Source organism: Rhinichthys klamathensis, unplaced genomic scaffold, assembly GCF_029890125.1.
Source record: "Rhinichthys klamathensis goyatoka isolate OS25496 unplaced genomic scaffold, OSU_Roscu_1.1 h1tg000100l_1, whole genome shotgun sequence".
Taxonomy (NCBI): Eukaryota; Metazoa; Chordata; class Actinopteri; order Cypriniformes; family Leuciscidae; genus Rhinichthys; species Rhinichthys klamathensis.
In genome coordinates this window covers 825,798-897,886 of record NW_026606639.1, presented here as the reverse complement: position 1 = coordinate 897,886, position 72,089 = coordinate 825,798, and the positions used below count along the sequence as shown (strand labels likewise).

The window sequence follows — 72,089 nt, the reverse complement described above, 5'->3', positions numbered from 1 at the left end:
GACAGACCGGACTGAAACCCACTCAAAACCTACCCTTACGCCTAAAAAACCCTTTTAATCTGGAACTTACATACTGAAACCCACCTAAAACCTACTCTTACGCCTGAAACCCACTCAAAACCTACCCTTATGCCTAAAAACCCTTTCAATCGCGGGGCAAAACGGGAATGGGGAGTCACAAGGTGACGTTTTGGATGTGGGTGGGGTTGGATGTCCACCGCAGGATGAAGCGAGCCCTACTTGCATTAGATTACATGGAGAGGGCGGTGTTTATGACCTACAGTATACTGCATCTAGCCACCTGGGGGCGATTGAAACATTTTGGCTTCAATTTTGAGGACTTGTGCGGCACACTTGGGCTGAATCCAAAATCGCCCCCCTAAACCCTCAATCACTATTCCCTACGTTAGCCCAATACGGTTCACTTGGAGTAAATGAAAACGAGTGAGCGAATTCGAACAGCCGTTGAGTACATCGGCTGTACTCTTGGTTTTGCAATGTGGGATAGAATAAGCGCACTCGACAACATCCACTATGGTCTAACATTTGAGGGTGATTTCGGGTTCAGCACCATAGTCATGTCATTATCTGCCGCACTGCATGATGTCCAAAACAGTTATTAAATAAATATAAATCGTTAACTAGAAAAAAGAAATTTCGACATGACTCGAATGACATGAATATATAGTGATATGCTACTTATATAATCTATGAAAGCAAGGGCGCCCCCTGGTGGTTCAGGGGCCATACGCACCTTGTGTAGTTTGTGTATAGGGAGGACCGACACTGGTTATCTTTTTTTTTTCTATCCTCCTTTCATTATATTCTCCTTTCTATCGATCATTCTCTTAGTCTGTCTGTCTGTCTGTGAGAGATTTTTGTGTTTGAGTTGAGTTTAAGAGTTTGAGTAGATTTGGGACGCCTTGTGGTTATATAAAGAGAACTGCTCCCCTGAGAAATGAATCTCTTCTGCATATTCAGATGTATCATCAGGAGAATCATATGATTCTGATTAGCGTTTATTTATGCTGCGGGTTTAGTGCATCATATCCGTACCTCATTAACATATCTTACATTCTTTGGAATAATGAGTAAACTCATTATTCGAACTGTGCCTCTGCATGTTGACTTGCAAATACTGAGATAAACTGCGTCTCTGGATTCTTCTGTGCTTGTCCTATCCCCCCCTTCTCTCTCTCTCTCTCTCTCTGTTTGTCTCTCGATCTCCCCCTTCTGTTGTCACTTGAGCTGCCATGTTTATTCCTCTGGGAATTTTACAGTGAGAGATTTTAGGTAATTCAAGACAAGACTTGTCCATGTCTACCACCACCTATGAAAATGTGCTAGATTTGCCAATGTTTTTTATGCATTTTGTTTCTGAAAAATATAGTGAATACATTTTTACTGAATATACAGAGTGACATTTCATTATGAAGCAGGGGTTTGTTAGAGTCCCTGTGGGTCTATAAAACTTGTGTTTTTCTGGGTTGATAGAATTTAAATTGCGTACATTTAGGGAATTCATTTAAATAATGTGTCAAGATTTGCATTATAATAAGTCAGTGACTTTTAAGCAGTGTTTTTAAGCAGTGTGTCAATTTGAGCAGAATTGAAAAGAACAGATAAGGTAAATATAAAAAATGTATTGGTCTGTATAGTATGTAATTTTTGATTCTCGTGCGCAGCTTTTGTTGAGAAATAAGCCATGTTCTCTTAATGATCTTGTCTGTCTTTTTCACTGTCTCTCTCTTTCTCTCTTTTTGTCTCCAAGGTTACAGCCTTTGGTGTGTGCACAACCCTCTAAGAAGCTGGCCCTCGATCAGGTGAGTGAATTTAAATCACTGTCCGTCATACTAGCACATCCTTGGCAGGTCTCTGGATATATTAAACTAATTTCCCTTAACCCTCAAATGGCCTCTGGCCCAGAGCTTCACTTAGTTTATCGCTGGTGCAGAAAAACTGCATTAAATTGACCTAGAAACGGGTTCTTCCTTTTCATGTTTAAATTATGAGAAGTATTTTGATCCGCCGAGCTTCTCCTAGATCAGCCGGCTATTTCTGCGGCGATACTCAAAGGCACCGGTTTGAGTTGGGCTATGGTAAGCTAATGTACTGCCTCAGACTGCAACAGAAAGTGGGCCGCTGACGTCTGGACTCTGAGGAGGCCTTGATGACACATGCTCTTTTCTCTCGGCTCCTACTGATCCCTCGCCGTCATTCTGGCCCGTAGACCGCTGGAGCTCTTCAGTGGCTCTGTCACTCCCTCTGTCACTCCCTCTGGCTGTTTCGTCCATGATGCTTCATCTTTCTGTATGTCAGGGACCTTGATCTTTTCTTCTGTCTTGTTTTTCCTATGTTATTAAGTCAGTCTGTCTGTCTGTCTCATGTCTACTACTTTTAAACTTCTGTGAGTGAGTGTGTGTGTATGTGTGTGAGTGTAAATACATAATCACCTCCACCTTTTGAAGCCAGAAGCAAAAATACTACCTCTGGGGGTCAATACTCAAGTAACTAAGCAACCTCTTGCCTTCACTTGGCAACAGGAAATGAAGCTTTGTGAGTGACATCACTCCCTTTGTCCCTCAGTAAAAGAAACGGTTCATAAATTCACTGACAAGGTTATCTGTTAACTCTGAAGCTAACTTGTAAAGATAAGTGTGATTCTCATTTAATTTAATGTAGCATTATAATAGAATCACACAGTCAAAAGGTTTGTTTATTGAGTACATTGAAGTCAACAAATTCAAATTGACATCCTTTATCTTATTATGCGCAAATCATTGATGCTCATTATTCCAGAGAGGAATCGTATTCAGAATTATTCTGAATTTTCAATCTTTTCAACCCTACATTTCTTTTCCCCTACTTGAATATGTTTTCACTTGGAAACAGGTTGGATGATGACTGATGCAAAAAGGAGCTGCGAATACCATTTCATGTTGACTTTTTCCTCTAGGATGGATCTGGTGCTCCAGTGGCCGCTCCTGCTGCCCCAACCCAGAATACTATTGTTGTAGAGAGCGGACCAGTGGCGTACGATGAGCCTGCAGATGAAGAAGAGGAGGATGAGGAGGATGAACACTGTGTCAGTGCCGTGCAGTTAATGGGCAGCACTGGTATGTGATGCAAAAGTCTTACTTTGACCTATAGGATGAATTTTTTTACTGTTTGTATAGACTTATTAATTTAGAACAATGTAATTTTATTATTATTTATATACTATTAGAGTATTTATTAATATGTTGAATTAGCTTTTATTTTTACATTTTCCGTTTTCATTTTAGTAATTTTGTTTTATTTAAAATATTTATATTTAGCTTTAATTTATTTTTATTTCAGTTTTAGTTTTGAGTATTTTTAGTACTTAAAAAAAGTTTTCATTGTTTTATCTTATGTGTATATTTTAATTTATTTGCAGCTGTATTCCAATTAACAAAAACTATTTTTAATAGTTTTAGTTAACAATAATAATACTGCTTTAGGGGTTTTCATCATTTTCTAACCAAATATAGTCCCTAAATATAAAAAAAAACCTAGATTTTCTCAAATAAACCTTATATTAACTTTTTTTTACGAAGAGCTTTAACGTTACTATTTGATGTGCTTAAAAGATTAAAAAAGGTTCCGTCATGAATATTTAGGAAACTATTCATACATAAACTTGGCTCCTTTTGACACTTTACGCTCTTTGTGTGATTTTTAGTAGTTCAGAAAAGAGCATTAAGTTTTGTCCTAACCTTTCTCCGTTCCTCTCCTTTCTTGTCTACAGATTATGGTTATGAATTAGATGATGATGATGGCTTCTGAATCCAGGGTGGGAGCACCAGTGGAGAGGACACACTAACATTTAGCCTGCTGCTTATTTTGACCCCAAAACACACATGCAACAACCTCCATCTCACTACTCCTGGTGTTCGTGCTTATGTTTGCAAGATGAAAAGAAATATTGTGAACTTTACACACAACAGAGGAGAAGAACTATAGCTAAACAAGAACAAAGACCCTACCTTCTTGTTTGTGCTTTTCAATAGGTGCATGTTCTGAGCTCATGTGCACTAAGTAACTTAAACACCATTTAAAACAGGAGTATGAGAGTAAATGGATGTGTGTGGTGACTGGGAGAGATGATTCTCTCTATCTCTCGCTTGCTAACTGCATTACTGTGTGTTTTAGGCTAATGATGACATATGATCTTGCACATCTAAAGCGATTAGCCCACACGAGGCTCAGGCCTCTGTGTGGACAAAAACGTGTGCATGTACACGTGCCTTTTACAATTGCAGTATACAGGCCTTGAAAAGTATGATGATTTTTAGAGCCAAAGTGTTATTCTTTAAACCAGATGTAGCTTTATGGTTTCAGAGTGGATTACAGGTGTGAAATCTGATTAGTGACAGTGTTAAATTTTGCTCAGCTACTTGGCTGGTTTCCTAGTGCCTTTTTTAATTTTTATTATTAAATTACCCACTGGTCTGTTGGATTTTCCATTTTGGGCTAGTTAGTTTTTTTTTTTAAACTTAAGAATAATGTTTAAAAGGTACTTTGATGAGAATAATAATTATTTTTGATTTGATGGTTGCTGCTTTTCTGGTTTATGGAGACCAGTACTTGAAAAATTCATTCCAGATAAATGCTGTTAAAATATCATTGGTTTGATCTTATTTTTGCTGTTAAATATTTACAAAATGCAATATAAATATATTTATGTTTTCGACAGATAAAGGAGATGTGTACATTGTTGGATTGTTTCTAAATGAATTGATGGTTTAGTATTGGTTTGTTAATGAAGAAGAAAATAGGATAGTTTTAGTAGTATTACTCATATTTGATTACTCAGTATCAGAAAGTTGGTGCTCTTCGAGAATGTTTTACTTTATTTATACTTTGTTCTCTCCCAGACTCAAAGATGAGTCAAATATAGAGTACACTTTTTTTTTCCTGTTAGAAAAGTATTTGAGGGGTTTATTCTGTCAGTCATGCCCACAACACACAGCAGATATTACTGATAAAAATGATCCAATTTAGGGTAACCATCTTAAACTGTTAGAAAATACAATAAAATAAAATAAAAACAAGGTGGACAGTGATCCAAAATTCTGATTAATCCATTGACCTGGTATTTGCATCCACAATCGATATAGTTAAATAAATGTTGATGTCTGTGAACTCTTGCTTGCATAATAAAACATTTATTCGGTATGTGAGTCCTCAGGATTCGGTATGCGAGTCCTCGGGAGTCCATTAGAGCCAGTGTCTTTTGGAACAGATTGGTTTGGTCTCGCTGCAGTAATGGTGACAATACAACAGACTCAAATCAGTGTTCAGTAAACCTAAATAGTATTTATGTGCAAAGAAATAAAGCGTAATCATAATACACTACGTCTTCTCTCTTTATTTTTCAGTGTGACCGCTGTGTATTTTTATTCTTTTTGTCTGCTTGCTGTCTGAGTCCTTCGACACTATGACCTAAGACAAGCTATCTTCACTGCCACTGGGTAAAACTTATTGGGAAAAAGGCAAAGAAAGAGTTGAGCATCTGTTTTTAGGTTCATGTGCTCAAGGCTGTTGTGTTTTAGTTGGCATAGAAACATGAGCAGTAATAACTAACTAAGATCCCACTGGATGAGACCCGTCTCTGCAGGGCAAGGGCTGCTGGGAGTTGAAGTTCTAAGGGTCATCTGTGTTTACTGGGTGTGACGGTCTTGCCTTAAAGGCTATTAAAATTTCTGAAAGGAAAAGAACTCTGCAAAAACAACTACAAAAAAGTGTTTTGTTACATACACTTTCCTTTGTGAAACTGTATAGTCTCTATATCTGACATGAAAAAAAAAATGTATTTAAATATTTAGCCTGTGATCCTAATGGTATTTGATGGTTCTGCATCCTTTGGGAGGAAATCTTGATCAAGATCCACACAGACCCTGAGTGAAATGAACGTGGTCAACTCACCTCTTCACACCTCTGTCTTTCTCATTATCTCTTTTTCACCGCTCTGGAACTTATTACTCTGACCTTTTGATATATCACACATTAGAAAACAGTGCTGATCAGAGATTGGGCCTGATGGGAGAGATTGTGGGTTAATCTGTTGAAGCATGTGGGAGAAACAGGATTTCCCATGATCGTGAGAAATGTGAGAAAATGAGCTGAGAGAGAGGGAATATTGATTGATTTTGCTAATGAGAGGATTTTTTTTTTTTGCCAGGCTGTTTAGGAATGAATGAATCTAATGTAGAATAGCCATGTTCAACACCGACACACACACTCAGGGCTGCATTTCCCAAAAGCATTGTAAGCTTAAATTGATCGTAGAACAATTGCCACGAAGGGTCTCTATGATCAATTTAGGCTTAAGATGCTTTTGGGAAATGCAGCCCAGGTCAGTTAACAGTTCCTGTCGACAAAAGAAGATGGGAAAAGTCTTTACTGTCTAAGGAAAAAGTGCAAACTACCTTTTTTTTTTTTTTTTTTTTGCAAGAGTTTTATGCTCTTCTTGATATAGCCTACACACTACAGGTTGTTATAGTAGAGGGCAGTGATGTTCAGAGTAGAGTCTTCAAACTTTACATTAAATATATACGAATCATAACGAATGTATGATGAAAATGTTGCAGATGTTATAAATAAAATAATATTTTAATTTAATATTAAATATATATTATATTCGCAGAATATCTGTTTATCTTTATTTATGACAGTGATTTTATGGGTAACGTTGGTGACGGAGCACCCTGGATCGTGATGATCGAGCTTTTATGACAGCAAAATATAAATTATGAATTTATGGTAGCCTTATTTAAAACAAATTATTTGTGAACAACTCGTCCACGGTTGCCACTTATAATAATTCCTAATTTACGCCTATCAATCTATTATGCCTTTCTCATTAAAAACATCGTTAGGCTATCATTTAAAACAAAATTAAATCAAATTAACCTGGATTTACCGCAACGCTTGGATTTAGCATTTAGCCAGTGTCCTATGATGATGACGTAAGCTACTCGATTCAAAGTTTCAAAAAGGAAAAGCTTTTGGTTTGGCGCCACTTTTTCTCTATTACCATCGCTTCTCTTCCCAAATGAGGTTCCGGTGTACGATAGAGAGATACACTTTTAATGAAAGTGGAACGTAAAGATCTTTACGAGCCGAAGTTGACTGAAAGTTCCAGGTAAAGAGGTTGATCGGTCGTGTAATCATGAGGTGTGCCCTCGCTGCATGTTAGAGAAACATAAGAAAGAGAGTTGATGTGGTTTTGATTTGAAATGGTAGACTGACAAAAAAAACAAAAAACTAATCATGTCATCGTGTTTAACTTAATTAACTATATAAACTATATAATTTTGTTTACACAAATTTATATTTTAAAAAACCTGCTAAATTTCTTTGTCGTTAAATTTGCACTCATTAATTTTACCCAAATAAGCTATTGCCTGACCAGTAGCCTACTTTTGAAAAATATTCATTATTGTAACGTTACTCGTCAGATAAATACTCCTACCAGTGCAAGTTACTGAGTGCACCTTGGGAGTAATAGTCAAGATATTTAAGCTTCTATTAGTAGCAATATTGAGTAAACCACAAAAGTAATTTTTTATATTGAAATATTTTTGTTTATCATTGCAAGCTGTTGAGTGACATTTGACTCAGTTTTAGGTTACGTGAATTACTCTTTTTCCAGTAACATCACTTCCAGTTTTTCTACTGTTTTCATAGCAGCAAAATGGCTGAATCATCTGATGATCAAAATCCCTTTCACTGTCCAATCTGTCTTCATCTTCTGAACAACCCGGTAACTACATCTTGTGGGCACAGTTTCTGTATGAACTGTCTTAATGAGTGCTGGGATCGAGACGATCAGAAGGGAGTTTACAGCTGTCCCCAGTGCAGGCAGACGTTCATCCCAAGACCAGCTCTCAGCAGAAGCACGGTGCTGGCTGAAGTTGTAGAGAGAATGAAGAGAGAAGCACCAGAAGCAGGAACAGCCTCTCCTGTTCTCAATTATGCTGCGTCTGGGGATGTGGAGTGTGATATCTGCATAGAGACCAAACTAAAAGCCATCAAGTCTTGTCTGGTGTGTTTGGCTTCTTACTGTGAATCTCACATCCAAACTCATTATACATCTCCTGCATTAAAGCGCCACAAACTGGTCAATGCCTCACCACATCTACTGGGCCAAATCTGCTCTCAACATGATAAACTACTGGAGCTGTACTGTTGCAAAGATCAGCAGCTGATATGTATGCAGTGTGCTTTGATCAACCACCAGAACCATAAAATGACTTCATCTTCAGCAGAAAGACAAGACATACAGGTAGGGCTATTGATTTGTCTGAATAACATTTTGTATCATTAAAAAGACTGTCAAATTTGACTTTACCTTCAATTCAACTGAGGATCTGTCTGGTTTCACACGCCAATGTGTCACACAATTAGTTGTCATCCACCTCTAACTGATGTGCTGGACAAAATTGTCACAAATAATAGTATTTCATTATTAAGACTAGTTTAGACTACGGTAGTTTTTCCACCAAGTATTATACTTGGTGGAAAAAACTCAGGAGTTGGTCAGAAACTCATCACATGTGACCTCACATACTAATGAGTTTAAAACACTTTAGTGCATTGAATGACAGAGAAGATCAGTAATATAGGAAAGTACTGTGAGTACTTAAGTAATAATCACTGGGATTATTAAAGGTGGGGTATGTGATTTTTCTTTTTTGACCATTTTTTTTCAAAATCACTTCAAAACCCACGTACAGCCACTGAGTTAGAAGCACTGAAATGAAAATTAAACAATTTAATCATCTGTGGTGATTTTCAATCAACTTGGAAAAACTCCAGCCAATCATTTCCAAGACCACCTAGAATCATTGACAGTAAGTGCGTCAATCAAACGGTCGTACCATTCCCCCTCCCCCCCCCCCCTCTTCGAATGGGTGGAGTGGGTGGAGTCAGGGCCAGCGTTGGAGGAAAGAAGGTAGGACCTTTTTAGTTGTGTATTTTCAAAATCTGCCGGCCGTTTTGCAAATCCCATACCCTACCTTTAATGTTTATTTTATATAAATGTTTTAAATAGACACTTAATTCTGATGTGTATTGGTTTTTTTTCAAGTGGTTAAAAATATAAGATCAATGTAATGCCCCAAATGTCTTTGAAAGAATGCATACTTTTCAATGTTTGGGAACAAATTTCATAACAAACATAAAATGTTACAGAAGCTTAATACCAGACTATTATAAATTCAGTCACAGGGACGGTTGAAGGAAAATTTGGATACCCTACAAATGGCAATGCAGCAGCGAGAAACAAAGGTACAGGAATTAAGACAGGCCGTGAACTCTCATAAGGTAAGTACATTGTATAACATCTTAAATTTGACCACAAAATACAACATCATCATTTATAATATGTTTATATATATATATATATATATATATATATATATATAAATTTTTTTTTTTTTTTTTTTTTTTTTTTTTTTGCTGTCAATTTGATTGTTTTAGGTGTAATTTCAGAGCCGACATTGTCTAGGGGTTACAGTCAGAGCTGAATCAATGGGGTGTTTCTTACAGCCTAAAGTTTTTCCTCTGTCATCTAACAGCTCTCTGCACAGGCAGCAGTGGAGCACAGTGAGAAGGTATTTACTGAGCAGATCAGCTCCATGAAGAAAAGACGAGCTAAGATAACAGAAATGATCAGAGCTCAGGAGAAAGCAGAAGTAAGCAGTGTTGAGGAACTCATACTAACACTGGAGCAGGAGATCAGTGATCTGAAGAGGAGGCGCGATGAACTGGGGCAGCTTTCAGAGGTGGAGGATGACATCTATTTCATTCAGGTAACAACTCTAACAATAAACAGACTCGGGTCTGCATCAAAAGTCATTGCTTGAAATGTTTTATTTATTGCTGCTTTTTCCATTGCAGAATTTCTCATCTCTATCCCACTACCAGATTTCAAATTTGTGCAACATCGCCGTCAGACAACATTTGACATTCAAGGAGATAGAAACAGTAATCTGTCTGCTGAAAAGTCAACTGGATGATCTCTGTGAACAAGACATTGTTCGGATATCAGAGAAAGGTGAGATGGCTTTTAAAGATGTTTAAATAAAATCTAATTATCTTTAACTGGAATTTAATTCCAAAGAGTTTCTTAAAAAAAAAAAAAAAAAGTTTAATTTTCTGTTGTCAAAATTAGGTAGATTTGAAGTATTGGTTATAATGTCTACCAAAACAAATCTTAGAGAATATGCAGGCAGATTGTCATAATCATGGAATGTTTTTTGTTTTTTTGCATATCTTAATAGTTCCCACTGTCCATATAATGGAGAATAATAAGAAGATCACAGAGTGTAAGTCAACTTATTTTTCACATTTAAAAATAAATAAATAAAAACACTCGCTCAAATATTCTTCATGTTTTTTTATTTGTTTAGATTTGCCATCTCAGCCCCAGACCAGAGAAGAGTTCCTTATGTGTGAGTTGCACTGTAGCTGTGTGTAAATTTCAGGAGTGAGGAAAAAATCATGCTGAAATACATATGTTTAATTCTTCTTTTATTTTATCAATAGATTCCTCTGAATTGATTCTGAAAAGCTCATCAGCCTGTAAGCAGCTCTCTGTACGGAACAAGTCTGTGTCAAGGCGTGAAAAGAAAAACGTTGACCCATACTATGGACGTTCATACAATGAAGCTACACCCACATACCAAGTGTTGTGTCAAAACTGTTTGTCTGGGCGCTCTTATTTTGAAGTTCAGTTTGGAGGAACAGGTGGTTCTATTGCGTTTTCATATGACAAGATTAGTCAAGGTGGAGGATCTGTTATATTTGGCTCAAACAACAGATCCTGGAAATTTGACTTTCCAGCAGCTACAATTTGTGTAAACCACAATAGCCAACAGACTAACATTAGCTTGGTCTCTAAAATTGGAGTGTTTCTCGATCAAATTGCAGGAACCGTGTCCTGTTACAATGTCTCAAGTGATAAAATGACCCTCTTACACAGAATCCAGACCACTTTTTCTCAACCACTCTACCCTGGGTTTTCATTTCAGGATTGGGGAAATGACTCATCTGTGACAATTTGTGATCTTCCTAAGCTAAATAAGTAAATATAATCTGTACTAACAGTGATAGATTCGTGAATGGAGACTAAATTCGAGGCAAGTCAAGAGAAATCACTGTTCTCATTCATCATTGTTAAAGCAAATTTTTAAATGCTGTTAATTTCATTAATCTTTAAAAAAAGGCTAGATTATGTGAATTAAGTGATTTTTTTATTTTTTATTTTTTAAGACATTGTTATGGAACTTAATTAAAAACTGTCATATGGGATGGTCTGTTTCTTTTCTTCCTGTTTTCTGTGAGATTTAAGTTTTAGATACAGTAAATTCCGCTCTATATCACAGTTTAACATTTGTTTAAATACGACTTTTAAAATAGTAGATTTAGGTTAAACTTCCAATGTGCATTGAATGTATTCTGAACAATAAATTACTTTTTTATACAAACTGAGAAATTGTTTGTAAATCTGTTACAAAAGAACCTTTAAGGGTTAATAAATGTAACCATTGTCAGAATTGTCTGCCTTGATTTTGCAGAATATTTTTGCATGTGTTATTTTTGCAGATACTTTTATTTGAAGTGACATGCAAATCAGGAATACTAACAAGCAACTAATCATTAGGAAATTGTAAAAGTAACTTAAAGCTTCAAATGTTACAAAGTAAAGAAAGCTCTCTGTTTCCTGTGGCAGGTGCCACCTGACCTTTGACCCCTTCTTACATCATATTTGTATTGTTTTCTATCTCAAAAGACAGATGTGTGTGTAAGAGGTCAGAGATTAAGAAAGCTTGGGGTGTACTGGGTGTTCTGCAGTGGTAGTACAATAGGAATAGCTTAGTAGAGACATCTTCTATACCACACACACTGGCTGTGGTCTGCTTTAGTCAGGGTGTGTAATAAGCGTGGAGGACCAGGGGTCGTACCAAACCTCTGTGCAGTCAGCATTCTTAGATTCCAGCACAACATTGCAGCACTCACACAAAATTTGATCAATATTTTGGCTCTAAACTGATACATGTGCACTGAGGCATTAGGGTATTATGAATTTGAAGCTGCTCTTAAAAAATGCATATAAAAAGCTCTATGCAAATAAAATTGGATTGACTTGACACTCTGAAACACAGATGGTAACACTCATTATCTCTCTCTCTCTCTCACCCACATACACGAAACAGTGACATAAAGGGAATAGGAAGGGCATTAAAATAGTCTTTGGTGTTTATATTGGAGCATGATAGCCCATAAATCAATCATACTCCTGCTTTGATCTGAGTTTGTGTTAGAGAATCCTGCTGGAAGAAAAGAGTTCTATTTTGCCTAAGGAAAACCATAATCAACGACAACATAATCACCGATCCGCTGGTTTCCACCCTGGCGTTCCTGAATAAAGACAGTAGCCTACACCTCACCAGCTACAGATTAAACACGCAAGAGCTTCAATTCGTCATCTTAGACAGACCCAAAACGGATAGTAGGCTACTGGACGGGTCTCAGGCTATAAGGAAAACTTGCATTACTTCTTTTTGCCGACCATTTAGTGTCTCATTCTATCCTGAAAAACCCTTTAATCTCAGATGACATTTTGATTAAAGTAAAATTACAGTGTCTTCCAACGAAGTACAATTTGGCAATATGGTATCCATTAAATCATGAAACTTACTGTATATTACATCCAACTCAGCAGGAAAATGAAACGGTTGCTCATATATTAAATGGATGCTACAACTATAAAGGACTTTATGTGGCCAGACATGACCGTCTGGTTGTTCTTGCTGCAAAGGACTTTCAAAAGGTAACCTGTGGACCAAATAGTGAGATTTATAAGCATAGCACTGTACAAATTAACTGGTTTCATCCTAACACATCCGACAGTGATTACTTTAGAAACATTCCAAATACTCTTGACATCGTAATTGTAAATGATGTTATGAAATCTGTATGTATCCTTGAAGTGGCTTGTTGTTTTGACATGTATATGGATACTTGCCACTATTCCAAATTATTGAAATATCAACCAGTGGTATCTTATTTACCAACTTGGATACAACTGTAAATTTATAATTCTGGTAATTGGCAGTTTAGGCCATGTCCATAAAAGTGTGATCAGGGGGATGCAGTTAGGAGGGCCGCAAAAAAAGGAGGCAAAAAGGCTTGCAAAATTCTGCTCTGTTTCAGCCACCATATAGCATGCAGATATGGAGACGGAGTTGTTTTGTTTATCCTTGATGTGTCAAGTATTATAAATGAAAAGACCTGTACAAGTATGTGACGTGAGCCATGAATTGTAGATCTGTCACCTTGTCAAAGACCCTTCCCAGAGTATTTGGATCTTGTTTTAAAAAAAAGGATGTTGCAGGTGGCAAATTGAAAGGAATAATAAAACTTTTTGTTTGTGCAGCTACACCTGCTGGTCAAATGGAGGAATAGAGTCCCTTATTGAGTCTCTCTCTCTCTCTCTCTCTCTCTCTCTCTCTCTCTCTCTCTCTCTCTCTCTCTCTCTCTCTCTCTCTCTCTCTCTCTCTCTCTCTCTCTCTCTCTCTCTCTCTCTCTCTCTCTCTCTCTCTCTCTCTCTCTCTCTCTCCTAATATATATACAGTATATATATATATATATATATATATATATATATATATATATATAAATAATTCTAAACATGATCACTCATCTTTTGTAAGGTTCTCGCTTTGTGAAGAAATCTGCATAAATTGTCATCTTTTCATATTCAAATAAGGCCCACTGATCGTTAAACCCATGAGGGGTTAATGATGAGAGAAAGCTTGTTAAGGCCAGGCCAATTAAACTGCTGAAAAGTCCCTGTAGAAGAGCAGTGTGCAAAGCAGGGCAATTAAAGACTAATTAGCAAGAATTTTCTTAATTAATTCCAAAAGGGCACATGTGCGTGAGACCTCCCAAATGATGGTTACTCTTATAAAATCCCAAACTGTGTACATAGAAAACACGTACATCCTCATATCTTTCACTCAGTTCTCAGAAAATGGGTCACAATCAAAGAGAAACTGGAAAATAGAAGCACAATGAAAGATTTCTGCTCAAAGATCATTAGAATTAACCACCAGAGACTTGCACTTTCTAACAGCTGTCCTGGGATACTGTACAGACTGATATACTGTATGTGCTAAATTAAGATTTTAATAAGATGATTATAAGATGAGATATCGAGTGTGATCTTATTTGACAAAATACAGAACATCTAAAAGCTCCAGGCATGATAAAATCATTTTAAAACTGATCTTTGGTTTTATTTTTTATGATTTATTCCTAACAGCTTTGGCTGATATTGACAACAGAGCTGCAATGGACGCTTCTTCATTGTGTGGATCATGTTTGAGGAATTTATTAGCCTGTGTGGCAGAAGAACATCCATAACTACTATTTTCGATCTATTAGAAATCAATTGAAAGAAAATGTCAAAATGACTTAATATCATGCTGGCAATAAACTTGCAATCAGTTAAAGGCATCATATATGCTAAGCAGAGCATGAATATTTATTTAAACTGTGTTTAAAAGTTTGGTTGGTTGGTGTAACATTGGCAATGTTTTTCATACTTTTTTAAAAATAATTTACATTTACATTTATTCATTTAGCAGACGCGTTTTATCCAAAGCGACTTACAAATGAGAACAATAGAAGCAGGACAACAATAATGCAAGTGCTATGACCCTTCCCAGTTTAATCTAACGCAGTACATTTTTTTGAAGATAATAGATATAGAAGATAAAGTTAGTATTAATGGATCAGGTGTTGCCGAAAAAGATGCGTCTTCAGCAGTTTCTTGAAAATGGCCATGGACTCAGCAGCTCTGGTTGAGTTGGGCAGGTCATTCCACCAGCATGGAACAGTCCAGCTGAAGGTCCGAGAAAGAGATTTTGCGCCTCTTTGAGATTATGCACCACAAGACGGCGTTCACTTGCAGAGCGCAAGTTTCTGGATGGCACGTATAAGTCTGAAGTAGAGAGCCAGTGGTTGTTCTGTATAGGCAAAAGTCAGTGACTTAAATTTGATGAGAGCAGCAACTGGCAACCAGTGCAGTTTTGTGAGGAGAGGAGTGACGTGTGCTCTCTTCGGCTCGTTAAAGACCACTCTAGCTGCAGCATTTTGGATCAGTTGCAGAGGTTTGACAGTGCAAGCTGGAAGACCGGCCAGGAGAGCATTACAATAGTCCAGTCTGGATAGAACAAGTGCTTGGACAAGGAGTTGTGTAGCATGCTCTGATAAGAAGAGCCTATCAGAAAATGGTTGATGGACCTATGGTTGAAACTCTCTTCACATCCTGATAGCAATCAATAATAGAAGTGGTCTAAATATAAATAGGCCATATGTATCTCTTCTGTGAAAGTCTCAGGATCAAAAAATGTTTGTCCAATCATTGAATTCGGTCCAAAATAATTGAATATGGGTACATGTTTATTGCAATTCATTGTCGTTTTACATTCACAGACTGTTGTCTTGAAAGCTTTTTTGTGTGTTCCTCTATAAATTATGCTAAGAATAGTGAAGGGGTGGATTTACATATAGTTATCATTATATTTGTGGTAGATAAATAAAATAATGGTTTTGCAGTTATATTTGTGTTGGATATACGAAGAGTTCAGATGCAAAAGCCTCTAAGTGCCATCTGAAATTTTCTTCTAGAATGATCATTTTTATTAAGCTCGTATATTTAAGTTCAGTAATTTCACTTAAATGGCTATGAAAATTACCTATTAATTGTCATTTAAGTGAAATTATTGAACTTAAATAAACAAGCATGATAAAAATGATCATTCTAGAAGAAAATTTCAGATGGCACTTAAAGGCTTTTGCATCTGAACTCTTCATCTGTTTTCTCAGAGACCGTGCAATGTGACACATTTGTGATCATGAAATCATGAAATTATTTATCGTACAGACAGTGATTTACATCGTAACACTACATTATTATGTGGTCAGGTAATAATTGGCTTTTGCGTAAAAGACTGACCGTAATACTGCGTTTTGGAGCCAGACAATTTAAAATCCTACTTAAAAGACACTTCTCGGTTCACACACACTATTAAGTTAATCCATATCCAGACGTGCAGACACACACACACACACACACACATTCTGAAGTCAAAACAGCTGCCCTATTATTGCAATACCCACCTTCACAGATCTCTCTAAGCACAGAGAGACGCTGCGTCTGTTATCGTGAGGCTTTAATGAATGATACTGTAGTTCAATGGATGTATAGGTGGTGTGTGTGTGTGTGTGTCTTTGATGCAGTGTGGAGACATAATGTCTAGCAGTGTTTAAGAGCAGTAATGCTCAGGTAAAGGTTGAATCACCGTCATCAACCTGTCCGGTGTGGGCTTGTCATCTATCCACCTAAAAGAAAAGCAAATGATCCCTAGAGTGCAGATCTGAGAAAGCCCTGGACAATCATAAAAAAACATATTGGTTTATATCAGTGGTTCTCAACTTGTGGTTACTGGTGATGGGCAGCAGGAAGAAAAAGAAAAAAACAATGATATGCAAAAATAATAAAATTACACAAAGCATGTATTTATGTATGGTTAAGATGGGAAAATAAGGATTATCACAGAAAACACTTTCTATATCAATGGTTACTTCAACAGATCTGCGTTCAGTCAAACAACAAAGTATTTAATCTATCACTTGATAATACACTATTTGGCCCATGGTTTGTTCAACCTGGTAAATAAAATGTATTTATATATTTACAGAATTGACAATATTTCCATTCAGCATGTTTTGCCTACACTGTAAAAAAATTGCTGTAGTTATGCAGCTGTTTGCCAGTAACTTACTGTAGATTTCAATTGATGTATATTTACTGGCAACAGTTTGTTCAAAGTTAAATGAACATTAAACATTAACAAGTCATTGTCTTTACAGAATAAAATTATAAAATAACAATCTAATGCAAAGCATTCTGGGAACCAGAAATCTTCTTCAACCTTTTTCTGTTTTTTCCCCTTCAGATTTTGGTTCCCAGAATGCTTTGCATGAGGCTGTTATTTTAGTTTTATTCTGTAAAGATAAAGACTTGTTAATGTTTAATGTTAATTTAACTTTGAACAAACTGTTGCCAGTAAATAACATAAATTTAAAACTACAGTAAGTTACTGGCAAGCAGCTGCCAGTAATACTGTAATTTCTACAGATTTTTTTTACAGTGTATTTTTGCCCAATGTACATGATTTTTCAGAGTATGTTTTACAAGAAAATACTATTTCAGTTTTTCTACTTTAATATTACTTGCTGTTTCTTTGTAATTATTTGTGAAATTTTACTAGTGATTTCTGAGTGAAAATTGTTTTAAAGTAAATTCCATCAGTGTAGTAGTTCATGGTAATATTCATTTCAATATTCTATATAAATATTTGATAAATGTTGTATTTAAAGACATTTATGTTTACATTTTGAATAGATGTCCAATGGAAAATTTGGGTCATGAAACAAAACTAGTTAACCACTGTTCTTTTCATAAATAGAATACATGCAATAGAAAAATAGAACAAGAGATGTAGCAACAAATTACCTAATTTTAAACAGCAATAGTTACAACATGTTTTTGTATTAAACTCTGTGTGATAAAGCAAGGCACATGTTAAATATTCTGACTGAATGATGCGCTCACGATATTTATATCAAAACATCGATGTGTTTTCCAGTATATGAAAGTATGTAGACTCCTGAAACCACACCCATATATGCTTGCTGAATATTTTCTTTCAAAACCATAATGTTTCTGCTATAACAGCTTCCTCACTTCTGGGGAGGCTTTTTACTGCAAGTCGGAACACAGCTGTGGGTTTTGCTACCATTTAGACACAAGAGCATCTAGGTAGCTTAAGCAGTGATGTTGGGCGATAAGGCCTGGTTCACACTGTTCACCAGGCTTCAGGTCTGAGCTTTAAAAAGTTCTTTCACGGCAGTTTCAGTAACTCATTTCTTTATAGGCCACGATTGGTGCACAGGGAGAAAAGAGATGAAACCTCCCCTAACTTCTGCAACAAAGTTGGAAGCACAGAATACAGATTATTTCATGGTATGGGGTTATTTCGATCATGACATCACAACGCTCTTTTGGCATGACATCACTAAGTAGACGCATTATCAGTTCATATGAGAACAATTAGAAAATTATCAATCACAGACCAATGTGTTTATCCTCCAGGGAGCTTCTGAAATACAAACCACCGTGAATCTGAGCAGCGCCAAAGATCTGAGGCGTCAAAGACAAACAGATCAGGCTCTTTAAACTCTTAACTGTCAACAAAGTTGACTCCATTTAGAACCGAATCCAGAACCCGGAGCTGTAATGTCACAAAGAGCCCTCGGAGAACTCTGGAGTGTTCTGTGCTTACAGTAAACAAAGATAAGAGCCATTCTCATCTTCTCTTGTTTGACTATAGAGTTCAGTTCTGCTTTGATTGATAAGATCTGCCCAGGCATTATTTTTGGCATAGAGACAAATGTGAGTGTGCACTTTGTAGTCTCCTTGACATGTAGAGGCCAGACTTTCCTCCTCTTTAATGCTTTCTGTCTCCGTTTCTTGGAAAATCAATACCAGAATCCTGCACATGAAAGGTGGGAATTATTGTCCCACATATAAAGGTTTTCCCTCCAACATCGTGTCAAGGTTCAGGAATTTGTATCATTCATGCAAAAACTTGGAATGTGATTTGGCATGGGATTGTACAGGTAGATTTACCGTGGAAGAGGGAGAGTGATATGACCTTGAGTCATGATGTGTGTTTTTCCTGTGCTGCTAAACTGAGCTGTGAAGTGCTTGGGACAGACTGGAACGTCTGTGGAATTCCCCTCGAATCCCCTGCATCACGCAGTACCTTTGACAGATTTCTCAACAATAAAGTCTCTCAACCCTGTTCTCCTCACTTTTTTCTCTCATTCTCTCACTATTGTAGGAAATGTTACCTCATACAAAAAAATACCTCTGTGTAAAACACAATTGCACAGGATCTTTCCCTCCCCAAGAACAGTTCCCTTGTTCCTATACTTCGAAAAAACACGAGAACTTGGAGGAGAGCAAAAGAAGTCATTAAAAAATCTTAACAAGTCTTAACAAGAGAGGAAAACATGTTTAAACACCAGGTAACAAGTGAAAGCATTGCTTTTAAATACACAGCAAGGCTGAAGAGGAACTTAATTCTGTACATAAAGTTTTATGGATCTTTAAAATATGCAGGCTATATCCCAAATATACATGATATTTGTACCAACAACATGATTGTGAGTGTGATATTGCAACACACTCTCATGGCAATTCATAACTATTTTACAATTTGGCAAATTGGCGGCTAATTTGTATAAGTTTGTACAATCTCATTCATATTTTTTTTCATACAAACTGCTTACACCCCATTGATGGGTAGGTTTAGGGGTGGACTTTCATGCTTACATTTTTTTTTCTAAAAATCATGTTTCCATATAAATCACATTGTACTAATTCATACGAAATTAAATTCAGTCAAACTTGAGGACTGTTGTATGTACCCCCACCCCTCAAAAACACACAATAGAGAATATTCTCATGTGTAAAGGTCAGAGTTACACACAAGGGACTTCTCTGAGAAACACATAATCCATGCTCAACCAGCCCTGCCTATCTCCTTCTATTCAGCACTGTATATAAGCAACACAATGTCTCATTGTGTGTGCGTGTGTATGTGTGTGTGTACTCCTCCCTCTCTTCCAGCACTCTAATGCAATGAATGATTGGCACAGCTGACTGAGCTGATAACAGCTCCATCCTTTACATACCCACCCACTGCTAGGCACGCACATACCCGCCTGAGGTTAACCCTCGTGGGCCGCAGACCTAAACGTTGCCTGGCATCTATTCCCAGAAGCCTGGATCAAAACCACAGCTGGGCTTCAAAAACTGGCCTATGTGGTGGGGTCACATAGCTGTCTAATTACCAGCGGTTTACAGTCTCAGGCTAGAAAATAAACAACTTTCAGTTCAACGGTCAGACATTATTTCAATTTATTTCAGTTTTTTTAAATTGAAGGTGTAGTCATTTTTGTCACTAGTGGCACTAAACAGAATTGCAGTCTGAGCGCCCTGCAAGGCAGACATAACACTAGCTCAATACTGAAGTTTGGGGTGGAAACTGTTTGTCTTAACAATTTGGTTTGGTGCCACTAGTCGCAGAAATAACCATCACCATAAAATGATGCTAACAAGATGTATCAAAGTTTAGAAGTGGATTGTTTGCCAATTCTCTCTCTGAAATCCTACAGATATATTTCTATGATACTTCCATAATGATGCTTCAACTCATTTTTAAAAGGATGTTTTGACTTTCTGTCTTCAGTGGAACGTAAAATGTTGAACAAACCTCCATTCATTAAAAGCAAATGGGGACCAGGGGCTGTCAAGCTCCAAAAAGGACAAACCTGGCATACAGCCTGTACACCACATTGCAGGCCATTTAATTGTTTGTTTTTGGTGCCGAAATGAAATCTTCATTCATATGATTTAAAAGAAAATGTAAAACTAAAGAGTAAAAAAAAAAATCTGCAATTGGGTTCCAGAGATCAATCAGAACAGGGCAAACTGAGGTGAGCTGTAAGATGCCTCTTCTGAAGATGACATATTCAGGTCAGCCCATTGGCATGTCGCACCCCTTCAGTGACCATAAAAGAGGTGTAGAGTGCAAACACTGAGGGAATCTGCATTAGCTGTAATAGAAGTCTGCCTTGAGGTCAGAGGTTAAGCACTCTCACACTCCATCACTGACATTTATAAACCTGAGACAGAATTTCACACCTCCCAATGACACACCTGCTCGCTAACTCTTCAGCACTTCTGTTTCTCTCTGCATCTTCTAGAGGAAGCAGAGAGAACAAGATGCAGATAGACTAAATGCATATGGTATCTCGTATATTTGGCCACTTAAGATATGCTTAAAATAATATTTAGGGCCACTGCATGTATGAATGTGATTTTGCATGTGAGGTAATCTCTTATATCAACAGACTAAGCTTTAATCTTTTATATCATCCTGCAACTAAACAAATCAATCAACAACACTGCATCAAAACTACAATTGCACTTTTGACCGCAGGCCAAACTTCAGAGCAACAATGACAACGAATACAACAACAAGTCTTTCAATTAGTCATACCCTCAGAACCCTGTAGATATCATTCCATGTGCATCCACTGCAAAACAGAACTATTTCAGTTTCCCACCCCCTTCCCAAATATGTACATGTTCTGTGAATGTAACAGAATGCAGGTGCCTTTCTTTCTATCAGAGCTGCAGTGTGTCACATCCTCAGACTGCAGCGGGCATTGTTCACATCTAATTCCTCTGCATGTAGCTCTCGGGCTGACTTCCTTTCTTTATTCCTTTACTCTGGACCGGCAGTAGAAGAACGCAGGATGGAGTCTGACGGCAAGATTAGGACTACAGCGTCACCCATTTCCTAAAGAGAGAGAGCAGAGAAAGAGAGAGAAAGATTAACAAATAGTAGGATGTGACACAACCATACAGCAAATTTGTGATATCATCTCGTTTAGTCTATTACTAACAGACTAAGCGCAAAGGTTCAGGTCTAGCATCACAGCTGAGGGTTGGGAAGCCTTTGACCAAAAAAATAATAATAATAATTTTGTGCCTGATAAAATAATAAAGAGATATCAGAGTGAAATGCAAGTACTGAATGTTGAACGCAAACAAACAGACATGTTGGTATATAGGCCTATTAGTGAACCTCACGCACATACAAAAACATGATTTGGCTGTTTAACAAGCCTTTCAAATTGTGATTATTACTTCAAATATCCTCACAAGATGTTTTTCAACATGTAGGCCTATCCTATTTGTGAGGGAATTAAAAAACGTACAACTTACAAAAAAAAGAAGAAGCCAGGACTGCATGAGGCCAAAGGGTGAACTCTTTTTTTTCTTCTTCTTTTTTTTTAGAGGGCAACCGGGTATAATATAATTCGCCAGTGATCTATCACTAGAGGGCGCTCTGTATCTTTTACCCAAAAACATTTAACTGCGCCTTGACACGGGTGTCAATTTGGATTGTGAAAGAGTTCAAGCAGAGAACATTTTTACAAAAAAGAAAAAAAAAAGGATCACCATACTTTTACCAGTAATTATATAACCATTCAATTGTCAAAAAATATAGAATGGAAAGTTATTCCTTTTGTGAAAGATTTAAATTGATTAAATGATAACAGTACTTGTTTGAAAAATCTTTAAAATCTCAAAATCTTTTTTCTTTTACTCTCCAAACTAAGTCAATAATCCTGTCAGATCTATAATTTATAGGGAGGCCCCGCCCTCTGACTATGCGATTGGCTGCCGCAGACGTTCTACTACAGCTGATGACTTGCCAATGGTTTATTGAACTGTCAGTCAAATCCGTTCAGACGTCTAGTAGTTAACTGATATAGTGAGAGCAGCGCGCTGGAGAACTGAGTGGATGTATGTGTGTGACTTTCATCTCATCTTCTGGAGGTCTTGCGGAGAAACGAATCACTTTGTATGGCTGGATTTTTGTGGCCGATGCATTTATTGGTTTTCTTTTTTTAACCATGTCGTATTAACTTCATAGGAGTCATGCATAACTATTTTGGAGCTTGTTTCTCAATAGTGTTGCTAATTTTCGCATTTTGGACTGAGGTGAGTTCCATTTCCTTAAGCCTTTTTAAGTCCACTTTTTCCTTCACTGTCTGTAAAGTCCATCGATTAAACAGCCGCTTTACATTGAACTGAAACTCATTCATTTTTGTCAAATTAGATTTTGGGATTCTTGTCCTAATAGAATTATCCTTCTGTCAGTGGAATCATGTGATCCTCAAAGTTTAAAGCGTTTTAAAACAAGTCCGCGTACACTGTAATGCACCAACTTTGAAACTTTAAGCATTGCATACATTTACGGTAAAGGATTTAAAGTGCATATTTCATTATTGCACGAGCCTGTTTATTGACGTTTGCTGCGAGTGCATTGGTATTTCTGCAATACCTGAACCATAAAATAATTTCAAGTCAATAGACGTCGGCTACTATATATTATTTTATAATAAAGCATGTGCTGTTTTATTATTAGGAACAAGACACATTATTCTGTGCAATAATGTTTGCAATTTATATTTTAACTACTGTTTATGTTATTTTTAGGTGTGCCAGTCGTCGGGTTATTTAGAGCTCCAGTTGATCAGCGTGGAGAATGACATGGGTGAGCTCGCGAATGGAAACTGCTGTGACGGCGCGCGGAGCGCACGAGACGGTCTGTGTGACCTGGACGAATGTGACACGTACTTGAGAGTGTGTCTAAAGGAATACCAGGTGGAGGTCACCACATCTGGCTTATGTACGTACGGCACTGGACGCTCGAGCGTGGTCGGAGGGAATACATTTCAGTTGAAAGGATTCAATGGAAACCCAAACAAGGCCAATGACCTCGGGACCGTTATCATCCCCTTTCAATTCGCTTGGCCGGTAGGTGTTTACCGATACGATCTCAACAAAACAAACAATTTTTTGTGAACACTTTCTACATAGGCTATATGATGATGTATAATGTAATACTTTATATAGACTGTTAAAAAAATATGCTCGATTTTGTGAACTTTCAGAGTTTAAACTTGAATTTTCTTCAGTAGTCTGTCCAACGGTGTCAGAAAAAAGGTTGAATATTTTACAGTAGGCATATAAAGGTGTTCATATTGGAATTGAAAACACATGATAGGCTTTTAACATGACATTTTGTGAGTATCAAATCATAAGTAGGCTAATATATATATTACAGGTTTTTTCACAATGCAATATATTGCTTTTGCATATTATCCACCTTAAGATGGTTGGCTATATGTGAAAATATCGCTGGTTTAAATGGTTATTAGGTATTTAGGTTGGCTAAGCTATAAACTTGACCACATCAAGATTATATAACCAGCTGGAAGCTTGTTTATTGATGGTCCAACAGGATCTACTTACCTTGCACTGGCTAACGACCAGTTTAGACCAGTTAAAAACCAGCTACCATGTTCCATGAATTTACAGCAGATGGCCAAGACGCTCAAGTGAAACATGTTTGGTCTTAACAACACCAACTGGTAGCCTGCGCATTAAACACTCATTGCAAAGCAAATGTTTGACTCGGTGGAAAGAGGAGAGCTTGGTGTCACCGTGGTCACTGGCGTTAATCGTAGAGATGATGAGTAGGGCTTATCCGGTTACGGCGCGCGTTTGGCTGCGCGAGCGGCGGCTGGTGCGTGTCTCTCGCGCGCGCTGAGCATACAGTTACACGCGTAACTGATGGTGTTGTATTTATAGGACGTATGTTTTACTTCACGGGGCTGCAAGAAGACCATGCATGAAGACCATCTATCTATCTATCTATCTATCTATCTATCTATCTATCTATCTATCTATCTATCTATCTATCTATCTATCTATCTATCTATCTATCTATATCCATCCATCGATCTATCTAGGCTGCCTTAAGTTTATTCTCTTTTTTTTCAGCAGGGGGTCTACAAAAATGTGCATTTACAACAAAATTTGCTACAGTTGATTTTACTGTAAAGGAACATGCCAGCCTTTTCAATAAAACACATCTTGGCAGCATATTTTTCTTTTCTTAGTGAAAGAATCATAAGATATGATGAAGGGCAACAGTCGCGTGAGCGCTCAAGAATGCTGTTTTGGGCAAAAATTAGATTACACTTTTTTTTAAGAAAGGCACGATTTACACAAGACTGAGTTCTTGACTAGAGCTGGCATGCTCATGGATTGATATCACAACCCAAGGGATAGAGAAGAGAAAGAGAGAGGCAGTGGGAGTTGTCTACACGATCATGTTTCAGATAGCGGCATTGTCGCTAAATAGACCAGAACAGATAGTTTGTAAGATAACGCAAGGCACATTACTGTGGGTAAAACATTTAACTCAAACCACACAGACCTTACACCAGTGTGAGGTTGTTTTTTTTAAACCTGGTAAATCTGTTTTGTAAGTAGTGGAAACCACTGGATCACTGCATTTAGTGAGAGCTGTCAGTGTTCTTATGTAATGTACACATGCCCTTTAAAGTGGCTTTTTAAACATACAATAATTGCCTAATTGAAGATAAAATTGAGATATCCATCTATTCATCTATCCATCTATCATCTATCATCTAGCTATTCATCTATTGTTGTATCTCATTCTAACTGTAGCATGCTCACAAGTTAGAACATCTGTGTTTTTCCAATCACCATATAACATGCTTTTTTCTATTCAATTTAGGACTGTATCACAGGGGACAAATTCAACCTTTTGAGTCTATAGGTTTAGTTTTAGGTGTAAGCTGTGTCTGAGAACCATTATCTGGTCACCTGCTTACGAATAGGTCTATAAGTGCGGTTTCAGCAGTCATTTGAGCAACTGATTTCACATTCAGCTGGTGCACATTTGAAGACTCTTCTCTGCTGTAACTGTTGAAGTCTGTGAAGTCTGCAGTCTTGTGTTAACAACTCTGGCGAAGACAGCCCATAATAGGAAGGAAATCCTCCTGCTGTGATGTTTTATAGTTATTTCTGGAACTGGCAAACCACAAAAATAAACACTTGCTAATGGGAATAATCCTCCCATAATGTTCTTCTCTGCAGCTTGTCTGCCTTTAGGTCCTTACAAATTATTCAACAACGAATAGGAATGATGGCACACAATATATCGTTTGATACAGTTGCATCAACGCACTCGGCACATCATCATTGTTATGTAGATCAACATCAACTGATTTGAAATCTGCCAAGACACTTGCATCTGCCATTGTCCATAGTTTCTTAGCAAATCTGGTGTGCCAAGGGGAGGGACGCAGTTTACGGAAGGTGATGTTTATGGGCCTTATAAGTGCTGTGCTTGACGTCCTACAGCTGTGAGATCTTTGATTCTCTTCCAGCATACCATCTTTTGTTTTTGGATTAAAAAAAAAATCTTGTCCCACTGAGCACACACACACACACATACCACCATTTTTATTTATTTATTATTATTTAAGCTTTTCCAAGTAAGAGCTCCCCAAGTTCATGTTCTGTTTTACGATTAGGATGTTTTCAGTCTTCGATCTAAACCCCGAATACACAGTCAGGAAAAGAGATCTTTTTACAAACCAAACAGGAATGCACAATAACAATATATCTTTACCAAATATAACATTAGCTCTTTTAAAAGCAGTCAGTGTATGGTTGTTTTGAGATATGGGGGTCAGGCCACTTAAATTACTGTGTCTTTATCATTTATGTCTCTGTTTTATATCTCATAAATGTGGACCTGCCAAGAAGCTGCATTGAACGTTTTACTGAAAGAGTAAGCATCCCTCTGCTAGTGACAAAACAAACTTGATTCTATCATTCTTGACAGCAAAAGCCGTTATGAGGGCCTGCATGACTAAATGCTGGATCTCCTCTACTTTTTATTTTCAGACCTTTCCTGTCCTCCTTTCACCCCATCCTGCTTTCTTTAAATCTTGGATGAGTGTTGGGTCTCTTGTTTCACGACTGTTTCTTTCTCCTATTTTCTGAGTGCTCTGTAGTTGGCTGAGCGTTAGAGCAGGTGTTTGATGCAAACCTGCATTGTGTTCTTCTTCTGGACTCTGATGTCGTCTGCTGGTTACAGGACTGATAACAGTTGATATTTGACTATCAGACCTATTACTGTAATGCACACGTGTTCCTTTCTGGGCTGATTCGGAATCTTGCACTTTGTTTTAGTTTCATGTTGCTACAGTTGATTGTATCATGCAAATATCTATCTATCTATCTATCTATCTATCTATCTATCTATCTATCTATCTATCTATCTATCTATCTATCTATCTATCTATCTATCTATCTATCTATCTATCTATCTATCTATCTATCTATCTATCTATAATCTATCTGTCTATAGTTTTTTTTCTTTTCTTTTAAACCTGGTAAATCTGTTTTGTAAGTAGTGAAAAACCACTGGATCACTGCATTTGGTGAGAGCTGTCAATGTTCTTGTTATGTACACATGCCCTTTAAAGTGGCTTTTTAAACATACAATAATTGCCTAATTAAAGATAAAATTGTGATAGATCTTCTAGAGAATTGCAATAGACTTTTAAGGTGTTTTTTTGCCCATTTTAAAAGCATAGCCCCATACAGCCCCATACAGCACAATGTTCTGATTAGTTTCCTCATTTTTCTAAGATATTGAAATGATGTCACAGTTCACACACAGAGAGACACCTATATATAGGGAAAACGGTTTAAAAAAGGTTTTAGACAGAATGGCAGATCTTAACAAAACAAGTATTATGGCATTTCTCGTGCAATATTACTGACACACTCTTTAAGTTTATATCAGGGCTCGATAATATATTTTATAATAAGATAGTGATGATATTTTGTAGTTGCCCAGTAGTTATCTGCCATTACAATTTAGATCTATTTACAACCTTCAATCTCTACCACCGTTACCCCTGACATGCATGGAAAATGTTTTCTGAAGAGTTTTGCATACTTTAAGTATCGGTTGTAGCTTGTGTATACATGTAAAAATGTACATCTAAATGTCAATAAAATGGCCATTTTTTTTGCGGTTGACAGCGCACAGTTTTATTTTTCAGTGATAAATTCCTTTTAGAAGGTAAGATCACACCATAGTAAAATCAAAATACACAGCTTAACTTGGCTCATTGCTAAAAAATAACTACCACCTCTTTCATTGAAAATTGCACACAATAGAATTGCATTGTTAATTCTGTGCCATGGAAACCCAAGCACATTGGGTATGAAGTGAATTTAGAACACAGGTGTGTTACCAACCTGCACATATCACATTCAGCTTTTAGGTGGAACAGTTCCTGTGTGTGTGTGTGTGTGTGTGTGTGTGTGTGTGTGTGTGTGTGTGTGTGTGTGTGTGTGTGTGTGTGTGTGTGTGTGTGTGTGTGTGTGTGTGTGTGTGTGTGTGTGTGTGTGTGTGTGTGTGTGTGTGTGTGTGTGTGCGTGTGTGTGTGTGTGTGTGTGTGTGTGTGTGTGTATGTGTGTCGGTGTGTGTGTGTGTCGGTGTGTTATTGTGCATTGATTTGCATTTGACCTGAATCCTTATAGACCGATGTGTTCACACCTGGTGCGAATGTTTCCCACGCAATGAATGTTAATGAAAGACACATTCAGGCTGGACTCTTGCAATATACAGTACAGTACGTCCCCCTCACTGTCCTCTGATGTGTAAAAACTGTGGCACTGCCTGCTCAGTGTCACTTAGGAAGTGTAATTTATTCATTGCCTGTGTGTGCGTGTGTTCCTGTGTATCTGCTGGCATGTGTATATGCATGTGGGTGTCTTATTTCCCTCTAACTAAGGAAAGATAAAATCTTCCCCTCTCCTGCTCCTCCCTAGACTGGTGGTTGGTGTCTGATGGCTGTCTATGGAGATTAGTAACTGTGTTACGCCACTGACCAGGTGCTTACATTAATATGCTCATGCTGCAAACTAATGCTACAAAAAACCTTTCCCTTTCTTTAGTGTGCTGACACTGATTCCTCAACATCCTTACACATTTAATGGGGTTTGGATCTTATTCTGGATATTATAAAGCAGTATGCAATTCCTAGGGGGTCTGTAGCAGTACTACAGGGGGTCCGCCAATTATTGTTTCCATGTCAAACAAAAAATTTTGTGACAAAAATTAATTAAGCATTAAACAAAAATACAATATTATGTTACTGTAACTTCAACCAAAGATAAGTAAAAAAAAAACTATTTTCTCTGTCCTTCCCAGTTCCCATATAAATAAATTAATATGGCAGTACTGCATACACAAATGTTCATTTTATTTTGTAAGATGATTATGACAGTGTTAACACGTTTTGATCAAAAGAAAAAAGACATTTTATAATGTTGCATAATATTTACATTTCAAATAAATGCTGTTCTTTTGAAAATTCATCAAAAAATTCTTAAAAAGTGTATCAGGGTTTCCACAAAAATATTGAAGTGTAATTATCAATAAATCAAAAAGTCAAGAATGGAGTCTGTTTGAAGTTTTCAGCAGGATGTGATGATCGCAAAAAGCTCCAGGCTAAATGGAATGAACTTGGAAATATTTTAGAGAAACAAAACTTAGAAGATCAATATTTTTCTGGAGGTTTTTAAAAGCGTAGCCCTGTACCTTTCACTCATTTCTCTAAGACGTTGAAATTATGTCAATGTTATTGTCTTATTGTCTTACTGGCTACTTACATTTTAAGGGGGCCATTCACAAACATACACAGACACAGAGCAGCAGATAGAAGAGAAAGATTGTGTTTCAAAACAGATTGGACACTTTGACAAACAGAGAGTCACGTAGTGAAGTGCATGTTTAAAAAGGAAAAAAGTATTTGAAAAAAACTGATGAAAACAAGTGGCAGAACCCAACAAGACAAGAGTGATGGCATTTCTGGAGCAATAATTACTGCCACACTCTTAGGTTTATATAACAGGACTTGGTCATATTTTTTATATTAAGATGGGGATGGTGTTTTGTAGATGACCAGTAGTTTTTGACCATTTACAATGTTAAATTTTTTCTTAATGAACATCCTTCAATCTCTACCATCATTTTAGTTTTGCATACTTTACGTATCTGTTGTAGCCTGTCTACAGTATATACAAGTAAAAGTGTACACATATAAATGTCAACGAAATGCCAAAAAGAACAAAGGATTTGTAAGATTTGTGAATTTTGCTTAGAGGTTTAGTGAAAGGTTTGAAGCCATGCCTGCATGAGTCTTTCCTTCTTACCATTTACTGCATGCACCTACAAGTTTGAGTGGTTTGGCTTCACTGATGTTAGCGTGCTGATTCATGCTTCCAGAGAAAAGATGCATGAGTGTCAGCACACAAAATCCATGGGCATGTTTCTCATGCCGTGCTGCTGCAGTAAACCTGATCTCTGCCCAAACCAAAAAAAGTAATCTTCTCTGCAAAACATAGATCTGCTAAAAACACCTCTTCATAAAGGTTTTCAACAGTGGCTTTGAAACTTAAAAAGCTGTTTCCTTGCATTTTCTGTCTCAAAGTATTGGAAATCTGTGATTATAAACCAATTGCAAGACATTTGGACAGACCCCTTAACTGTCACCCCCCTTTTTGGGAATAGACGTGAAAATGCACTATGGTTGAATACCAAGAATGCTTTGGAACATATAGGCCTAAGTTTGATCTTGTTTTAAAGAAGACACTCATCAGATTATTGCTGAAGTGAAAGCAAAAAAATGAAAGAATGAATAAGTTATGGAAGTTTAAATTGACTGTAAATCAAATGTAGGCTACTGTAGTAAACATTTTTTATTTTATATAAAATATATATTTTTTAGCCCTGAGACTCAGTGTTTTGTCAAGATTAGAAAAGGTTTTGATTATAAAGTAGTTAAAATTAATTTTGTAATATGAAACCTGACACCGCCCACTAGGGGAGAAGCCTGTTAAAATAATTTAAAGCTCCAGTCCGTAACTTTTTTAAATTATCCAAAATAAATTTTTGAGCAAGTACATAACCAGCCAGTGTTCAAAACTATCTGCTTGCTTTAGCTCGATTCAAAACGGTAAGCTTGTAATAATGTTTTTAATTCCAGTGGTACTCAAGAAATTCAAGCATGTCTTTGCGTCATTACGTCACATAAAGAAGGAGTCTCGGCTAGTAGGCTATATTGCGTGAGGATTTTGCAGGTGGAGATTTATAGCCTTTTCTCACAGCACTTGATATAATTAAACTTATCAATTTGATGGCGGATCCAGAAAGGTTCAAACGACAATCACCAGTGATAACTAGAGATTCACCCGTTGTAAAATGCAAAAGACTTCGGACTGAGAGTTTGGAAAAAGAGACTGCAACCGGGGCCATGCGAAAACAAGGATAAATATCTGAATGGCTTTAAATGTAGTCACGCAATGCTGATGTTGTTAACATAAATAATTTGAGAACAAAGTATAATTTGCACGGTTTGACGTGATATGATAAACGATCGTTAGATTTAATCAGCGCGATTTACTGCAATGCTTTTTTTCAGTTAGTTGGTCAGAAGAACAAAAGTGGATGTTACTTACTTGTTCAGGTGACATTTTAGGGTGAAAATTATTATGTTGGTCATACTTCCAAAAAGTAGAATCTGTGATTCTGAATGACAGTATCCACACCGGCGCGGTGACTGACAGCCTCACATTCTCCTCAAACATTGGATTCATCCGCGCTGTGCCGTGTCGAAGTACAACTCACGTAAAGTTGATAATTCCGCGAATGACTGCAATTGCAGATTTCGAACAGAGATGGCGACAAAGAGGAAAAACTGCGGACTGCAGCTTTAAAGTACAATTTCCATGGTAACTCAATCTCCAATTTCAAAATGGTTTTCACAGGATGAATTTTGAGTTCGTAAGCTTTCGACCTATACCTAATTTATGATGATTACTAAAATATGTGATACGAAAAAAAGGCAATAAATAAAAAGAGCGCCAAGCGTCACGCTAGCGGGATGGTGACAGTTAAGGGGTTCTACAGAAGCGTATTACACGCATGCTATTCTGTCTTCTGTCTGTGCTAGAGATTTCTTTCCAATGTTTCAGACATTTCCTGAAATTTCCATCCAGGACAGTGTTTGTAATTCCAAAAGCACTCTAGTTCTGTCAGATTAAAGGAAAGAAACGCTACTACCCCTAATTTGAGAAAGAACATGACCTCTCCCTCACCTCACAGTAAAATACTGCTGGTTCAGGAACCTTTTGAAGTCATGTTGTTAATCGACTTGACTTAGCAAAACATTTTCCCACGCAATAAATGAACTAAAGAACATTGTTGAAGCATGTGCAGTGTAGAAAAAACATGCATGCATAAACATCACACAATCATTTATGAATTTGTTGACTGCGGCAGTGACCTGATGCACACTCATACAAAAGTCCTTACACCATCTCATCGTTCATCTGGTTTATAACCGGGCTAATCAGTCACCAGACTGTGGGAACCAGGTTATTCACATTGCTATTATGACTTGCATCCTGTTAAAAAGGTACACACACATATTCACATGCTATTTAAATGAGGGCATAAAATAAATTGCTATTGTTTTATAATGGCTACAAACTAACCATATCCCTAGACTAGAGTAATAGAAAAAAAAATCCCTAGATATTATTATACTTGAATATTTTCTTTCTTTTTTTCTTCTTTGAGGATGTTTTTGGATGCCCTTCTGTTTTGTGAGGTTAATGTGAATACATAAACATTGAACTTTTGGATGGTTGTGAGTCAGTCTTTCTTTTACTTTGCCTCTGTAGGCAGACTAATAAGTACTGTGTATGTCTGTGCTTCTTGTGCCATAGTTTTTTGTTTATTTGTTTTTTGGACTACATATTATTTCATTGATATTTTTTGTTTGTCTTTTGCATAGACTTTGACTGTGGAGACCTATATGTCTGTGTATATTAGCTAACCAGCTCTTTCTCTCTATCTCCTAGCTAGCGTACACTTTGATCGTGGAGGCTTGGGACTGGGACAACCAAACGATCACTGACAGCAGTGAGTAATGATTTCCCAACACCTTGACACACACCACCATGCATTACTGCGTACACGATCTTTAAGCCATCACGACCTGCAGTCCCTCTCTTGAACATGTTTACATCCACAAATGACACAGAAAGTCAGATTTGTGCAGGCTGGCTTTGACATTTGACTGAACATTCTTGAATTAGCTTGGGTTTTGCAGTATGTTGTGCTTTAAGTGAATATTAAATTACCTGTAAGTCTTTCTCAGACAGATTCATAGGCGGAGGGTGAACCAACTCCAGGGTAAGACTAAGGAGATGTGCTTCCACTTTAAAACATATTTAAATAGATTACTATGAAATGGTTTCAAGTTACATGTTGCCGCACAACCTACACATCTCAGCATAAATGCTCCTGATAAATTGTTTATTTTTAAAGCATCTATGTTCAGAAACCACTGTTAGGAAAAAAAGCATACTGCGGGTTTTGACATGGCAGAAAGCATGCAAATAGCGCTCCCTTTATAATCACTAAAAAGCTGCCACTTATTTTAGTTAATTGTGATCTCACAAAGTTCCATTATAATCAATGAAGCTGACTGCACAATTAATCTCTTATTTACATAATGTCTACACTTTGTTATAATAAGAAGATTTTGTGAGTTTGCAGAACTCAGCTCTGAACAAAAACTCCAGCCTCTGATTGGCCATTGCATTCAAGAAATCAACAGATATGTTTGTGATTGGTTACATTGCTCAACGTTGCAAAAACACATTGTTAATAGAAATCTTTGACACTCTCCAGAGCGCAAACACTGGATCGCTTGCCAAATCTGTTGAAATGGCATATCAGTGTCGTTTTGATCAACATGACATAAGCAATTGATAATTAATGTAGGAAACAGCAGACATAATAAGTTGTACATAATAAATTGCACGAGTGTACCATTTGCAATTTGTTCAAAAGAATGAGAAATTGCTTTTACGATGTGCACAATTGACTAGATGATGTAGAGGTTGAAGAAGTAGTTTTGAGAATTTCAAATGTGATCTGAGAAAAGCACCAAAGCGACTGAGAAAAACTGTAATAAAAAAAGCAGGTGGACAGGGTGGTCGATCAGAGTATTAAGCTGGTTCCTGTGGTCTGATGTGTCTTTGAACCATTAAGGGGTACCCGCAGGCCCATGAAGAATGTGCATGCACAGAACTCAGCAGAAAATTACACAGGTTTCTGCAGAATCCGAACGCCCATCATTCCCTAAATTCCAAATATACCCTCTCTACATTCTCACGTTTAAATATTTTGGCTAATTTGATCTACATTATTTTAAAAAGTAAAGGTCTCCATTATAGACACCATAAGTTTAAAAGTCCACTGTCATTTTTTCTCATTAAAAAGAATCATACATAAACAACTTGTCAGCGAATGGTTGAAGCAAAACAAAAATAATGAGATGGATCTCATCGCAAAAAGGTGTATTTCAATGAAAAACATGGGTAAAATGAGGTAATTGATTAAACACAGGTGTGACACATGAGAGTAAATCAAATGCTATGACAGTAACAGAAAACAAGAAAACTTTGAATATCAGCAGATTCCATCTGGGCCTTGTTAACTCTGCATTTATTATTGTAGGAGAGACTAATTTACTGGATTTTTTTTATTTTTTTTATCAGAAAGCACTAGTCAACTGTCATGGTATGGGAACCCAGTGCAAAGGACATGTTAACACATGGTGTGAATGTTGATGTGTGTGTGTGTGTGTGTGTGTTGTCATACACAGATGTGTCCTGTTTTCCTCTCCTCCTCCTGTGGTTCTCCTTTGCTCCATAATAGAGGATGACTCTGACAGGAAGTACCATTAACGAAGGAATTCATGTTCTCTGTGTTGGATGATCATTTACAAGCAATGCATTATATAAACCCTAACACGCTAAATACTCTCAAAAATTTCAGTTAATTAATTACTTTGAAGAAATTAAGATACACTACCTTTCAAATGTTTGGGGTCAGTAGGATTTGTTTTTAAAGAAATCAATGCTTTTCATGCATCAAATTAATCAGAAGTGATATTAAAGACAATAATGTTATAAAAGACTTCAAATAAGTGTTGTTTACTTTGAACTTTCTATTCTTTAATATGTATCATGGTCCACAAAAATATTAAGCAGAACAACTGTTTTCAACATTGATAATAATAATAATAATAATAATAATAATGTTTTTTCAGCATATTATAATTATTTCTGAAAGACCGTGTGAAAATTCAGCTTTGTTATCACAGGAATAAATATAATAAAATATTAAAATGGAAAATAGTTATTTGAAATTGTAATAATAGTTCACAACATTACTGTTTTTACTGTATTTTTGATAAAATAAATGCAGCTTTGGTGAGATTTTTTTCAAAAACATTTAAAATAAAAACTCTTACTGAACCCAAACTTTTGATTGTTACTGTGTATTTTAAAAAACATAATAAGCTGTTCACCTAATGTGGTCTTCACAATGAGAAGTGAAGTAAACGATAACTAGCATTAAAGTTAGCTAGCTGTAAGTAGTATAACCCTGATTTGCAATTAAAAAGTTTAACTGGATTGATTAAAACACCAAAAGCTAAGCATTACAGAGATGGACTGGAGATTTGCGTATTTATGCAGGAGATTACTGTTATTTTATGTGTTTTTGGAAAAAACAAGGGAGGTGGACATCAGTTAGTGCTAAATGTCACTGTAAATGAGGATTATAGATAGGTTAACCTGGAGGTTACCGGTGGTGATGACTGGAGGCTGTGGTTTGGTCAGAAACAAGTTATTGCAAAACTGAACTGCTCTATAATAAGCAAATCCTGATCCATTATATCTAATAATGTCTAATTGGATAACCTATATTTAATTTATTAAGAACAAAGTCTATTCAACTGCAAAGTAGAAGAGAATAAGAAAAGAGAATAAAAGTATAAGCACATGTCTCCTTCAGTCTTCAAGCACAGGTTATCGTTTTAAACCTTTCTAGACACTTTACAGCAGATTTGAGTATTTGTAGATGTTAGTTTATGTTTATTTGTGTATGAATATCTTGTGTGGCTGTTTGTTACTAGTGTGCTAGTGCCCTTAATGGGGAAGGGAGGTCGTTTTAGCATGCAAATGGAAACTGTTTATATTCCGCGTGTCATGTTTAAAGTCCCTGGAGAGAGTTCGGGCCTAAACAAATAGTATGAGGTCATCGCCTCGTTAAGACATTAATTACTGTTACTGCTGCTCGTTATTTTCCACACATGTCTGAGCTAATTATTGTCTGAGCAGCTGCAATGCTATTATTCACACACACGACACACACGTACAAACAAATACACCACCGATAATTAATCATAAAGCAAAGGGCTACTGACTGGCATGATTATTCACTCTCACAAATACACACAACACTAACAAGGCACTGATATGTTCACATACACAACTTTGTCAGACAATTGTCTTCTGACTCTCTGAAACTTAGCGCAGGGCATTGGCTTGGCATTTATTTCAAACAGACTAGATCTCACACAGCCAGACCATGAGTAAGATCTAGTCTGCATTTTTTTCTGATGATCATCCAGATGACAAGATGTTGATGTTGAGACATCAACCGGTAAAGAGGCAGTGAGAGTTTGCGAATGTTCCTGATGCATTACGAGTGGAGCAAATTACTGATGAGTAATTCAGATGAGTGAAAAATAATTAAAGTGTTAAAGGGGACCTATTATGCACCTTTTTACAAGACGTAATATAAGTCTCAGTTGTCCCCAGAATGTGTCTGTGAAGTTTCCGCTCAAAATACCCCTCAGATAATTTATTATACCATGTTGTAAATGCCCACTTTTGAGTGGAAGGAAAAACATACTGTTTTCGTGCACATACCGTATCTTTAAATGCAAATGAGCTGCTGAGTATTAAACTAAGTTCTCTTTCATGGGTTATTGCGCTTAAACGGTTAAATACACAAGGTTGTCAAAAACATACAAAGTTCACATAAACATAGTTATGTCTGTGAACGTAAACATCAAGTAAAGAAATCGCATGTGTAGCCTATATTATATCTGTGTATGTAAGTGAAAGCTACTGCTAAATATGCTGTTAATATGAATCAAACAACAATAGAAAAACAGAAAATCACTCACTGCTCTTGATTGAATAACTTAGGAACTTTAATAAGAATACATTTCTTACTTGAATGCTGCTGTTAAACATGGCGGACTGTGTACAGCTCACTCAGGGCGGGGTCTATGCTAATAGAGCGGAGTCCGTCAGTCGTGGGAGGGGCCTAAGCGTTTGTGATGTCACATTGCATAGAAACTGCGAACGGCTTGTTCTGAGACACTGTTTATGATTAATGGGGATTAAAAAACAGGAGTAGGTGGATTTTTACCATTATAGGGTGGTTGTGTACACACATGCTGACACACATTTATGTTCAAACACCATGTAAAGGTGAATTTTGGATATTAGGGCCCCAATGTGGTTGTAATTCCTTGAAGGCATTTGTTTTACTACCATTATCTGCAAACATATTTTCTATGCATAGACAATTTAATTAATAATTTTTAACATTAAATTAATACTACTTAATCTTTAACATTATTATTTGATTATTGATTGTTTATTATTATTATTATTATTGTTATTTGATTGTTTTTATTTAATAATTAATTTGATAAATTATTTAATCATACATTTCATTATAAATTATATATTTAGTTTTATTTTTTGTAACATTTTTTTTTACACAATTTGCTCGCAATCGCTGTCCTGGGCAGCGAACAGGGCAAAAACTTTTTTCCATGAAAAATTATCTCGTAATTCTGAGATAATTAACTCGTTAATTCAGAAAAACAGAGTAGATTTTTTTTCTCAAGTGAATGCAATACGCTTTCGTAGATATGCAATGTATTATGAGGAAAATAATGTGTTTTTTGACTTGTAAATCTATTGTAGGAGACGAAACTAGGAACAAAATAGGGCACTTTAAGTACAAAACAGGTCTTGCAAAATTGCATGCTAATGTTGTTGTTGTTTTGGATGAAATAATGGTAAGGCATTTAAATATATATATATATATAAATCAATGTTTTTGTTTCCTGGACACCACACATAGGCTATATATCTGCTGTCAGCAAGAGATCAATTCGTCATCATGGTGTTATACCTGCCTCACAGTTGATTTTTTTTTTACAGGTGTTTTTTCTAAGTCTATTTAGCTCAAAGGTGTAAATCGGGCCTTGAAGTAATAAAAAAGTCTGGCTTTAAATGCAAGAAGCCGGTTTTGCTGTTTGCAGGGCATCAGGTAGCGGAGGCCCTTTGGAGGAGAGGGTCCTGTGGGGCTGTTTACCTTTCAGGAAGTCCGTCTCTCCAGCTCTGCGTTTGGACTCTAAACAGCTCTTTCTGGCCAGCAGGTCAACTGCATTGTTCATGTATCGTCAAGGGGCAGAGAAAGGGGCGTTATTGTGTTTCACTTGTACTGTAGTGCTTGCCTGTAGATCGCTAGATGGTAATAAAGTGGATAAGTGAAAAAATGCAAAAAGGAAGTGGAAGTTACGAAAGGTGGGGTACATTATAATGGAGGAAAACTTAGAAATGTGTGAGAGAGAGAGAGTTGTGTAGTTATAAGGGACATTATTTGGCCTTGTCCGATTCTTTGGTCTATTGTTTGTGATCTGTTATCGGCCGTGGCAATAGGGGCCAAATCGCACCCATTGTGCTGGAGGCAGTGAAACAGAGCAAACTGGAGACAGACTGATGGAGAGATGTAAATAGGACAGAAAGAAAATAATAGGAAAGAAAAGAAACTAAGAAAAGACGCTTTGTTTCTAAGCCTAACAGCAGCCCTCATCTGCATTTCCTGAGGTTTTTCTTAATCTAAAGCTGTTGTTTTGAGTTAAAGAGAGCCTCTCAGATCAAGGCTGAAGTTCTAGTGTTGATTGAGCTCACGGGATAAACTCGACTGATTACTTGGAGAGCTGTTCACCTGCTTACCTGTTTGATAGTTAGGGCTCTTATCCACGTGTGTGACTGTGTTCTTGAGCTGGCTTATCTTTAGAGTGTCTCTCTCTCTCACACACACACACACACACTACTGTGACTCTACCCAGTAACAGTCTCTAAGTGTCTCCTTCAGCTTATAGAGAGGGAGTGATTGGTGTGTATTTTTATAACTAATTGCTGTAGATGAATTAGGAGATGAGTACTATTTTTTTTAGGTTTATAAGTGGGGGGAGAGAGAGAGGGGGAAGAGAGTACAGCAAAAAGGGGGGATGACACATTTGATATGAAAGAGCTTGACAAATTCCTTTTTTTAGTCAGAAAGTAGGAAAGTATGTCATAGCTTTTGTTCCACTTCTGGAATCGTGTGTCCATTTAAGGAAGAGAGCAAGTGGACTGAGATGGGGCGAGTGGGGTGATTTCGGCTGTGGGGAAGGATTTGTGAGGGAATGTGCACAAGGACGATTTATAGAGCACCTTGGCTAGCGGTCAAACATAACGACCTGTCAGAAATAACACTGCTATCTCTGATACATCCTCAATTTACTTTGGCTTTTTCAAATATGTTCTGCATTCCTGTGGGAGAATATTCAAATTCAATATATATATACAAATTCAAAAGTTCGCCGTCAATAAAAGTATCTTATTGCTGTCATATATAAACACATACTACCATTTTTCAAATGCAATCAAATTTTAGAAAAATATAATTCTTATGTGTTTAATGATTTATCTGTGCACATCATGATTTATTTTACATTAAACACAGCATTACAATGTACAGTTTAAAGATATTTTAATTCTGAGATGTATATCTCAAATATGAAGATATATCTCAAAATGAAAATCAGTCTTTTCGAACTGTACATTAATGTTTAGATGCCTAAATTCACAAATGTTAGTCTATCAAGGAAAAATAGTATTGACAGTATCATACCACCCATTGGTAATATGCAAATGAGTCTCTGGCCTCAGGTAAGTGATTGGGCCTCTGATGATCATGTCACCCCCTGATTCAGCCATATCCCTATCCCTGTCGTGTCCCTAGACGATGATATTGCTAATTTAATCAGGTGTGAATTTCTTGTATGGAATGGAAAGTGCTGCAATGTGAGAATCTCAAGCCAACACCCACCTTCATGAACAGCATAGATTAGATTTGAATCATTGTTGAAGTTGTGTTCTCTCGCTCTTTAAGACGCTGTTTGTCTTTTTCCCACACACCCAGTCACCCACACACACTTTTTCTCTCCGCTACATTGTGACTGTAGTTGTTCGCAAGGTCACCATGTTTCTCTTCTCTTCTCGAGAGCAAGTTTGGGTGTGTTTGTGTTTTCTTGGAGGGGAGGGGGGGGGGGGGGGGGGGGGGGGGGGGTCTTCCTGGTTTGTTCCTGATTGTATTATTTCCTCAGTGGCTCCCAAGCAGTCTGAGACAAGTGTGTGTGTTCCACTGAAGCAGGAAGACCGACCATGCTTCATAATTAACACACACACACACACATATAAACCAATGTTTTTGTCTCTGTCACAGGTGATGATCTGTTAATCGAGAGGAGTATAAATCGCGGAGAAATGAACCCCGGAGAGGAGCGACGGATCATTCAGTACAAGGGCCAAACAGCCAGCATCAAGTACAGCGTGCGTGTGCGCTGCGACCGCTATTACTACGGCAACAAGTGCAACAAACAGTGTCGCCCCCGAGATGATTACTTTGGCCATTACACATGCGATCACTTGGGCAATCAGCAGTGCATGGACGGCTGGAATGGGCCAGACTGCAAGAAAGGTGTGCAAGTGTATACATATGTTTATGAGTAAACATACAGTAGCCTATATTGATTTTGGTACATGTATACAGAGAGAAAGAAAGCTGGCGACAGAAACCGTTGATGTTGTGTGACGTGTTCAGCAATGCAACAGTGTTCCGTTAAAGTCACCTTGAAATCCCAATTGACAATTTTTTATTTTATTTATGGAACATTGCATTGTTTATTATAAATTATTTATCTGTGCACATCCCAATTGTTTCATTCACGTACCCTCATAATCTTAACTTAATAAACTTACCCTCCCCTTCACAACAACATCTCTTCTCCGTGTGAGTACACAACAATTATCCCTTCACTCCAGCAACCTGTGACTCACATGAGATCACAGCAATTAGCAAACGACAATAATCCAACAATTATCAATTCTTCCCTAGTGAAAAAAACCTATAGCAAAATTTATTTAAAATAAATTTATTTCATACTAAGTACACTACAAATCCATTAACATATTTACTGATATATCGCTTGAGACTTACTGATATAAATATTATAATTAAACTTTATTTGCAGTACTTCTTAATTGCAGAATGCACATTTCTTAATATTAAGCCTAAAATGTGTTTTAATATCACTATTAGTAAGGATAGTTTGATCCTTGTATAATATCAGTCTGTAAATGCAAGATATTTAAAGTGTACCTAAAGTATACTTGCAATAGTTCCACTTTAGCACAATCAAATATACTTTATCTTTAGTTGGATCTCAGCACTATTTCTGGATAACTAAAGTGCATTAAGTACAAAATTCCTTGTTCCAATTCTGCAGACTTTAAGTATACCAATTTAGTATACCAAAAAGAACAATTGCAGGGTATTTAAGTACATACATGTGTAAATGTATTTTTAGTATACTTAGCATAAAATAAATGTATTTAAAATACATTTTGTTATATTTATTCAAGTTCAAAATCAAGTTCTACTCTACTTTTTTTCCATTCAGGAACGCGTTTCACTTGGGTATACGTCATCGGAGAGAACAGACGATTGCACCATTCATTTCATGCCAACTTTATTGATATATAAACGAATCCTTTTTTTGCGACTTGAACTCTTTGTAATATCAAACATATGCTCTTTATTTAATTATTCATCCATGTATTAACATATTATTAACTTCAAGCAGTTCTGCCCTCTGAACGTTGTGAAGATATATTTACATACCACAATGTAAACAATATAGCAAAATCTCTTTCAATTGACACTTTATATTGTTAATTGACATTTATAATCAAATATTTAAGTTAAATCCAGTTACAGTATTGAGGAGTAAAAACTACATCCAACAATACAACAGTAACGCTGTGGTGCTGAGTGAAGCGAACGACAAAGAAGTACAAGGAAAAAAATTGTCTTTAATATAATTCACAAACCGAAAATCTCAGGACATAGCAGGAATAATTACTCAAACACAACTACGTGCACATCTACAATAACAGACAAATAACTAAGGAAAACTCAGGGCTTGAATACATGGGGAGTAATGAGGATACAAATTAGACAACAGGTGAATGAAATCAGTAACTATGGGAACAAACTAGTGGCTGGAAAATGAGAACAAAGGAAACAGTACAGGAACTAAAACCAAAACACAATGAACATAACGTAATCCTGACAACAACCTCTGGGTGACCTCCAGCAATAAAATCATTATATGTGTGAACACCTTATTAGTGCTGTCACCAGTCTCTGAATGTAAATCACATGTATCAATGAAGGGAGAGCGAAGGAATATAATAAAGTTCATTCATACTTCTCTGTCTTTCAGCTATCTGTAAGCAAGGCTGCAGTGAGCTTCACGGAAGCTGTGACGCTCCGGGAGAATGTGTGTAAGTGTTAGTTGATCTCTCTCTATTCTCAGGCCATGCATCCAGAAGAGATGAATGAGTCTGTCTGTTGGAGTAAAATTGTTTCACACACACACATTTGCTTGCATGCACAGCAGCTTTAAATAGCCCCGAGCAGACAACTGAAGGATAAAATGATAATATTAGCTCTGCCTCCCCTATGAATGTCTGAGTGGTTGGCTATTTTCAGAATGGAATACAGTACATACAGATTTTTTTTTTTAAATACATGAATATTAATGCATAAAACACTTCAAAGAGTCTATGCTACTTTTTACTGTTATTGTCAAATGACTTCACTATGTTTGTCACATGAACGCTTCACATTTGCATGTTTAATTTGGCCAGTTATCATCTTGGGAAAATGATTTAATGAAAAGCATTTTAAAATGTACATTTGGCTGTTAAATTATCTAATCAAAAAAGTTAATTTAACTCTTAAAAAAGTAAGAGATGTTCAAAATGGTAGTTCAAATTGGTTCACCTGTCACACTGGAAAAAGTGGACTCTGATATAGTGCACATATAGTGTAAAGTGGCAAATGTAGTAGGTCATCTGTAGTACTGTACAGTGCATGCATACTGAAAGTTTACATAAAGTATGCTATACTGCAGAAATAGTATAGTATGTAGTTTGCTGTTTTGAATATAACCACTGATCCCCCGGTGTGTCTGAGTGATGTTTCTTTTCCTCTGCGGTAATTCAGAAATCTTTTAAAGTATGTGAGGTGGAAATGACCTTTGACCAGCAGTCTGTCTGGAATTCATTGCTGTCTTAGATTAGGAAAGAGACAGAGGTCACGACCTGTGTGCACTACTGGAAAGAAGTTTACACTCCTCTCCCTGTGATACTCAGACTTCTCTCCCTCATAGTTACTGGTGTGGTGTACATGTGCAATGTGTGACAACATTTTCTGTGTAAATAGAAAACTTGTGTAAAAAAAAAAAAGTTAAACACATTGAAAGTTGATATGATTTAATAGGTTTTTTACTGCTGTGCGATAAATGTGTTCATTAGTATAAATTTCGTTAAGGGAGGCTTGTGCAGAAATATCACACACATTTTGACCCCATAACATATGGTTAACCAGGACCACACACACACTCCTGCTCATGCTTATGCTCTACTGTGTTGTAGGTGTAAGTACGGCTGGCAAGGTCCACTGTGCGATGAGTGTTTGCCGTACCCGGGGTGTATGCATGGCACTTGTCTGAAACCCTGGACGTGCACCTGTGAGATGAACTGGGGAGGACTTCTGTGTGACAAAGGTAAGTTGAATTACCGGTACCTTCTTTTTTCAGCAAATATAGATGGAATTAAGTAGCATATCATGTAATTGAAAAAAATATACAAAATATCTGGCAGCGTCTTCCATTCAAAGCCCTAGTGCATCTGTATTAACAAAAAAGAAACACATACACTACTGCACAAAAGTTTTTCTTTTTTAAATAAATGCTGTTCATGTAAATAAATGATTCTTTTCTGTTCATCAAACAATCCTGAAAAAAAAAAAAAATTCTAAATATTAAGTAGCACAAAATGTTTCTTGAGAATCAAATCAGCATAATATGATCATGTGACTGAAGACTGGAGTAACGACTGCTGAAAATTCTGCTTTGCCATTATAGAACTAAATTACACTTTAAAATATTTCACATAATTACTGTTTATATTGTATTTTATAAATGCAGCCTTGGTGAACATAAGATATTTTAAATATGAAATATAATATATTAAAAAAATATATATAAAAAATTTTTAGAGATGGCAAACTTTTGAGCAGGTAGATTACCCAAATATTTGCAAACATACACACTCACAAAATAACCCTCTTATATGAGATTCCTGGTGCTATGACCTGTAACTTCTCATTTACTTAAAAATGTTTTGTTAAGATAGTAAATGAATGCAGTCGAGGCCTGTTCCCTCTCATTTTTTCTGCTCCGAATGGCATGTTGCAACTTTTTCTGCCAAATTCTTTCCTGTCAGAAAAGAAAGATTGTATATAGTTTATTTGTTTGTTTCTGTACAGATTTAAATTACTGTGGCACACACAAGCCCTGTGTAAATGGAGGCACTTGTCTGAATGCTGAGCCAGATGAATATTTCTGCTCTTGCCCTGAGGGTTACTCCGGCAAAAACTGCCATATCGGTAAGAAAAAAGCTTTCTGATACTCTGCAGAAAAGCTTTCTGATATTCTGACAAACTATTCTTAATATTCGTATATTTGTAACTTACAGCCGAGCATGCGTGCATGTCAAATCCATGTGCAAATGGCGGGACATGTCATGAACTGGCGTCAGGGTTTGAGTGCCAGTGTCCCCCAGGGTGGGATGGCCCAACTTGTGCTAAAGGTCAGAAGTCACTCGCTTTTTATCTAGTCTAGATGAAGTAGACTATCTCTCAATTGTGCATATTTATTTTCATTCTGTGTACATGTGTTTCAGACAAAGATGAGTGCACGTCAAACCCGTGCTCTCATGGGGGGACCTGCTTTGATCTGGAGAATGGCTTTGACTGTTTATGCCCCCCACAGTGGACTGGCAAGACCTGTCAGATAGGTGAGACCTAGTATGTGTGTGTGTGTGTGTTTACTGTTATTCATATTACTGATTTTATACTAGGGCTACAAAACAGTACCACGTTTAACTGGATCATATCACGTCTAAATAGGATGCCTCATGGCACCTCTCAAATATCAGCAGTTCTCTTGAGTGTGCATAGTGCTTGTTTAATGTAATGAGGTGTGTAACTGAATGTCGCGTTTACATCTTACATCAGGAATTACTCACAGGTGATTGTGTTACAGCGCGAGCGTACTGTATGCTTGTGCCTTTGATTGCTTTTTGTGAGTGCATGAGCGTGTGATATGCCTGTAAATATGTATATATGTTGGCATTGCGTGCTTGTATGTTGTTTTAACCTGAGTTTGCGGGCATGTACTGTATGTGTGTGATATGGAATTTCGTTCGAGGCTGTGTGGTCATGGCACATAGCTGAATATTATCTGTAACCAGACCCAGGTGATTTAAGTAAAGCTAAATATATCAACGGGCCTGGCAACTGCCAAGACGGGGACTAAATTTATCTTTTTGTGGGACTATATTAGAGTGATCATGGGGTGGAGAAAGAAGCTCAAAAGGGGTGTGGTGGAAGTATTTTACTGATAGTGCGACAGGAAATGCGTTATAACCTGTAAACAAGTGCAGTGTGGAATTGTAGCTGTGGTGTCTGGTTATAGGGGCCGGGTCAGGTTTCCCCGGTAGTGTTCCAGTCTCAGGTGTGGAGCAGGCAGGGTTACCTGTGCAGGATTGAAGAGGGAGTCCGATTTCATCCAGGGTACACCATCGGTCCCATATAGCCACTCAACTTTAATCTGTTCACTTAATACATACTGTACCCTCCTGTGCACATTAAACCCATTTCCCCTGTTTCAGAGTAAAGCGTGCAGTGCATTTCATTATTATAAATATCTTATAATACAGTTGGAATTACAACAGAAATATATTTCTAAGTTTAAATTAGAGTTAAAAAATAGAACTACTACTAATAATAACAATATATTTTATTATTATATATTGTCTTATATAATATTGTTGTTTTATATATTAATGTTTTCATTGTTTTATATTTTTTTTATGTATATTATTATGTTGTGTTGGTGTCCGTGTGTGTTGTATAGTGAAGCCAAAGACAAATTTCCACTTGTGGACAATAAAGGAACTATACTAAACTAAACGTGTTATTATCAACATCAGAGAACCATGGATATGCACATATATGTCATTCAATTATTGAAATTAAAAATTGAAATTATTAACTTAAAATCTCAGCAGGTACTTCAAGAAAATATTTAACATCTAAGGGGGTTGGCTGACAATAAAGTTTGGGAATTCCTGTTTTAGGTCAGCTTTTTTACTCCAAGGCTACACCATTGTCCACAACGATATTCAAAGGCCCCATGACTTTTTCAGTTTTACACAGAAAACCACTGTTTTAAGGTGTCTGAAAGCTTTTAAGACAGAACATGAACATTTAGATTAGTTTCACCTCCTTTTTATGAACTTCTATACTGTCGTAACACACACAGGGGACTTTAAATGAAAAGCTGTCAGCACAGAGGATGTGTGTATATATGCCACGCCACAGTACGAATCTGAGTTTTTTTACGGGGCTTGACACAACAGAGATCTTGTGCTTGGTGGTGGGGCTCGATCTTCCATGCTATCTCTAGCTCCCCTCATCCTCCTTTTCTTTCTCACACAGATGTGAATGAGTGTACGAGGAAACCTTGTCTAAACGCTTATGCTTGTAAAAATCTAATTGGTGGATATCATTGCAACTGCTACCCGGGCTGGGCGGGACCGAACTGTAATATCAGTCAGTATACAAACTCTATAAAGTCTATATCTCTCAAACTTTTCCACCCTTTTTTGCAAAGCAGCAAACTTTTGCTCTTCTTCCTATTCTCTAACGCTGATTAAAGCTGCTTTGCTTTTTATTAAGCAGAAAAACTGCTTTAAATTGATAGGGCACCCAAAAAAATACAATTCTGTTATAATTTGCTTATCCTATTGTTGATCCAAATCCATGAAAATGTTTCTCTTACACTATACAATAGCTTTGAATGGCAAATGGGCTGATATTTAAGCCAATTTAAGTCAATATTTGCTGATTTTTACCTACAGTGTTAATGTGACGGAATCATTGAGTCAGTGAGGTTTGTGAACAAATATTTTTGACCAATTTTGTAAACTGGATCCAACTATTCATTGATTCGATCTGACTCAAAGAATTGATTTGTTCATAAATCAGACATTTTTCTGATGAACGTTCCAAGGAAAAGCACTTCAGTCTGCTACAATTTGCTCTGATCATCACACAGGTTATCATAGAGCTATCAAAAAACACTTTTATGATGCTTTTTGTTGTCCTTTTTGAAAGTTGTTTTAAATTCCATGTTAAAAAAGTGACCAGCACAGACTTTAAAATGTATGTATTCAACAGAAACAAGCCATGAGCACATTGTAAAGGAAGTGATGCATTTTCTGTCTTCAGTTATTCTGAATCTGTCTCTTAAAAGTTTTCTCCTAACTGTGCATGTGTTCTGTAATGCTGCCTGCTCTCGCATGTCTAACAGCTCTGAGACGTTTTAATCTCGTTTTCTAATTTTTCTTTGCTTTTACACATATTGGACCAGAATGTTATGTTGATGTGTTAATGATTATTTCACAGATGTCAACAGCTGTTACGGTCAGTGTCAGAATGGAGGAACCTGTCAGGTGGGCATATTCTTGTTTTAGTTGGCATTACTTTTTAGACATTCTGGGTTGAATCGGTTGCACAGCTTTTGTGCGCAGCATATCGGTACAGAAACCTGCATCTTTTTCATTAATCATCCACAATCTAGTTTATTTAGGCGCAATACTGTTTATTATTCTTCTGTGGAACATAAAAGAAGATATTCTGAGAAATGTCTTGGTGTGTTTTTTGGCCACACAATGGAAGTCAGTGGTCACCAAAAAACATTCTTCAAAAAATCTTTTTTGTGTTCCGCAGAAGAAAGTAAGTCACTTTCTTTTTTGAGTGAATTATCCCTTTAAGAAAAAACAATGGAATGAGATTTAATATCTTGGTTTTTTACACCCTAAGTTTTACAAGCTTGCTTGGGCCTCTGCCCTGCACACCTGCGATTCATCTCCACCTTTGTGTGTATTTGTTAGGATGGTCGTCATGGTTATGTGTGCCAGTGCCAGCCGGGATTCATGGGAAGACACTGTGAAGTGCAGCAGAGCAGGTGTGCAAGCTCCCCATGTCAAAATGATGCACGGTGCCGTTCGCTGGCCATGGGCTATGAGTGTGAGTGTCTGTACGGATACACTGGAACCAACTGTGAGGTGAGGTCAATAATTCCATATGCACACAAAAAAACGTTCTCTTTCTCAATCACTAATTTCCTCTCTCATTCTCTCACTCTCTCTGTAGGTGCAGGTGGATCTATGCAGTCCAAACCCATGTCAGAATAAAGCCCAGTGTCACTCTCTGCAGGGAGATTTTTACTGCGCCTGCACAGATGAATATGAGGGCAAAACATGCAGTCAGCTACGAGACCACTGCAAGACCAGCACCTGCCAAGGTAGACAAATGACCTCACAGAAGGTCTGATCAAATTTATGTTATGATGTGTTCCCGTACCTCAAGTAGTAGAGTACGGCGCTGGCAACAACAAGATTATATTTAAGAATTATTGTTTTATTTTACTTTATATGCTTTCTTTCAAAGATCCTGATATTACACACAAACATTAATGACAATCTTTGTTTAATCTTGTTTTGTTTTCCCTATTAGTGATTGACAGCTGTACTATTGCCGTGACAACCAATAGCACAGCAAAAACGGTACGGCACATCTTATCAAATGTGTGTGGTCCTCATGGGCGCTGCATCAGCCAGTCAGAAGGAAACTTCACCTGTGCCTGCCAACCAGGATTTACTGGCACATATTGTCATGAGAGTGAGTAATATTACACACATCCACATACACACACCATTATTAAACCTTCAATATAAACATACAAGCAACATTCTTTTCTGCTTTCTCTCTCAGATATAAATGACTGTGAATCATCTACTTGTCACAGCGGAGGAACATGCATTGATGACATCGACTCCTTCCGCTGTATCTGTCCTGATGGCTTTGATGGTCAACTCTGTGAGCTGGGTAAAAATATCAGCTCTGTATAACTTTTGTCTCTTACATTAGTGGAGTAGTGTAGCAGTCCTATGAGAGAGAGATTTATTAATTGATTTAGATAGTCATTTGAACACTGCCATTTAAAAGTTTGTGGTTAATAAGTATTAAAAAATATATACTTTTAATCAGCAAGGACATATTTCTATTCATTTCTATAAAATGTTCTATTCATCAAAACAATTTTTCAGGGTTATATTTTTCAATATATCAGGGTTTCCACAAAAATATTAAGTTGCACAACTGTTTTCAACATTGAAAATAATAAGAAATGTTTCATATTAGAATGATTTCTGACTGAGGAATTGTGTGACAGGTAAATTCAGCTTTGCCATCAGAGGAATAAATTACAATACATAAAAAAAAAAATATATATATATATATATATATATATATATATATACACACATACATACATACATACATATATATATAAAACGGTCCATATATATATATATATATATATATACACACTCACCTAAAGGATTATAAGGAACACCATACTAATACTGTGTTTGACCCCCTTTCGCCTTCAAAACTGCCTTAATTCTACGTGGCATTGATTCAACAAGGTGCTGAAAGCATTCTTTAGAAATGTTGGCCCATATTGATAGGATAGCATCTTGCAGTTGATGGAGATTTGTGGGATGCACATCCAGGGCACGAAGCTCCCGTTCCACCACATCCCAAAGATGCTCTATTGGGTTGAGATCTGGTGACTGTGGGGGCCATTTTAGTACAGTGAACTCATTGTCATGTTCAAGAAACCAATTTGAAATGATTCGAGCTTTGTGACATGGTGCATTATTCTGCTGGAAGTAGCCATCAGAGGATGGGTACATGGTGGCCATAAAGGGATGGACATGGTCAGAAACAATGCTCAGGTAGGCCGTGGCATTTAAACGATGCCCAATTGGCACTAAGGGGCCTAAAGTGTGCCAAGAAAACATCCCCCACACCATTACACCACCACCACCAGCCTGCACAGTGGTAACAAGGCATGATGGATCCATGTTCTCATTCTGTTTACGCCAAATTCTGACTCTAACATCTGAATGTCTCAACAGAAATCGAGACTCATCAGACCAGGCAACATTTTTCCAGTCTTCAACTGTCCAATTTTGGTGAGCTCTTGCAAATTGTAGCCTCTTTTTCCTATTTGTAGTGGAGATGAGTGGTACCCGGTGGGGTCTTCTGCTGTTGTAGCCCATCCGCCTCAAGGTTGTGCGTGTTGTGGCTTCACAAATGCTTTGCTGCATACCTCGGTTGTAACGAGTGATTATTTCAGTCAAAGTTGCTCTTCTATCAGCTTGAATCAGTCGGCCCATTCTCCTCTGACCTCTTGCATCAACAAGGCATTTTCGCCCACAGGACTGCCGCACACTGGATGTTTTTCCCTTTTCACACCATTCTTTGTAAACCCTGGAAATGGTTGTGCGTGAAAATCCCAGTAACTGAGCAGATTGTGAAATACTCAGACCGGCCCGTCTGGCACCAACAACCATGCCACGCTCAAAATTGCTTAAATCACCTTTCTTTTCCATTCTGACATTCAGTTTGGAGTTCAGGAGATTGTCTTGACCAGGACCACACCCCTAAATGCATTGAAGCAACTGCCATGTGATTGGTTGATTAGATAATTGCATTAATGAGAAATTGAACAGGTGTTCCTAATAATCCTTTAGGTGAGTGTATATCACTTCAGGAGTTTGACTTGCATAAAGTTGCATACAACATAGTTATAACGAGACTAATTGCCATCTTGAAAGTGTTCTTTAAATAAATATAAAAGTTTACAAAAATTATTAAAATGTTTCCTACACCATGGTTCTAAAGTTTAGGGTCAGAAGATTTTTTAAATGTTTTTGAAATAAGTCTCTTATGCTCACCAAGGATGCATATATATATTATTGACCAGCATTCGGTCATGTTTGGGTGTAATAAAGCGCACGTAGGAGTGGAGAAACAAAACGGTCTTTAATAAATCCAAATCAGAAAACTCAGGAGATCGCAAGAGAATAACTCAACACAGCCACATTAACAATACCAGACAAAGACCTGAACTAAACACAGGGCTTAAATACATGGGGATACAAACGAAACAGGTGTGGGACTAAACAGAACTAAGGCAAACAGGAACAGAGCAAACAGAATAAAAATGAAACCATAAGGGAACATAACAAAATATACAGTACACATTACAGTGTCTTCTATCCAGGTTGTTTGTTTTTGTAGAGAGATTTGGCAATATTGATCCGAGTCCTCTTAAATTTAGCATTATGTATAATGTTCTATATATAATCTTATATATCTTAAAATGTTCTCTTCAGAGGTGAATGAGTGTAGTGGTGAGCCTTGTCTAAATGGAGGTGTTTGTATCGATCTGCTGAATGATTTCAACTGTAGCTGCACTGACAACTGGAAAGGAAAGACGTGTAACTCACGTAAGTGAATGTATAAATGTATTTTCATTTTAGGCATCTAACTGTCCGTGCCTGCACTCAAAGTGGATTTGTTGTTACAGGAGACAATCAGTGTGATTCCAGTACATGTGCTAATGGAGGAACGTGCCACGATCATGGAGACTCATTCCGATGTGTGTGTCCTTCTGGTTGGGGTGGCAGTACCTGTAACACGGGTGAGATAGAAACCAAAACACCTCCATGCTGAACTCATTTAGTCTGTATCTTTCTCACTATCTCCCTCTCTTTCTTTCTAGCCATGAACAGCTTGTGTGAATCTGGTCCGTGTCTAAATGGCGGGACTTGCATTGGAGGGGGCAGCGTCTTCACTTGCGTCTGTAAGGAAGGATGGACGGGGCCTATCTGTGCTCAGGGTAAGACCACACCCACTTATCTGTTTCCCCCTAGCTTACTCTCTTTTCCAAAAATATCAGCTAACTAAAACCTTAAGCATGTTTAATTGTGATTTACTCCCACATGTATAGCTGTGATTGGGCTTTAGGTGTGCTGGCAGGCTGTGATTTGCCCTGACAGGTCTAGTTCTGATATATCCTCTGGTAGTTCTGCCTTCATGAGATGTTTTCATTCTGTTTTCAGATGTTGATGACTGCAACCCTCATCCCTGGTAAGTGATGCAATAGATAAAGTAAGTGAAGAAAAGTACAGAAAGGAGAGCAAAAAAACAATCACTCACGCAAACAACTGAGCTTGTCATTCACAAAACTTTGGCAGAACTTAGTGAGTCTCTTAGGAAGACCGAATATAAATGTTTAAATGCCTACATCTAGCATGAGGGCCTACTAGTTAATGCATCTGTAGCATCTTTATCTTGGTAAGCTTGTCAGTTAAGATCAAGTATGTATTACTCACTGTCCCTTTCTCTCTATGTAGTTATAATGGGGGACAGTGTGTGGACGGGGTCAACTGGTTTCGTTGTGAGTGCGGACCTGGATTTGCAGGGCCTGACTGTCGCATAAGTGAGTGAATACATCTGCACATACTGTATCTGTAAACATGATTCAATGATACAGCAAGAACTATGAATATTCATGACAGGACAAAAAAATCCTTAAAGTGTTTTATTGTTAAAAATTTGAGATAAAGTACTTACCATAAAATTATTTTACTATTTAAATTAATAAAATAAAAATATTAAATATTAGTTTACAAGTGGAATGTTTAAAAAAAAGTCTGTCTCCTTATGCTCTGAAATACTTAAATATTTGCATATATAAAATATTTTGCAGTAAACTTAAAATATATTATAAATAATAGTTTTATATTTTACCATCGTTTTTAATTTGATTGTCATTCACAATGCTTCATGGGATCGCAGTTCTTTCCGTTAAGTACACAGTCGGTCCGTTTGGGCCTAGAAAGGTTTTTCTTCTCTATCGGCATGGGTTCGACAACCTATATGTGCCAGAGAAATATTAGCTGATTATTTCAGAAATATTAATGTAGGCTACCTCGCATCTGCACTCACATTACCCATCGGTCTACTTCTTGGCACACTGCTAATTTTATTTAGTTTTCCAACTATCAAAATCTGTGTGGCAAAGCTGTGTGACCCACTGGACAGCACGGAGCGGATCCTGGTTAGGGGTAATGTTAAATAGCCATTATAATACAATATATAATACAGGTCGAGGAAGTACTCTCTCAGCTGCGGGAAGATATCAAAACCCTGAAATGACACCTTCACCATAAAGCCAGAGAACATAAGAGTATTTTATATGTATCGTCATCTAGCAGTATCAGAAATGAACTTTCCTATTATGGGGCAAATTTGCCCCCTCAATTGTTCTGTTACGGGTCTGTCACGGATGATGGTGCAGGATGAAGGAGAGGCTGACACAAAGACTCCAATTCAAACATTTACTTATATAATCAAAACTCAGATACAAAATGACGGTCTTACGGAAACACTCAAGCTTTACACCATGTAACATAGACGTACATACGAACGAGAACCGACCAGGAGTGAGGGAGAACACAGGGTTTAAATATACAGAACAGATTAGGAGAACAAGACACAGCTGGGGCAAATAAACTAGACACAGGTGAAGGAACTGAACACAAACGAGGAGCGGGAAAACTAACACAGGACTAAACCAAATCACAATGACGGGGGGAAACACAGGACACACATGTAACATAACGCCCCCTCCAAAAAGGCGCGTCCTCGCGCCGTATAACTTCAAAAGGGGTGGGGGGGCGGGCGCCCTGGAGGCTGACGAGGGCGTGGCCTACCCTGAGCAGGAAGCCTCCAGGGCGGAGCAGGATGTGCAGGAGGCCAGGGCGGAGACTTTCCCTCGGACGGCCAGGGTGGAGACTTTCCCTCGGGCGGCCAGGGTGGAGACTTTCCCTCGGGTGGCCAGGGTGGAGAGGCCACTTCAGGTGGCCAGGGTGGAGAGGCCACTTCAGGTGGCCAGGGTGGAGAGGCCACTTCAGGTGGCCAGGGTGGAGAGGCCACTTCAGGTGGCCAGGGTGGAGACTGTCCCTCGGGTGGCCATGGTGGAGAGGCCACTTCAGGTGGCCATGGTGGAGAGGCCACTTCAGGTGGCCATGGTGGAGAGGCACCTTCGGGCGGCCATGGCGGAGACGCACCTTCAGGTGGCCTATATCCCCCCCCCAAAACTTTCTTGGGGGGAATCACAGGCTCTGGGACAGTCTCTGGGTGGGCAGACGTGCAGGGAAGCTCTGGCTCGGCAGGCGTGCGGGGAAGCTCTGGCTCGGCAGGCGTGCGGGGAAGCTCTGGCTCGGCAGGCGTGCGGGGAAGCTCTGGCTCGGCAGGCGTGCGGGGAAGCTCTGGCTCGGCAGGCGTGCGGGGAAGCTCTGGCTCGGCAGGCGTGCGGGGAAGCTCTGGCTCGGCAGGCGTGCGGGGAAGCTCTGGCTCGGCAGGCGTGCGGGGAAGCTCTGGCTCGGCAGGCGTGCGGGGAAGCTCTGGCTCGGCAGGCGTGCGGGGAAGCTCTGGCTCGGCAGGCGTGCGGGGAAGCTCTGGCTCGGCAGGCGTGCGGGGAAGCTCTGGCTCGGCAGGCGTGCGGGGAAGCTCTGGCTCGGCAGGCGTGCGGGGAAGCTCTGGCTCGGCAGGCGTGCGGGGAAGCTCTGGCTCGGCAGGCGTGCGGGGAAGCTCTGGCTCGGCAGGCGTGCGGGGAAGCTCTGGCTCGGCAGGCGTGCGGGGAAGCTCTAGGCTGGGTTCATGGGCTGTAGTTGATGTGTGTGCTGCCCACACACACAAAACAGCCACGGACACCACAATGAGCGCTGTGTCTTCCAGAGCAGACTCAAGTGCAGCATGAATGGGTTCCGGCGCAGGATCAGCGGGCTCCGGCGCAGGATCAGCGGGCTCCGGCGCAGGATCAGCGGGCTCTGGCTCGGATTGGCTGGACAGAACCAGCGGTGCAGGCTTGGCTGGGCTGGACGGAACCAGCGGTGAATAGGGCTTGGTGCTGGACGGAACCAGCAGCGAAGAGGGCTTGGTGCTGGACAGAACCAGCGGTGAAGAGGGCTTGGTGCTGGACAGAACCAGCGGTGAAGAGGGCCTGGTGCTGGATGGAACCAGCGGCGAAGAGGGCTTGGTGCTGGACGGAACCAGCGGTGAAGAGGGCCTGGTGCTGGACGGAACCAGCGGTGAAGAGGGCTTGGTGCTGGACGGAACCAGCGGTGTAGAGGGCTTGGTGCTGGACGGAACCAGCGGTGTAGAGGGCCTGGTGCTGGATGGAACCAGCGGCGAAGGCTTGGCTGAACTGGACACCACCAACCCAGGATCGAAGAGAGGCCAGAGTGGAGAGTTGTGTCGGGACTCCTCTCGACCACCGCCTCCACTGCGGCCTCCACGGGTCCCACGGAACACAGCTTGGCGGGTTCCCACAAAGGCCTGCTTCCAGCTCTCCATCTTCCCTTTTTTCTTTACTTTTTGGTCGGTTCTTCTGTTACGGGTCTGTCACGGATGATGGTGCAGGATGAAGGAGAGGCTGACACAAAGACTCCAATTCAAACATTTACTTATATAATCAAAACTCAGATACAAAATGACGGTCTTACGGAAACACTCAAGCTTTACACCATGTAACATAGACGTACATACGAACGAGAACCGACCAGGAGTGAGGGAGAACACAGGGTTTAAATACACAGAACAGATTAGGAGAACAAGACACAGCTGGGGCAAATAAACTAGACACAGGTGAAGGAACTGAACACAAACGAGGAGCGGGAAAACTAACACAGGACTAAACCAAATCACAATGACGGGGGGAAACACAGGACACACATGTAACATGTTCATTTTTCAGGGGCATATTTTACCTTTATAAGGGCAATTATTCTAATCTTTTTAAATATATTTGTCATCTTTTATGCCAAATTCTTCAATTTAATTCAATTAGAATAAGACAACAAGCTGTTACCTATCATATTAAATCAGAATCAATCAACCAAAAAAGTTGCATCTGAATTTCAAAGTGGCATTTAGATGTATTTACAAACTGTTTGATGCTGCTCAGAGGATTTACACAGTAATTACAATTATACAGTGTTATGAAATTAAAGTTTTAAATTTAAGAGAGTAAGACCGCCAGTAGGTGGTCTTAATGAGTGAGTCGGTTCTTTCAACCGATTCGTTCAAAACGCTGATTCATTCAGGAATGAAGCAAGGGGCTGAATCATTCACTCAACCAATTCGTTTAAAGAATCAAATTCATTAAGGAACAGCACTGTGCAGTGTTTTGAATCAGCCTTGCAACTGTTCTGTGGCTTTATTTTGCAATAGCATTAATTAATTTGATTTCAGCTTCATCCCATGTTCAAAACTCAGCGTGCTGTCTAAAATAAAAGTTATGACTGCTGTATGATGAGCGTTTTTCTAATTTTTCTACTTTTAATATTAAATCGAAAAACGACTGAACCAGGTGAATGTACACGGACCACAGTCTTGTACCTTTGTCTTTTTTCAAATACTTTTTTGCTTCAAATAAAAGTTTGTAATGTTGTGATTCACCTCATAGCTGGTTGGCTTGGTTTATGGCTTATAGCGCTTTAACAAAGTCTTTTTTTTAAAACAATGGGAAAAATGAATCGAAAATATTTCCGTAACCAACGCCGCTAAAAAGTGGGCGTACACTAATGCGCTCTGTTCCATTTAGTGCAACTAGTGGTGCAAAAATCACACACTTAACCTTCTTTTTGTTGACATATGGACTTCTACAATCATATAGTCTGCATAAGCCCTGTCCCTTTCTTACAATCGACTGCAAGCTTGCATTCAGATCTGCTCCATTAAATCAAAAACCCCCTCAAAAAAATCACTCGGACGTACAGTATGTCACAGTACGGAAGAAAAGATCTGTCACTACTTTCGCTACATTGCGACTTTAACACGCTCTCTCTACTTCTGTCTCTCACTCGATCTCAGACATAGATGAGTGTCAGTCCTCCCCCTGTTCGTATGGAGCCACATGTGTGGATGAGATTAATGGATATCGCTGTCTGTGCCCAGTGGGACGAGCTGGACCGCGCTGCCAGGAGTGTGAGTTCCCACTGACAGACCACCCTACTTGTTTGCATTATGAGAAATGAAGTGTTGAAAATCTTTGCTGTCTACTCATGTTGTGTGAACACATCTGAACTTGAGCCAAACAAAACTGGACCAGACTAAATTGCCTGTTTCAACAAAGTTCAACAAGGGTCTGTGGTGGTACTGCAAGGGTTCCATCAGTGTTTGTGTGAAAAAAAATGAAATATGTGTTCAACAAAAACAGCTAAATACATTCAGCGAAATGTTTCATTGTCCCTCCCACATTAAGAAAAATGTTATGATTATTAATGAATTAAAATCACTAAATTATGTCCAATATATAAGAGTCTCCGGCTCCATGTATTTGTTCAAAAATACAGTTATTTAAAATGTTAACCGTTTTCAATTTTAATATATTTTTATTCCTGTGATGCAAAGCTGAATTTTCAGCATCATTACTCCAGTCTTCAGTTTCACATGATCTTTAGAAAGTATTCTAATATGCTGATTTGCTTCTCAATAAACACATATTATTATTATATTTAATATTTTTGTGGAAACCGTTATACAATTTACCAGGAATTTGTGCATCTAAACCTTATAAATGTATTTTACTGTCAAATTTGATCAATTTAATGCATCCCTCCTGAATAAAAGTATTAATTTTAGAAAAAAAAAATACTGACCCCAACCTTTTGAACAGTACTGCAACTTTCAAGATCTGATCTCTCTTTCTTTCTCTGTGTTCCTCTCCATCTCTTGTCATCTGTAGTCATTGGTGTTGGAAAGGCATGCGATCGCTCAGGCTTGCAGCTTCTTCACGGTGATCGTTGGGAGGATGGGTGCAACAGCTGTCAGTGCATGAACGGAAACATCAAATGCACTAAAGTGAGTCCTATGATCTACCTCAGACTGTGCTACTGTACCAACCTAATCTTACAGTCCAATTGCAGTCACATTCAGTGTAAAATGTTATTGTTGGAAGGAGTTAAAAATGCATCTCACAAACTTAAAATATCAATCTCACAAACACAATTTTTTTGCATAAAGAAAATGACACCTCCATGTAGATTTTATTTAATTATTTTATTCATTATTTATTTGTATCTAGATATAAATTCTTCACTACGTTTTTTTTATTGTGACCGCAGGTGCGTTGTGGTCGTCAGCCCTGCATGTTGCAGTCAGACTCTGGTGAGCTACAGCGCCCCCTGTGTCCACTAGGACAGGAGTGTGTAGCGCATCATTTCCTGTCTTGCCTTCGTCCACCCTGCAGTCAGCTGGGAATATGCTCCACCTCTGAACATCCACTACAGCCCATCAGCACTCGGTGCCTACCTAACAACGGCTACCTAGATGATAACTGTGCTCATGTTACGCTTGTATTTGACTCTGACAGTGTCCCGCAGGTAAGAGGTTTTCATTTAGTAAATGCTGAAAGTATTGAAAGACATACACATCTTATTAACTCACATAAACATGATTTCCTACCAAAACACCAACATTTGTGGCATGTTCGTGGGGTTGTTTAACAGGGCACAACTGCTGAAGGTGTTTGCACAGAGCTAACGTATCTGCCAATCACACGAACCCTGGCCAAAGACCACACCCTTTCCATTCTTTGTGACCAATCACCGTCCAGCCATAATGCCGTGGAGGTTGCTATGGTGAGCTCACTCTCTTCAACCATCAGTCTTTAATCCTATGAAATCACCTCATCGGTTGTAAACAAGCTCGGTACCCATGTTCAATCGCAGAGCTGCTAAGAAAAAAAGCAACACGTCTTGACATACAACATAAAAACACTGTTTAAAAATGTTAACAATGAAGAATTTACTAGCATAAATATAGTAGCTGTTTTCACATGACAATAAATAGATACTGCACTTTACTGTATCTTTTGCACTTTAACTGATGTTTTCTGATCTGTTTTTTGTCTTGTGTGCCACAGAAAAAAAGTCTTAATGAGTAGTATGTCACAAGTTTGATCTCTATTCTTATACAGAACACAAAATGCATTCAAACTAAATAGTAAAAGTTTTTTATGATCAATTAGCATCTGCTATTAATGGACACGCCTCCAACTTGGAAAGTTGGGCCTGCTTAAGTTTCCTTCTGCTAAACACAACTGTGGTTACATTTATGTGGACTCGTCTCGTATAAGCAATCACTCTGACATCTCTTGAAGGCAGCTTAAAACAGTGTGTATCAAAACACTGAATTTTTCATCCAATAACACGCTCTTCCTGAAACCATCACATCTGTTTTCCTTCACTTTGGAGTGTTTATTTCTCTCTTTCCATCTCGTTTCTGCTTTAAAACATTTCCCTGCCTGTCTTCCAGTTTGCGTTCCTTCAAAAAAGGCACTTTAAATCAGTCAAATGGCTTCAAAAGAGTGCTTGTAAAATTGGATTCTTTATCTAAATGTTTTTCACATAAAAAAAATAAATCCAGCTTTTCACTTATAACATACCTCACCTGTCCTGCTCTACAGTCTGTAGTCCCTCTCATCTTTCTCTCTCTCTCTTTCTCCTTCACTCGCTCTGAGACCATTGCTGTAGTAATCTTGGGGAAAGGTCTGGTCCTCTACTTTAAGCCCTTAATGACCAGAATCTTAGTTCTACTCTTTCTGTGATGTTGTAATGCTCTCAAGATTTATGTTGTAACATTGAAAGATTTCCGGAAAAGGAGCGGTAACCTTTTATGGTTTGAGATCTCATAAGACTTTGCTTTGTGCTGATGTTTTAAGCTCAGCACTGGGACGTCCCCTGTTGAATCCAGTGTAGTTATACTCTGACTATTACCACAGAAAAATTACAGGTCATGAAATTTAAGGGAAAGGTGAATAACTTGCCCAGTCAGGTCTTACTTCTTTCATTTCTGATTATTCAATTATTTCATAGGCTACATAATTTATGCTGTCTTTCTTCCTTAGTCATTCCTCCTCTTTTCTCTTACTCTACTTTTTTCTAGTTATTCAGTCTAAATTTTAGAGTGCTTTCTTATGAAAATCAAAGAGGATAACATTTAAAAAAAAAAATCTTATTACTTTGTTTATTTCCTGGTTCAAATTAGATTTTCCCTTTGTAGTTAAGGCCCTTGCTCACTGAGTCCGAAATTTTCGCACGTTAAAAAATAAATACGACCTTACGTTATGTCAATCACGCTTTCAACTGCCTCCGAAACTTTCGTCCGTCATAAAAAAAATCGAATCGGGTTCGATTTTCTGCGTTTTTCGCATCCGTAGAAAGCAGTTTGAATGGAGTTTGAATGGTGTTTTGAAAATTCAGAGTCACCGAATCACGAATACGAAAAAACGCAAAATGTCGGACTCAGTGTGCAAGGGCCTTTATCCTAATAGGATAAGGACTTTTTCGTTGCGTGTTACATAATCCAATGTGTGTTTTATCGGTTTAATTTGTGATTGAACATTTTCCTGGATGTCGCAATCTGTATTCTGTGATTGCCTGTTTCAATAGTAAGGTTGTGTCTGCTAAATCTGTACTTTAACTGTGTGGCTCTTAGTTGTTGTTTTCTTTTATGTGACTGTGTAACGATACATTTGTGTACTGTCTTTTTAGGGCCAAATAGCATTACATTGACTCTGTTGTTGTTTTTGAGTTTCCCAACAACAAGTGATATAATTATGTTTAATTAGTGTTGTAATTTGGTTCGGTCTAATTAGTTTGACAGTACTGTTCTGTTCCGAAGTGGGTGTCTAAGTAAAACATCAGGACTAAAGCTGAGAGAAACGACTTGAGTCTGCACATTTTCATTTGCTCTTTTTCATTCTCTCTCTTTTGTTTTCCTCAGTCATATGAGCAAAACAGCTTTGTTGCGGGACAAGCTCAGATACAGGATGTTGTCCGCTCCATCATTGATGTTCTGTCCAAATTTCACAACAGCACGTTACTGTTGGCTGTGAGAGAGGTCAGAGTTGACACTCAGGACCCGCGTCCCCAAGCTGGTGAGTGAGATCCCTTCTCTTTTCACCTGGTCATCCTTTCTCCCTCTTTCAATCCTTTTTCTTATGTTGCCATTCAAAAGTTTAGGGTCAGTATGCTTTTTTTATTCAGCAACGATGCATTAAATTGATCAAATGTGACAAAGACATTTACAATGTTACAAAAGACAATGTTACAACTGTTTTCAACATTGATAATAAGAAATGTTTCCTGAGTAGCAAATCAGCATAATATCATGTGACACTAAAAACTAGAGTAATGATGCTGAAAATACAGCTTTGCCATCACAGGAATAAATTACATTTGAAAATATATTAAAATGGAAAAGTGATATTTTAAATGGGAATAATATTTAATATTTTTTACTGTATTTGTTGATCAAATAAATGATTTTTGTCTCTCTCTACAGGTTACCTCATCCCGTTGCTGTGTGTGTTGTTTGTGGTATTATGGATCTCATGTGTCATCGTGTGCGTGTGGTGGTTCCGGAGACGCAGGAAAGCGAAACAAAGAGAGGACACGCAGATGGAGGAAAGCATCAACAACCAGCGCGGGACACTACTGTGCGCTCGCACACCTCACAAAGACAACACGGACCCGCTGCAGGAGAACAAGAACCTGCTTTACCCTCTGGATCGGGTTGGAGACGGAGCTGAGCGAGAGGAAGAGGAGGAAGAGGGAGATGAAGAGAGCGGCAGAGGGGTAGTTCTGCATAAGTGCTCATCTCTCGCGTGCTCTAGAGGTGACGCGGTGTACACTATTCACACTACAGCCCAAAGTCAGCCACACAGGACACACTACAGCAGCAAAGACAACCGCTGCAAGAACAATGTGAACGAGAGCTTAAGCGAGCACATGAAAGATCACTATGTATGAAAAAGCCAGACAAACTGAAAAAACATAAGTATTTTTTTCACTGACTGATCTGAAAGCATCTGGGACTGGTGTGATTGGTCTTTTTCATCCTTTTTATCATCGTGTAGTCAAATGAAACAGGGATTTGTCACATAAATGCAGCAAATCAGACTTTCAAAGAATGGTTTTCAAAATCCTTTTCTTTTGTTTACACTTGCACTCACTTTCCTTAAAAAGAAGGACATTTTCACACAAGGCTGAACTTTGAGATTATGTCTGTGAACTGTGGCGAGACCTTTGACCCTTGGGGCTGAGGAGAAATTGGCGATAGGCAGCTTTAAAATGTTTTTGATTATGTCCAGACCTGCCCAAAGTCAAGTGCTAGGAGCCGTTAAATCTTCCAGAGGTAAATATATATTCAAGTGCCTCATTGAACCTTCAAGACAGTTCTTACACCTTTTATATACATTTTTAATGATGATACTCATATGTTGGTTCTTATTGTTTTTGTTAACATATGCTACATATACACTTAAAGCCAGGGTTAGTTCACCCAAAAAAAAGGTCACAATTTAGTCACCTGTGTGTCACTCTAAACCCGTATGACCTTCTTCTAACACAAAAATTAACATAAGAGTGTAGGAAGTTGCTCAGGAACTTTCAAGCTTCAAAAGGGGCGCAGAAACAACATAAACGTATCGTCAAAGTATCATACAATACATTTGTATGGTATATTCCAAGTCTCTTGGAGCTATATGGTCAATTTTGGTCTATTCGTCACACAAAAACAGCGAAAAAACGAAATGGAAAAAAAGTCATTATTCACTAATATCTTATATTCTGTTGGGCTGTTAACTGTTCAATGAGTTTGAGACCAGATCAGTCCAATTAATGAACAAATCATTCAGAGCGGTTTGTGAACAAGATCAACCGATTTACTGGAAAGATCAAACTCAAAACATGAATCGGACAATCTCTATCTCTCTCACCAAGGAGATCTAGGCCGGATCTCAAGATATTCATTGAATAACAACTGAAGTTTCAGAAGTTCAGAAGACTTTTTCAAAGATACATTTATTTTTAAGAAACTTGACAGCCTCAGTGCTTATTCACTTTCGATAAAAAGAAAAGAGAAAGATTGATATTTGGAATGACATAAGGGTGACTAAATAATGACAGAATTTACATTTTTGGATGAACTATCCCTTTAAGACTGTTAAGAAAAAAGGTTTACTTTTTCTATTATTGTTATTGAAATTAACCGTCTTTGGGAATTGGTACTCGTAGTCCAGACAGTAAAAGAGTATTCTGACTGATACATTCTCATTCAGCTTTTGATAGGTGAAATTATAGCTCATTTTTTGTTCTTTAACATGACAGCCATATAAACAGAACAGTCAAAGTGTAAAAAAAAATCGAGGGCCACTTCACTCAACGCACTATTGTGTTGTCCCAAAACACTTGGCCTTTTGGTCACACAGTATGGGAAAATTATTTTAGTTCTTTAACTACTAAGAGATGATTCATTATAATGACAATGTACATATGTAAATAGTGAAAAAAGACAGCTGTGTATATTTGAGTTTAGTAAGTTATGTGACCTTTTTATTATTGTCATTCTTAGAATTATTACTTTTTCTTATTCTCTCCTTCAGTCGCTCTCTTTTTCAACAATGTCATTCCTTTTATTTATGTTGGTCAGAAAATGTTTTATATATGTAAAATGGCCACAGGCTGTAAGTCTGTGGGGACTTTAAGAAATACTCTAAACATTACATGATCTGTCTTCATGTTAGAATAGATTATCTGTTATTTTTTTGTGACTTTCCTAATGAATGTCAACTAGGGATTGGACACACTGACCATGCTGAAAGTAAAAATCAACAACAAATGTTGTCACTGATCACTACTTCTGAAGGTCTAAAGTACTTCATTGGAGAAAGATATGCTGCGTGTCCGAGTGGCACTCGTCTCCTTGGAGAAGTCCAACACCTGCATTTTCAAGCCAATGTCAGTCATGATATAATTATGTTTCTATAGTGTCCCAGACTGTCTGGTTTTTAAGTTGGATGTTGGCAGACTTTGAAAGATTTTTTTATTATTCTTATTCTTAAATGTTTTCAGAACATCATTGCTTGGTATTATGCTACAATTCAAAATGAACCACAAATGGACCAGAGTCTCTTCATGAAATGACCCAAGTCAAGAACTTAAAACACTTGAGTTTTAAGTGTATCTTCTGTCTGAGTATAGTGTTGAATATCAGATTTTATATATATATAAAAAATGGTACTATAATACCATTTTACAAAAGAATACTATGAGCAAAGATTTAATTATGTTTTCTGAAATCCTCCCTTGTTTTGAGGTAGCTGGGGTATATTGTTCCCTCTTTATTTATGAGCGGTTCTGTTAAATTTGATTGGACTCAAATCAAATACAATTATTCAAGCTTCAAGGTTTCTGGAAGGTCAGGAAATTTGTATCAGTGCATGTTGCTGTGGCTGAATGAAGGGAAAAAATTATGTTTTTTCATTGTCACATGTTTCATTTGGTGTCTTTCGTGCAGAGAAAATATTACAGTTGAATAATAATTGGATAATGCAAAATGTGGCTGTAATTCAGATTTATTCACGGTTTGAATCATGCCACTCCTAAAGGGTTAGTTCACCCAAAAATTAATTACTCACCCTCATGTCGTTCCAAACCCGTAAGCCCTTGATTCATCTTTGCAACACAAATTAGGCTGCTACGTATACTATCAAGCCCCAGAGAGGTAGTAAAGACATTGTTAAATAGTCCATGTGACAGTGGTTCAACCTTAATGTTATGAAGCGACGAGAATACTGTCAGTCTCTGACGCTGTTCAGGTTGTAAACACAGTGCAGCGCTTCCAGGTTCTATGTCAGAACGCCGGCTCAGTATTGGCTTCTTATTGGCCAGCTCCTGCATCAGCATCACACGCATACATCGTGGTGCTCACGTGAACAGCGTCGGAGACTGACACGGAAGAGAAGAAATTGTTGAATAAAGTTTTGGGGTTTTTTGTGCCCAAAAAGTATTCTCTTTAAGGTTAAGGTTGAATCACTGTAGTCACATGGACTATTTTAACAATGTCTTTACTACCTTTCTGGGCATTGAAAGTGGAAATAACTTTGCAGTCTATGTTAGGTCAGAAAGCTCTCGGATTTCATCAAAAATATCTTAATTTGTGTTCCGAAGATGAACGAAGGTCTTACAGGTTTGGAACGACATAAAGGGTGAGTATAATGACAGAATTTTTGGGTGATCCAACTCTTTAATTAAAGTTTCATTATTGTATAAAAAAAACCCTCTAAAAGTCCATTACATTACTGGCTGTGATTTTTCTACATTCACTGATGCTCATACTGAATCTGAATTTTATTTGTTACATCTGTTTGATTTTCCCAACAAGTATTTATTAAAGAATTTTGTACCTATGAGGTTAACACTTTCATTTCAATTGTAGCATTTTTCCAGACCCAAAATTCAAGCTTAGGTCTCATCTGTCAGCTGCTGACATCATGCATGACAGTGAAATCCAAAGCTGGAGAAGAATCCTCAAAGTTGAAGAGGCTGATAACAAGAGTTTTGTTTTGACTCAGTCAGAGTAACGATGTGTATCGCCTCTTTTAAAGATTAACCTGCTCTAACTCATCCTAGGACTCATGGCTTTAATTTTCAAGAAAAAAAAAGAAGAAGTGGGACACACCCACATTTCTTTTCAGAAACCTTCACCTTGGATTAACAAATCCTTCTGGAGGATGAGGATGTAAAGGGGGACTTCAAAGATTTGGTTATGATTCAGATAATCCGTAAAGATACACCATTTAAAGGGTCAGGAAGGATGTATTAAATCAATCAAAAGTGACAGTAAAGACTTTAACATTGTTTTAAAATATTCTATTTTAAAACAATTCTATTTTAAATAAATATTGTTCATTTCAACTTTCTATTCATCAAAGAATCCTGAAAAAATAAATGTATCAGTTTCCAAAGAAATTATGCAGCATAACTGTTTTCAACATTGAAGACTGGATCTGCTGAAAAATCAGCTTTGCCATTGCAGGAATAAATGACATATTAACATAAAAATTCCATATAGTTTTTTTTACTGTATATTTCTCAAATAAATTTGCAGCCTTCGTGAGCATAAGATACTTTCTTTCAAAAACGTTACCAGTTTTAATGACCAACTTGGTAGAATGGTAGTTCACCCAAAAATGTATATTTTACTCACCATTTACTCACCCTCATGTTGTTTCTATATGATCTCTTCCATGGGAAAAAATAAGTTTATGCTAGTTTATATAATGAAAGTGACTGGTGTGGTTGAGAATAATATATTTGAGAGCTATTTTAATTTTGGAGCCTGTATTGGGAAACAGCATGAATCAGCTCAGACATTTGTTTGTTTTTATTTATTAAATTTTATTTTCCTTTAACTCTTAATGGGCAGTCAGAGTGTTTAGATTACGGTACACCCACTTAATAAGTAGACCCTCAAACCCTTGAAAATCTCATTCTTATTTTTATTTCCAATTTACCAATAATCCTCAACATCAAGGCTCTTAAACCCTAAGCCCTAACTTAGCTCGGACCCTAACCAAAAGTTTATCAAGGTGGTGTTCAGAATGGATAGCAAATTACAGACAGGTGGTTTAAATTTGAGATACTAAAGTCTGCAGGATGCTGGCCCTCCAGGACTAGAGTAAGAGCCCTGCTCTACATCTATGATATCAAACAACAGAAATGGCTACAATCAACCATTCAGATAATCAAAAGACTGGGTTTCAATCATGTTTCCTTTGTAGAAAAAAACAGGTTTCGCTTAACATAAAGATTGTCCCGTGAAAAACACTGTCTTTGGTTTTTCACCCTCAGGTCCAGTAAGGTGGCCTGGTGCCCTTGGTCTGAACCCTGGGAGTGTTTTTCTCTGTGTACTGTAATATATACTTTATTGGGAGAGCAGGTGCTGGTAAGCTTAATGTATGGTGGGACAGTAAGTGTACTTGACTTCTAATGTCAACAGTAGGTTTACGTGTACTATACGTACTTCGGCGTTACTTGTGCATTAGTTGAGCGAGCTTTGATTTGTTGGATGTTTGCTCCATGCTAAGCTGTCGTATTATTGCGGAGTCAGCAGTGGTATCAGATTCACAATCCGAGCTGCATGCACAGACATAAAGAAAAGAATTTAGTGAACACATTTGTTCTGCCAATAGAGGAAGCTGCCAACAGGCATCTGGCAGCTCGGACTTCAGTACCTGAAACCTGAGGTAAACCTCACATTCCGGTTTTATAAGCAGAGAGAATGACAAAGAGAGAATAACTAAATCAGACACTATGCTGTAAAAAGTTATCTTGCTCTTCTTGATCTTGATAATTTCAATATTAAACAGTCAGTATAACTGAAGTTGTTGAGAGAACATGAATGGTAAGCTTTTGAGTCAACAGATCTAAAAGGCTACAAAGGAGGAGAAACACTGCACATTTAACTTATTTATATACAGTACACTGTAAAAATTCAAGGCAACATTATGCATTCAAATGTTTAAGTTCTCTTAACTGTTGTCTTAAAGGGTTAGTTAACCCAAAAATGTACTCGCCCTCAAGCCATCCTAGGTGTATATGTCCTAGATGTTTCTTCATTCAGCCAAACACAATCGGAGGAATATTAAAAATATCCTGGCTCTTCCAAGCTTTATAATTGTAATGAATGGTACCCAGTTTGAAGCCCAAAAAAAGTCCATCCATTCATCATAAAAGTAATCCATACAGCTCCAGTGGGTTAATAAAGGCCTTCTGAAGTGGACCGGTAACGTCGGTCAGTGCGTTAAAAAAAAAAGAGTCGAGTTTCGGCGTATGATGTGGGAGTATCGTAAGCTTAGGTGAGAGTAGACGTCTCTCATGGTTCAAAGGGCAGGGCAAACTCAAGCTCCTCCGACATTTCTTTTTAAAAATTCTCATTTTAGACTTCTAATTCGTGACTAATGTTTTGTTTTGCTCTATCATCTGCACTTCTGCGTTCGTCAATACATCATGCATCGGGTCAGGGGTTACTCTTCAGCCGGTCGTTACTAAGCCAGTGAATATAGTTTATAAAGTTATAAATATGGATATTTTTCTTTAAAAAAAAGCATCGCTTCACTTAAAAGGGCCTTTATTAAAGGTACAATATGTACGAATTTTGTAATAAAATATCCAAAAATCACTTGCACAGTGTGATATATTTCCTGCAGTTGTGTACAATATCCCAAAAGTTCCCAAAGATTTTTAATTTCAGAGAAATTAATCAATGATGTAATGTCAATGATGTAATATCCGCGTTATCCCTGGTTTCTGCTCAAGTACTGCCATAGTACCATAGTACATAGTAGAACCATGGCAACAGACATGGACAACTGTGTTACGTCTAGCGGCACGCTCACGCTGTTGTCGTTTCGTTCAAACATTATGGACCATGGCAAGCAGACTTTGGGACAAAAGGAGAACTAAAACCAGGATCAATATCAGCGTGGCGTTTCGAGATGCCAAGAGCTCCACGTCCCCAACTAACTTCGACTTGACAGAGACGCTACTCTTGCATGTACTTTATTAGTCAGGTGAGCAAATGTACATAAAACTAATCAATGTTATATAGCTCAACATGATGAAATGTTAGAATATGCTCTGTATGTTATTCTAATGTTGATCTAGCTTACCGCTAGTCTCATTTAGCCAATAAACTAACACCTAGAATAACATTATAACTTTCAACACACTCAAATGCTGTTTAGTGTGATAGTGTAGAACAAGTGAAACAGCGCTGCGTTACCTCACGTTTAATTCGTCTAATAAACTGACCTTTGTGAGTATTATTCAGCACTTGCGGGTAGTTCGGTAGAATTAAATGTCCTTATTCCGCGGGACTCGCTTGTGGCGCTGATATCTGTCTCTCATTAGCAATCGAGCCCTGCTTCATACCACAGTCATGATAAAAACATCAATGTATTCACTCATCCATAAACATTATTAGATCCATCGGCTTGACGACAAGTTCCATAATTCCGCAGGGAATTTTGCATCATCAACCTACGCCTTTGTTATTGTAAGAGGTTAGCGACCCCAAGCGGCGAAAAAAAATTACATATTGTATCTTTAACCCCCTGGAGCCGTTTGGATTATTTTAATGATGGATAGATGCGCTTTTTTGGGCTTCAAAATCTCTGGCTCTACTCACTTCCATTATAAAGTTTGGAATAGCCTATTATTTTTTCTGATTGTGTTTTTCTGAAAGAAGAAAGTAATATAGACCTAGGATGGCTTGAGACCGAGTAAATTATGGGATCATTTTTGGGTGAATTAATAATTGTCCTTCTGCCAAATACAGATTCTTTTGTTCACATCACAACACAAAAATAACTAAAAATAATGTCAAAACAACAAATTTCAAGTCAGCAAACAGCAAAACTATATAACTGTAACTACATAATTTATTTATGCTGCAATGCATGCTGGGAAACAGACATTCCAGCAATATGTTAATTTCTTCTAAATTAAATTCTTTAAGACTAACTGTATGTTTGACTAGTTGGGACAATATTTGGGAAAATTCTGTAGGTAAAACAGGGTTTTGTATAGTTTCAAATAATTCATGTTTTTTTGTTTGTGACTCAAAAGGTCCCATATACTGGGAAATGTGTTGTTTACAGTGTACACAAAAAGTACAACTTGAAACCAACTCTAAAAATGGTGCTGCCATATTTGTATATTATATGGTATGTTGAAATTGTTTAGTTTACAGGGATTCATCCTTTATTTTATGGCTAATCCTAACCTTGCATTTAATATAAAATAAAATAAATAATAATATAAAACACAAATACATAGTACATAAACATTTCACATCAAGTCAAAGCAAATCTCTGTAAGTGGAAGGAACCGATCACTTTTTACAGTGTACTTTTATCAGTTGAGGCTGTTAAAATGTTGGACATTTGACATGCAGACGAGTTCGTGAAACACTGAGGGATCCATCCTTGGATTTCCAATGGGAGACTAAAGATGTGTCAAAGCCTGTATTTCACTTGTCTCAATACCTTAATTGTTTGTGGGAACAGCTGCTGAAGACCCTCTGCGGGTTTAAGACTCCATGCTGGCATTGAACACATCCCAGAATTCCTCTTGTTCTCAACTGAACTTCATTCATTTAGTGCTGGCAAAAAAAACTACAGCAGCTGCCAATCGAAACTCTTCTTGTCCTAAAACTTTCATTCCTATCTGTTGTTTAAAACCACATGATGAAATACTGCAAAACTGTTGAATATCATCCCCCCAAAAAACAAAACACTATTTGCTTCAAGCACAAATAGTTGGGCATTTTAAGGCGTGAGTTTCTGAGAAACTGAATGGACAATGATTGTATTATTATGCTGATTAATCATTAAATTCCTGCTCTGCATTCTTGGGCATGTTTTGATCTGCCCTCTTAACTTGTGCCATATATGAAGAGCTGTGCGGGTCTACATTAAACATTCTTTAGGACTATTAAAGAAGACACTACCAACATTTCTACCATATCTCATCACTTTATCACGTCACAGAGTTCAGAGATTCACAAGTGGCCCAAGCCGCTGGCACAAAGCAAGACTGTATGACAGTTTTAGATTTACAGAATGGGTGGCTGCACACACTCAGATCTCTCACACTCAAATATAGAGATATCTTAAAACTGAATAACATCATCTGTGAATGAAATCTTTCAAACCTCATAGGTTGTATCAGGTTGAGATATGAGCTTAAACTTAGCAAACGCATCTGAGAATGTGTGTGTTCAGATGATCTCTGCTTGCAAAAGTCATGTAGCAGCATGGATCACATTTTACACACGCACACACCCCACCCAAAATTAAATCTCTATTTGGGAAAAAGGCTGCTGGAGTGATTTTCATTTGATGTTAGGACAAGAAAAGACCTGTGTTATTCCAGGCCCTGACACAGAGGGTGTTACGTTCACCGCTCTACTGACGCGATTAGGATCTCATGTCCAGTGTTATCCCAGATAATAAATATGAGCTAAGCAATTCTTCCTTTCCTTTTCACCATTTTAGGGTGGAACCATGTTTACGGTAATGAAGAAAAGAAAAGCAAGGTAAACAGTATGCTATTCGACACTCATGCGCGCACGCACACACGAACACACGAACACACTTTTACCGACCTGGGTATTCCTCCCTCTCTTTTTCCAGTAGAAATTTTTTCTGAACCTGCAACGAATTTTGGAAACAGGATATGATGTCACATTCTAGGATTTCTGTTTTTAATAAATATTAAATTATAAATAATAAATAAAAACATATTTTTAAAGTACTGTCTAATCCACTTTCTTGCAAGACTGCCAAACATGCAGCTTTGTATTCTTTGTAGACGTAACCTGCGATACTTTGAGCCTCCATTGGACAAACATTGTTTCGCTATGTATAAATATGTATGTATATAAATCAGCAAACTTTTAAATGTAGCAAAAGCCATGTATTTAAATGTCAAGTCAAGTCAATTCACCTTCATTTATATAGCGCTTTTAACAACATGGACTGTTTCAAAGCAGCTTTACAGTGATTAAATAGGAAATTAAAGTAACAGAGATTGTTATATGCATAAATGTATGCATAACCTGGTCGGCCACTTACCTAAACACCATCTTCAACCAGTTGAGACCATTATGCAGGTATTTTCAATAGTATTAAAAACAGAATAGAAACGAAATCCTAACATAATTGGACATTAAACACTAGTCTTGCTCAAAAACATAAAATAACACATGATAAACATTTGCACTCCCTATCAAGAAGTCCCATGCAAAGCATGCTGGGAACTAGAAATCCCCAATCTAGTTTCAGCCACAAACATTATTAATGTAGTCCCATAATTAAGTAGATTGAACACAATGAAATGAAACGTGACAAATGATCTTAAAAGTAAATTGAACAACCATCATTTGTGTACCATCTCTGGCCCTGCTTATCTCCACTTGTCTCCACATAATTACTCTGAGTGCTGATAGCACAACTACAACAGAGTCTCCAACACAGGTCATTTCCATCAAAGGTCACTTACTAAATGAGGCCTGCACAGTTGCCATTTGTGTAATGGAGAAGATTAGCTACATAAAGGGAAAAACTGATCCAAGATCAGCTCTTAATTGAAGCTCTACTCATAACAGATTGTTCAACATATA

General features: G+C 37.8%; 3 protein-coding genes across 4 annotated transcripts in view; all 3 read left to right on the top strand.

The window, feature by feature from the left end:
• Positions 1–4,478, top strand: part of brf1a (BRF1 RNA polymerase III transcription initiation factor subunit a) — a 51,299-nt gene extending 46,821 nt beyond the window's left edge. The window contains exons 17-19 of the mRNA XM_056253000.1: positions 1,772–1,823; positions 2,957–3,116; positions 3,770–4,478. Coding sequence (XP_056108975.1) covers positions 1,772–1,823; positions 2,957–3,116; positions 3,770–3,807 — 250 coding nt within the window. The 3' untranslated portion in view covers positions 3,808–4,478. The remainder of the gene's footprint in view (positions 1–1,771; positions 1,824–2,956; positions 3,117–3,769) is intronic.
• A 3,040-nt stretch (positions 4,479–7,518) lies between these two features.
• On the top strand, positions 7,519–11,253 carry LOC130086800 (E3 ubiquitin/ISG15 ligase TRIM25-like). The gene is made up of 7 exons (XM_056252998.1): positions 7,519–8,311; positions 9,250–9,351; positions 9,606–9,839; positions 9,928–10,084; positions 10,311–10,355; positions 10,440–10,481; positions 10,576–11,253. The coding sequence occupies exons 1-7, from the start codon at positions 7,721–7,723 to the stop codon at positions 11,115–11,117; spliced, it is 1,713 nt and encodes a 570-aa protein (XP_056108973.1). The 5' UTR covers positions 7,519–7,720; the 3' UTR covers positions 11,118–11,253.
• Positions 11,254–22,508: 11,255 nt separating this feature from the next.
• jag2a (jagged canonical Notch ligand 2a) lies at positions 22,509–62,471 on the top strand. 2 transcript variants are annotated; one of them, XM_056252995.1, is made up of 26 exons: positions 22,509–22,747; positions 23,246–23,566; positions 32,579–32,639; positions 40,158–40,412; positions 42,220–42,280; positions 43,436–43,566; positions 44,331–44,450; positions 44,540–44,653; positions 44,747–44,860; positions 46,566–46,679; positions 47,535–47,581; positions 48,023–48,196; positions 48,285–48,435; positions 48,648–48,812; positions 48,906–49,019; positions 51,380–51,493; positions 51,574–51,687; positions 51,769–51,885; positions 52,109–52,136; positions 52,403–52,488; positions 56,928–57,041; positions 57,802–57,917; positions 58,181–58,438; positions 58,565–58,696; positions 60,843–60,996; positions 61,404–62,471. In XM_056252995.1, exons 1-26 carry the CDS (start codon positions 22,685–22,687, stop codon positions 61,868–61,870), a joined length of 3,705 nt encoding a protein of 1,234 aa, XP_056108970.1. In that variant the 5' UTR covers positions 22,509–22,684; the 3' UTR covers positions 61,871–62,471. The 2 variants fall into 2 exon arrangements, with proteins under 2 accessions (XP_056108970.1, XP_056108971.1); XM_056252996.1 differs by lacking the exon at positions 46,566–46,679.
• Positions 62,472–72,089: the final 9,618 nt, after the last annotated feature.

Coding starts and splice junctions, on each gene's coding strand:
- LOC130086800 (XM_056252998.1), top strand. CDS start 7,721: ATGGCTGAATCATCTGATGATCAAAATCCCTTTCACTGTCCAATCTGT. Junction 10,085..10,310: donor TGTTCGGATATCAGAGAAAG/GTGAGATGGCTT, acceptor ATATCTTAATAG/TTCCCACTGTCCATATAATG. Junction 10,482..10,575: donor CAGAGAAGAGTTCCTTATGT/GTGAGTTGCACT, acceptor TTTTATCAATAG/ATTCCTCTGAATTGATTCTG.
- jag2a (XM_056252995.1), top strand. CDS start 22,685: ATGCATAACTATTTTGGAGCTTGTTTCTCAATAGTGTTGCTAATTTTC. Junction 32,640..40,157: donor CCAAACGATCACTGACAGCA/GTGAGTAATGAT, acceptor TCTCTGTCACAG/GTGATGATCTGTTAATCGAG. Junction 48,813..48,905: donor TGGCACATATTGTCATGAGA/GTGAGTAATATT, acceptor TTTCTCTCTCAG/ATATAAATGACTGTGAATCA.